Source organism: Tachysurus fulvidraco, chromosome 9 (assembly GCF_022655615.1).
Source record: "Tachysurus fulvidraco isolate hzauxx_2018 chromosome 9, HZAU_PFXX_2.0, whole genome shotgun sequence".
In the NCBI taxonomy this organism is placed as follows: Eukaryota; Metazoa; Chordata; class Actinopteri; order Siluriformes; family Bagridae; genus Tachysurus; species Tachysurus fulvidraco.
Genome location: NC_062526.1, coordinates 5,891,318 through 5,963,406, shown reverse-complemented (window position 1 = coordinate 5,963,406; position 72,089 = coordinate 5,891,318). Strand labels below are relative to the sequence as shown.

The 72,089-nt window shown below is 40.6% G+C and overlaps 6 protein-coding genes and 2 pseudogenes across 6 annotated transcripts; all 8 read left to right on the top strand.

Moving 5' to 3' along the window:
- The first annotated feature begins 11,761 nt into the window (after positions 1–11,761).
- LOC113653365 (leukotriene B4 receptor 1-like) lies at positions 11,762–13,003 on the top strand. Its single transcript, XM_027162927.2, has one exon. The coding sequence runs from the start codon at positions 11,809–11,811 to the stop codon at positions 12,697–12,699; it is 891 nt and encodes a 296-aa protein (XP_027018728.1). The 5' UTR covers positions 11,762–11,808; the 3' UTR covers positions 12,700–13,003.
- Positions 13,004–15,242: 2,239 nt separating this feature from the next.
- LOC113653367 (C-C chemokine receptor type 8-like) lies at positions 15,243–16,677 on the top strand. Its single transcript, XM_027162929.2, has one exon. The coding sequence runs from the start codon at positions 15,243–15,245 to the stop codon at positions 16,131–16,133; it is 891 nt and encodes a 296-aa protein (XP_027018730.2). The 3' UTR covers positions 16,134–16,677.
- Positions 16,678–22,697: 6,020 nt separating this feature from the next.
- On the top strand, positions 22,698–26,218 carry LOC125145416 (leukotriene B4 receptor 1-like). Its single transcript, XM_047818019.1, has 2 exons — positions 22,698–23,553; positions 25,719–26,218. Exons 1-2 carry the CDS (start codon positions 22,741–22,743, stop codon positions 25,794–25,796), a joined length of 891 nt encoding a protein of 296 aa, XP_047673975.1. The 5' UTR covers positions 22,698–22,740; the 3' UTR covers positions 25,797–26,218.
- A 1,531-nt stretch (positions 26,219–27,749) lies between these two features.
- LOC125145543 (leukotriene B4 receptor 1-like) lies at positions 27,750–30,600 on the top strand. The gene has a single exon (XM_047818785.1). It carries the CDS (start codon positions 29,661–29,663, stop codon positions 30,549–30,551), a length of 891 nt encoding a protein of 296 aa, XP_047674741.1. The 5' UTR covers positions 27,750–29,660; the 3' UTR covers positions 30,552–30,600.
- Positions 30,601–34,573: 3,973 nt separating this feature from the next.
- Positions 34,574–35,478, top strand: LOC125145524 (leukotriene B4 receptor 1-like). The gene has a single exon (XM_047818682.1). The coding sequence runs from the start codon at positions 34,588–34,590 to the stop codon at positions 35,476–35,478; it is 891 nt and encodes a 296-aa protein (XP_047674638.1). The 5' UTR covers positions 34,574–34,587.
- Positions 35,479–47,081: 11,603 nt separating this feature from the next.
- Positions 47,082–48,601, top strand: LOC125145418 (annotated as a pseudogene).
- An 8,183-nt stretch (positions 48,602–56,784) lies between these two features.
- LOC125145562 lies at positions 56,785–58,458 on the top strand (annotated as a pseudogene).
- Positions 58,459–65,686: 7,228 nt separating this feature from the next.
- On the top strand, positions 65,687–66,858 carry LOC113653260 (C-X-C chemokine receptor type 2-like). The gene has a single exon (XM_027162758.2). It carries the CDS (start codon positions 65,692–65,694, stop codon positions 66,580–66,582), a length of 891 nt encoding a protein of 296 aa, XP_027018559.1. The 5' UTR covers positions 65,687–65,691; the 3' UTR covers positions 66,583–66,858.
- The last annotated feature ends 5,231 nt before the right edge of the window (positions 66,859–72,089 follow it).

Sequence of the window (72,089 nt, the reverse complement as noted above, 5' to 3'; positions counted from 1 at the left end):
ACTCTTTACTACCGTAATCACACCCAGTCCCCATCTCCCCTTGCTCCACTTGCTGCTGCTGTCGTCATCTCTTTTTTAGGGCAAAAGCAAGGTATGTAGGTCAGGGGGCAGTTAAAGCTGAATTCCCTCTGTGTCCTGCGTAGTGGTACTGTCCTACGTCATAGCCAGCTGACACATTGATTAATTGGTCGTGTTCTTTCACGTGCAAAGTGCAAAGTGGATGAAAATGTGTGGCAAAGGAACAAAAATGGGACTGCACTGGTCCACTATTGAAGTGGATTCTAGTGGCAGTGTCATCAAAGGTTATCTTCTTAGTTTGAATATTTAATATAATTATTGATATTTAGTAAATTAAAAAGCCTCCTGGTGGTCCAGAGGCTGGATCTCATTCTCTCATTGCTGTGGACCAGGTTTAATTCCCAGGCAGGGAGCTAAACCAGACACTGAAGGACTAATGCTCAGTGTCGTTACCAAGCCTGGATTAAAAATAGGAGGGTTGAATCAAGATGGGCATCCAGCATAAAACCTGTGCTAAATCTAATATGTGGACCATGTGATTTTCTGTAGCGACCCCAAACAGGGAGCAGCTGAAAGACCACCACCAACATTAATATTTAGAAAAAGAAGCAGCTGGTAATATTTAATAATAATAATAAGATTTCTTCTGGAAATCATGTTGTTAGCTTATTTTAGCTAGATTTGTCCGTGGCATGCTTGTTGGTGTCAGGATGGAAGGATGGAGTATTTCAGAAACTGCTGTTCTTTTTGGATTTTCACACACACAGGATTCTCCATGGTTTAGGGCCTTGTTGATGATAAAGGTCAAAGGAAAATGTCCAGACAGGATGAAAAAGATGTAAATCACATGCTGTGGTAAATCACATGTTATCTCCTATATCATGTTATTTATCACCATCCTCATCATCCTCATTATCATCACAGCACCTACTAAGGGAAGTTTATTTAATATCATCTTTATTTATTTTGTGCCATTCCTGAGACTTGATGCTGTACAAGTCACTTGCTGGTCCAATGCCTTAGTAAAGCACTACAGTGTCTCTTTAAGTTGTCTCTTGTTTGTTTATAAGTTATTTATTTATTTATTTATTTATTTATTTATTTATTTATTTATTTTTAACAGTTATTTTTAACAGAGTGCACTTTTAAGAAGTGGTTTGGAAATGTTATCGGTCATGGCTGAAAATTGTGCCCAGGTGTAGTGGCATGCCACGAGGGGCACAGAGACACTCTAGATAGGTAATTATAAGCTTATTTTTCTGGACAGAGGTCAGGAAATTAATTAAAACACAAGAGGTGGGCCCTTTGATTGACAGTTGGAAGTGACATGGCACAGGCACAGCCACAGTGGTAGGCACTGTGAGCATAACCGAGTAAAATAAATAGCTAAATTGCCCTTTCCTAACGAAACTCTTCATCCTGTCTCCTCATTACTTTTTTTCCTCATGCCTCTATAAGAACTCTGCAACAAATCTGACCTCCAAAACAGTTTCAAAGATCAGCTCAAACACACTTCTTAGGAATCCAGTTTGATTCAGTTACAGCTGTTTCACACCTAGGTACTGTAAGCATCAGTCCTCTTAAAAGATCACAGTGCTTTTGAATTGGTTAGATAATGTTGATTTATTTTTTTATAAGCAGCTCTGACATTAATTTACGTATATAGAATATAATCATTTCTATAGTAAAAACTTCAGAGTTTACAAATAGTTAGCAGATTTAAATGTGTTGCTATTTAAGTTAAAAAACAAAACAACAACATATTTGTTGATATGAAGGTTTCTGTCAATTTTATGGAAGATGCCTCCAGTGTCGGCATTTTGTAGCTTTCTGTCATTTTTCTGGCAGTGAAAAGTCTTCAAAAAGAAGACAAGGTTTCTTGTTATTTTTTCCTCTCTCAAGAGAGATAAAGGAGCCACCGGTACACTTTATGGCTTCTGTTACGTAAAAGACAACATGAATTAAGTTCCACGTTGTTGAACATAACTATAAACAACTGAATTTATGATGTGGTAAAAGAGAAATAAAATATGATTCTAATAGGAAAATAATAAGCAGAAATGCATGTTTTATTTATTCATACATTTATTTTAAATCTGAACTGATGATGTACTGTTCCGATGGATGATTTAAAGCCCAGTTGAAGAGAATAACTAAATGTTTTGGGTGAATTTCAACAGATTGTTGCCAAATATAATTAAAATCACTGTTACGTTCTAGTACTGTTCTGTTTCACTTAACCAGGGTAATTACATTACACTCTTTTCCCCTGGGACAAGTTCAGATCTCTCAAAATCTTCAAAGAACATCATTAAGCGTCATTAGGTTTCTTAGATTTTGGACTAATTTGTGGTGGTATGTTTAGTGTAATTTGTGTCATGTTCAGTTCAGAAGCGCTTTTGGGTGTTGGAGATAATTCACAGCAAACAAGGCTTACGCTATCATGCAAGTAATAGTGGATCGTACAAGGGTGGAGAAAATGAATATGGATCAATAAGGTTTGATTTTAAGACCTCATAAATATAAAAGTGTAGTAGATAGCATTCTTACTTTAAGTCTCTAGGGTCCACGTTTTGATGTATTTACTGAGGGCAGCTGCAATGCTGTTAAATTGTCTCACTGAGTCTATGTGGGTTTCCTCTACAACTAAAAAATGCCCCAGGAGTAAAGAGTGTGTGAATATTTTGTGGTTTGTTTGTGGTGTGTGTGTGTGTGTGTGTGTGTGTGTGTGTGTGTGTGTGTGTGTGTGTGTGTGTGTGTGTGTGTGTGTGTGTGTGTTTCATACTTCTAGGCATTTTAAGATCTCCCTTCCACGGTGTACTCCCATCTTGCACCCAGTGTTCTCAGGATAAACTCCAGATTAACACCAAACCTGAGCATCTTAAAGCAGTTACTTTAAATAGATGGATTGGAAACACTGGAATGGGATGGGATGAGATGGGATGGGATGGGATGGGATGGGATTAGTTGTATGGATGAATGGATGGGATGGGATGGATGAGATTAGATTAGATGGACAGATGAATGGATGGATGGCTGAATGAATGGGTGGGTGGATGGGATAGGATAGATGGATTGAATATGAATGGTGTGGATAGATGGATTAATGAATATTATGGTTAGATGGATGGGAAGGAATTGGCTGGATGGCTGGCTGGAGGAATGGACAGACAGATGGATTTAAATGGATAGAATTGAATGCATAAATGGAGTTGGATAGAATTAGATGGATGAATAGATGGAATTGCATGGCTGGATGGATAGTATGGCATGCTTTACTGAAAAAAGAAAACCTAAACATTGAATCTTGGATTCTTAACTTGCCCAAAATTGAATCAAAGCCGACAAATCAAAATAATAAGTAGTAACAAAATGTACAACATCCAACATCTCACAATGCTTTCCAATACATTCTCCCAATCTAACTAACTCACACTAAGTTATGCTCAGGTATTTTTTGCATGTTACTGACATCCTACAGCCTACTTCATTCTTTCTTATACTCAAAATAAAAATCCTAAAGAAGAACAATGACTAAATAAATGCCCAATTCCATCTCACAGCTCCAGAGACATGAGTTCGCTCCTGAAATCAAGTTACTGTGGAGGAGTGAAAAGATGTGCTCAATGGAATGGGACTCCATCCAGGGTGTTTTCATGGATAAGTCCTGGCTTCAGAATGACCAGTATAATGTGATTACTGAAAGTTAATAAATGAGTGAAAAGAGGATAAATTGCTAAGAAATCTTTAAACAACATTGTTTAAACTTACTTCTAATCAAATCCTATAATAATTTCACGTGAATTTAGAAATGACTACAATATTTACATCCGTTGTGTTGTTTTTGTTCTGTAAGCAGATATTAATACGTAAAATGGTGCATTAGTTCATATTTTGACTTTTATATTTTATATTTTATTTAATATATATTGCTTATATTATACTTATAGACAGTATGTGTTGCAGCAGGATATTTCAGTCCGCACTACTTTAGGAGACTTTGTGCAAACATGTAATATAGGATCTGATACATTTATCTATTCACCTTGTAATTTCTAAAGTAATTGGTCTCCAGCAGCTTTTTGACCTTCTAAAGTTTTCTTGACACACATACACACACACACACACACACACACACACACACACACACACACACACACACACACACACACACACACACACACACACACACACGTCCAAATAAATTTCAATATTGTTTGGACCTGACCTATATAAAAATGAAAAGAGCCACTCTGTGCATCTGCAGTAGATATAACTGTTTAAATCAATGGCTCATGTTCTCATGAGTTATTATTATTATTTTTCCCCGATGACATTTCCTCTCAGTTCTGCATCTCTATTTATATCAAGCAATTCTTTCTTAATCTATAATAAATGACGGCTATGTCTAAATTCCGATACGGCATATAGTCGACTCTTACTCTGTCATCTCATTAAGGTTTTCACTCATGACGCAGGGTATCAAGAATATCAATACAGAATGTGACCTTCTGCTGCTCCCTTGCCATCACCATCCGGACAGAATTAGAGCTTCAGAGAGATCACAGGTAGTCTCAGTTCTTCGCTGCAGGCCGCCAGCTTATTTTTAGGATATGATGTTTTTTGATAAAGGGTAGGCCGTGATGTGTCTCTCGTGCGTCACCGTTCATGGAGGTTTCTAAAAAAAGCTCAGGGAACATGTGAAGACCCACAATTCACACACACACACACACACACACACACACACACACACACACACACACACACACACACACACATGCACTCACTCATACACACAGCTTCATACACGTTCCACAAAGTTGTGTGCTATCTGGTTTCTGTTTATTTATATATATATATCAGTAGATTGTTCAGAGAGATTGCATTCTCCCTTCAGATGGTTGTAACTCTATTTTCTAAGAGCTTATTACCTTTTTTTTTTTTTGCTAGTCATTTGTGCTTGTTTTGCTAAAAATATTCTGTGATGATTTTTCACTTACATCCCGAGAGGGCAAACATTAAATCGAACCACATCTTTAATATGCAGAAGAACCGATACTACTGCCACTTTTGTTTTAAGGTCTGTGTGGAATTATTAATTTAATTTTACTCAATGGAACACTTGCAGAGATGTGAGAGTTCCCAAGATTTACTCTTGATTCTGTGAATAATCTCACCTGGATTCTGTATATAAAAAACCCTTCCCCTAAAAAGACTACCCTGTACTCAGGGCTCTTATAAACAATTCTCATACTGAATGTCCTTTCAAAATATTTGGTACTTTTTGCTGCTAATTTGTTAGACCTGTATATTGTAATGACTATTCGGTGTCACCCAGATGACAATGGTTTTCCTTTTGAGTCCGGTTCCACTCAAAGTTTTTTCTACATGTCATCTCAGGGAGTTTTCACAGTGTCACAGCTTGCTCGCTCATTAGGGATCTAAATTTATATCCAGGCTTCTGTAAAGCTGCTCTCTGACAATGTGAAAATATTGACCTAGGATAAACAATGCATTTTAAATAATTTCTATAATGTTCACAATTACATACTGCATATTGTTCAAACCGAAATAAAATAATTCTTTAAATCATGCTTTATAGTTTCGTATTTTGCAGCAGGACAGATTTGGCAATACTGTAGGATGTTACAATAAAACTAGACAGTAATGCATTGAATCTTCCCAGGCTCATTTTTGACAAAAAATAATAAAGAAAAATAATAAAAAATAAAGAGTTCATCTTCAGCAATTTAAGGGGGTGTGACACAAGTCACCACAGCTTAAGCTATCTTGGAGACCTCTTAGCATTAAGTTTGCTAACCTACCAGTTTTCATTGAAGACATTCGACCAAAGCTAGACACTGAAACTCATCACATTCTTCACCTTGTCCGCAATAAAGGTCAACAGGTGACAAGTGAGCTAAAATGAACTTAGCAGGCTAATTTCTAGCTTTTGCAGACAACATTTACTTAGCTGGCAAAGTCTTCTTGCTAGCTAACTATCAGAATAGCTACTGATATGAAAAATCTGTTTTTGTAAACACCTTTATTGATTTTTTTTAGTCTTTTAGATTCATATTGGAACAAAGAATTTAGCAAACATCAATTGTCTATCAGTAACATTTATCAGTGGATTTTACAATATTATACTGATACGTCTTGTTTTAGAAATACACATTTCAGTAATAACTCTAAACCGTGAGAGGTGGTCATTATATTAAATGTAAGATTAAAATCTAATATCTAATAGTGTAGGCTGTGTGAATTACATGACAAAGGTCTGTTTGATGGTATATAATGTAGTATGTTGGGTTCATGCTTTGTTTCTTTGGCTTCGTTCTGGTTTTAACCCAATTACAAGATCCACAGTAACACCACTGATCCCCCCTCATCAGGTAACCACAAGTTCCCTTCACAGACACTGACACTGCTCAGATTAGACAGAGACACTGCTCAGACAAAAAGTAGCACATGCCCCCTGAAGGATTTGTCTTGGAAACCCAAGACACCCTATCAACGATCCCATCAAATACTCAAAGGAAGCAACACACTGATCCCTATCAGGAAGTTTTTATGGATATTAGATTTGGTTAAATCTAAATCAGAAAATCTGTCTAAGAATGACTCACTTGCTATTTCTGAATCATTCAGCAACATGATTCAGGGAAATAAAGCAATCTGAACAGGATGTATCATTTTATATTGTTTGTGTCTGCTGGTAAACTGTAAGCAATGCCAGGGAAAAAATAACTTTATATTTCAATATATAACTTTCAATTTTTTCTAAGGAAACTTTTTCTTTTTTTTTTGTTTCAGTGCATCTAGTATTTTAGGAACATTTTTAGCCAGCATGTGACTGTTAAAATGTCCTTATTTGCATTAGAACACTGACTGTACTGGAGGTTGGATGAATAAATCTCCTGTAATCCTAGGACACGTTACTGCTACTATGTTTAGTTCAGTTGATTAGAGACGTCACAGAAGACATCAATCTGCACTTCAATTAACAGCTTTACCAAGCGTGTGAATTACATTTCCATTCACTTTCAATGCCTTATGCTAGAATTGTTACAAATGAAATGCAATAAATAAATCAGTGCAAAAAATATGCAAGGCAGTAAATGTGAATCTTGATTACCCTGGAGGCAGATGAAATAATAGAGTCTGAAACTAAAAGCATGTAGCATGGACGCTCATGTCCATTAACAGATCGCTCTTTACATTTAGGCTGCTTTTCTGATCAATCTGACAGCAGCAGCAACCAAGGAATATATCAGTCAACCCCAGTCTGTATACCCCAGTTTGTATCCTGTTATTGGACTGACATGAAACATCATCATGATTCCTGTCTTGTTCTTTAATGCTAGTCAAATAGCGTGTCAAGCAGTGATTCAAGAATGTGACAGCCTTCTTCAATCTTATCAGCTTGGCATTTCTCACATTTCTTATCTACACACCCTGCTGTTGGAACTTAATTCAGGCACATTAAATTCCCCAATGAGATCGGCTTGTCTGAGTCATCTCAGTACCGGAGGTGCTAAAATATTTGAGGTGGTCATTTTGATTTTTTGCTCCTCAGATTTTGCAAAAAAATTCTGGGTAACATAAAGCATTACTGGGTAATTTAATAAAAAAGGTTGTTCTAGCATGAGCTCACATATGCCAGTTCATAATTTGCATGGCTCATGAGTATTGATCTAATGAGAGAGGTGTAGTGTGCGGTGAAGGTTGTATTGAGTGAAGACTTCATGATTCCTGAAGCACTTACATAAATTATTTTTTTTTTACCCTCATTGTCCAGACCTGCACTTGGTTACAGTGCAGTGTATTGTAAGTTGTAAGAGTATTGATCTCAAAGCACAATTCAAGTATTACTCGGTTTCAAGAGAGCTTCATGTTTAATATTTTGGAGCTGACATTCATCTGAACTGAAACTCAGCTCAGGTAGTCAAGTTAGTTATAAAGATTAATGCAGACTGTTCAGGGATGATTGTTCCTTAAATGTAACCTTGGTTCTCTACAGTGTTTAGGTGAATGATCTGGTTTAGGACTTACTGTGGATTTTCAGAGCAAGTGAAGATCAAGAAATTCTTAAAGCAGCACACCGATGAACCATAGACACATCAAAACAAAAGCCCCCCCTCCTCTCTCTCTATCCATCTCTTGTCTATTTCCTCTATACCTGCCTCATCAGTCATGCTATTTAATAGTTTTTTCTCTCCACCTCACTTCATTTTATCACAGTCACATTTGTTCTTAAGCCTTCACTTCACGCCAGCACCTTTTCCAGCAGTCACGTCTTTTATACCTCTATGTTCGTTCCTTTGATCATTAAACTTCACCTGACATTGACTCGATGTCCAACTTATAATGCACCTCCATTCATTTAATAGATAAAAAGATCATTTTTAATTAATTAAAGTGTAATTCATCATCATAAGGACACGAGGCACTCAAGAAAGGTTAAAGATTTGGTAATTTTCCACTTTGTAAATGAAACTGGCTAAATGTATTTGGCAAAGATCCCAAAAAAGCTAATGCTGCTTTTTAGAGGGTGTACATTCCATTGCATATACATGTACAATTTATATAAACTACATATAGTATAAGATATATATTCTTTTTTTATCCATTAGAAATTAAAATGTGTCGTGCTGAAAGGTGACTGGGATCTGGCAACTGTGTTCCATTTTTCACCTGCTGCATTTCAGAAACAAATGAGCTCATGCATGTTACAGTAAGTGAACACTGAGAACCAGGGCAGATTTTAAAAACGCTTGAATAAAAGGTGTTTACTTTTTAAAAAAGTGATGCCTGCATAATATAATTTCCTGTAACATGTTCTTCATATACTTCTTGTTACCTTTGCTAACTCAAAATGTGATTCATGGTTGCATTTTTTCTACATGTGTGTTTTGAGAGGAAAACAAGAGACTTGATGTTCTCCGGTATGAGAACTGTTTCTTGATGAGTGAAGTCAGATTTCTGCCAATTTTAAGCTGATCGGGTTCAGATTTGGTTACTTTGTACCCACTCAATGTAGCTCACATCTATTCTTAGCTTAGTTGCAAGGACTTGATGTGGTCTTCTGCTTTTGTAGCCCATATACCCATGGTTTGGCATGTTGTATACTCTATAATGCCTTAATTTTTGGCCATTTGTGTTTAACTTCTCTTTTTCAACAAGGCTTTTCCACACTCAGAACTTTTACTCAATGGATATTTTATGTTTTTTTGTGAAAAGCCTATGGATAGTCTGTATTTCTGAATTACTGAACAAACAACCATTCCACACTCAGAGACACTAAGCTCACCCATGGATTTCTGATGTCAACTGAAGCTTTTGACCTGTTTACCATTGTTGTAATTCTGCCACATTAGGTTGATTGGATAATTGCATGAATGAGTGGATATAGTGGTGTTTCTATGAAAATGCTTTGTATTTCATCATATATTGTTTGATATTTATGGTTAAATATAAAAGGTTAAATATGGTTAAACATTTGGTTTGCTTTCAGTTCCCATGTCTCAGTTTCACACCCTCAATACATACTGTGATGTAGTGTTAACAACTTCCTGTATGCCTTCTCTCTTCTCTGTAGCGGCTCACTGGCAGCATAAAGAACAGAAAATACTTCCTTCCTTCATAATATAGAGGTTTGAAAAAGGTCAATGAAGTTGTTTAAATTGTCAAATGTGATAATTGGTAATTGAAAATACAGTGATGTACAGCATCGACCAACGAGCCTAAACAGATATCAATTTATTTTCTGGAAAGATAAAGATAAAGTCTCAAATGCTAATTTAAATATTGTGGCTTGACCCAAACAGAGCATTTCATGATAGATCAACAATCTGAACAGTTTTGAATGAACAGTTTTGTCCCACCCATAGCGCAAGTCTGATCTGCAGCTGCATTCTATATTTGAAATACATTTAATGGATAATTTTTTAATTAGTGGGTTCAACTAGTCTACCTTCATCCTCGATGATCTCAGACAAACATTGGCAGTAGAACAAGTTGCACAAAGTTTATTGACTTTCAATACAGAACTATCAGAGGTCGCCAACAAGTCATTGTGTAATACTTCTGCCCTGATCAACGGTAAGTGCTGTGTGTTCTGAAGCAGAAGTGAATAGGGGTAGCAACACCTCAGCCACAAAAAGCTAGATCATGCAAACTCACAGATCTCACTTACTCACTAAATCACTTGCTGGTCACACTTTTATCACATTTATACAACTGACTTGTAAGTTAAGGACTCTTGGCAATGCTGGGATTTGAACTCAAAGCCATCCATACAAAAGTATATTCAAAACCATTGCCTAGATCTGATGTGAATGATGTGAACTCTGTTTTTCCAGGATAAGGAAGGTTTGTAGCATTTCATCATGGGATTTCCTGTAACCATCTATTTTAACATCACTTATTGCTAAAGGCTTCAGAAAACATTTCATCCTGCCATGCAAGCATTATAGACAAACGTCCCACTACATCAAGTTGTACTAAAGAGATCAATGACTTTCAACATGCCACTGTCAGAGGATGGTACCTTTGCCGCATGTCGGATTCTCAAATTTCTGTTCTTGTAAGGGCCATTATTCTGAAGCAGAAGAAATTAGGAGCAAAAGCTCTGCCATTAGGACCTGGACCATGTAAACTCTAAGAGCAGGATCATGAAGTACTCATATGTGTAGCAGGTATCACCAGTCCTCACTTACAGTTGAGATCCAAACTGGCTTTGGATGCATTGTAAGCACAAGAATAGATTCCCATGGCAGTGGTATATAAAACCAGCAGCTAAAATGTGTTCTCTGAAGTGATGCCTGTCTATTTCACAGTCTGACCAATGAATTTGGGTTTAGCATATAGCAAAGGAACATGCTAAATGTTCAAAGTTTTGAAATGGGATGTTCACCAAATACATAAAGGTGTGATGGATACATAATTTTAGACATAAGTGAAGCATTGACTAATTATTAATCACATGAGTATATGAGCCTGAACTGTTAATCTTAGATTTGCAGATTAATAAGAAGCACAATTTGTTTGTCTGTGTGTAAGGGATTGCTTTTATGGTGTGTGAAAAACACTTACGGTTCGTTCCCTCATCAAACCACATCCTCTTTCTTTGCCTTTTACAATAAACACTAACCCATGAGTTCCAGCATGTTGTTATGGTCTTTCTCATTGTGTATGAAAGCAGGTAATAATAATTTGCTCGTTTATTTGTTTCTTTGATGTTAGTCACACTAATCAATGTGCTTGACGGGTTTGTGAGGACAAACAAGAATTCCAGTCACTCCTCGTGGATTATTTTGGCATTCCTTTATGAAAAATGGATCAGGTTCACTATTTGACAAGTGGATCAACTATAAAGAGGTTTAGAAAAATTGATTTTGGCATTGATTAGCCTTGGGCTCGGAACACAGAGCTGAGTGTGTTAAAAAAACCCCTCTGATTAATAATTTTGAAAAAGTTTATTTGAACTTGTTGTTTGTAGATTTTGCAATGAATTTAACACTGATACTATAATTGAGCTTGGGTGGTTGATCCTGATTTCTTCTGCAATAAAGATCATTTTTGTTATTTTTGTTATTGATGACAATTTTCAAATACCATCAATATAAATGAATCCAAAATTGTAATACACATTGTTAGATTTCTTTCTCATCAGTGATGCCAGTAACGCTTTTTTCACATAGGTACATACGTAACCACAGATACCGACTCTTCTGCTTCTTGAAAATCTACTGCTTTGACTCAGCTTCACCTCAGATGTGTTAAACCATGCAGCAGCTCAACTCATCCAACAGCTCACTCACCTCTCCTGTCACAGCTGAATACTTGATTGGTAGTAGTTTGCTTGCAGTTTTTTTCATACTGGGAGTCCCTGGTAACATAGCAGTAGTGATATATCTTGCTGGATGGATGAAGAGAGGCAGTTTCACCCAGAGACTGATGCTAAGCCTGGCAATATCAGATCTACTCACTCTGCTTTTTCTGCCGGTTTGGATTTGGGCTCTTCTGCATGGCTGGGTGTTTGGCTTGGTTTTCTGTAAGCTTCTTTCCTATGTGGTCTACTTAAGCCTCTACTGCAGCGTACTGTGTGTGATTTTGATGAGCATGCAGAGATACATCCAAGTGCTGCATCCTGAGAAATGGAACAAGCTTGGCAGAAAAGGAAAGAAGATCCTTTTGAGTGCTATGTGGATGTTAAGTGCAGTTTTATCATGCTATGCTCCCGTACAGCGCACTCTAAGCTTGGACAGAGAAGGGCGACTTCAGTGCAGTCTACGCTATCGGAACGATGTTGAAAGAGTGGCTACTTTAATCTGGGAAATTATCATATTTGTGGCTTCATCCTTCACATTGACTTACGTCTACTTTCATCTTTACCAAGGAGTTAATAGCACAGCTTTCTTTAGCAGTAACTCATTGACCAAGCTGGTGACCAGAATTGTGACTTGTTTCTTTATTTTTTGGGTCCCGTTACAAATCTCCAATGTTATGATTGTCTCTGCTTTGTTGACTGGGAATGAGAATCTGTTAAAATCTGCAGAATCTGGAGACAATATCACTGCAGCTCTGACTTTAATTAACAGTTGTGTGAACCCCTTTTTGTATGTTTTCTCTGCTCGGGCTCTACGTCAACACCAACATGGAATGGATAATACTTAGTTCCTTCATGATGTTAGATTTTATGGGTTTAATGACAGCCATTGACATTTTGCATTTTAAAATGAATTTTTATATTCTCACTCAACTTTAACAATAAACATTTTGAGTGCCAACTCATGCAAGTTGCATCCTCTATCTCTGCCCTTTATCACACCGGAAAAAAAGAGATTTCCTGTACGTTTTGTGCACCATGACTTTTGTACATCATAACCTAGTTCCTGTATCTAAATTGTTTTCCTGTTAACTGCTTAATATGCTGTTATTGTAAATGTCTACATGATTCTAAATAAAAACATAATGTTAATGTCCCAGTATGAATGAGAAACAACTGTTTCTTCATTTCTTTGTTTCTGTTATCTATGCCTTCTCTAATATATTCACAGAACAGCATGGGAAAATAATTAGATATAACTCATTATGGTCTTATATTGATATCACCATTTATTATTAGATGAGCCCATTACTCTTATATTACCTAAAGAATATGAATACAAGTGGTGGATAGTGTACAAAACTCTTTGACTCAAGAAAAAGTACTTATACAATAGAAATAATTCACTTAATAGTCATAAGTCATTAAATAAATGACAAGTTAAGTTAGTCATCTGATTATCTGTGTAAGTCATATTATAGTCATTCAAATTTACATTGTATTGGTTGTTTTTATTATCTTTTTCATCAATTAGGCAAAATTGTTTTAAAAATTTTGAAACCATTTTGTGGTTTATGATTTCTGCAGTAAAAAAAGACATCAAACCTCACTTCACTTAACCAGGGTTCTCAAGTTTTGAAGGCAGGCAAGAGTGACATATTTTAAATATGTTTGTGTCAAACAAGTTGTGAATTTGTTGTAACATTAAAACAGGAGATCATGACTTACTCTGTGCTCAGAGTTATGCTCTCAGATCCACTGGTTTTCTCTGTGGGTGAATGAGGATGATGGTGAACAATTCCAGGATATGTTTTTTTATTGGTGGTTTCATTGTTTTTGGTTGTGTACAATAGTGCTATTTTCTGATTGGCTATTGTGTAGCCTCTTTTTTTTGATTGGCTGATAAGTGTCAGTCTCGACTAAGAACTCCAGGGGAGATGCGCTTGATTCCTGCCCGGTTACATAAAGAGAGCGGTGCGGACAGATACATTTTGGGCGCTGCGGCATATTCACTTGCAACTTGGTGATTTGGGGCTGTGATAAAGGGTCCCTACAGGGCACTGGGGTGGCTTGAGCCACACATTGTAGATACAACTCTGGTTCCAGCTGCTCCTTCTCTGGAACGATTGCCGCCATAGCCACAGGATCACCTCCATTTACGGTTGAAGGTGTCCGATTTGGTATATCTTCTGTGCCTGACAAAAGGATTGGGGCAGGGCCATCCACAACCACCATGCCTTCCTGACAGTGTGCTGATGTCAATGGCCTAGGGAACATCTCTACATCAAATACTGTGAACATCCTATGACATAGTATGTGTTTTCAGGACATATCCTTGCATATTCATCTTGACAATTTCTAAAATGTAGGTAATTTTCTCCACAAAATCAGTGGAAAGGTGATGCAAGGACAACCCTGAAATTGAATCATGAAATGCACTAATGCATATTTTATCCAGTTTTACCCCAAATGCAAGTAATGTGTCCCAACTTGATCGAGGAAGCCTGTAGTGCATTGGGAACCTGGACCAATACCCCCAACTTCATTATGTTGCACTGGTCCTGGAAATGCTCAGGTTCCCTGCAACACAAGCACCCATTGAACATCACATCTAGTATGACTATGTCTTTGATGCCACACACATATTCCATCAACCATCAACAGGTGTCCAAGAGCTGCTGGGTGATTCAATCTCATGGAGGTTCAACACACTGAACCACTGATGCAGTCGAAGAGTTGCAGGATGTCACACTCCAGGACTGGGTACTCCAGCAAGTTCAAAATTGGGATTTGTTGGGCTGCAACCTTGGCTTCACTGACAGCAGTGATAGTAACTGGACCATGCACTTGGACTCTGGAAAGCCCAATGCTGCTGCAGTATGCTCAAAGTGATCAACCAATGTCTTTGGTTCATCAAGGAGCCCCATCTTTGACAGCCTGAAAGTCCCATCAAAGACTACCATGAATGCTGCTAGAGTACCAGCTGTCTGGCCCTCCAAAGCACCTATCAATTTGGGCTTCAGTTTGTGTCTGAAGAAGGGGCATGGAAATGTGCTCTTGCACAAACTTTAGCTCTTCGAGGGCCTGTCTTTGAGTCTGGTGGATGCCAGTGTGGCTTTTGATGATCTGGAAGATGGGCACTCCATGATGATTTAATATTAACTTCAAATTCTCTAGAGGAAATGAGGGAAGACAAATTTGTGAAAAATACAGAGATCTTTTAAATTCTGCAAAATATATTGCTGAACATTTTTTGTCAGAACTTCCTGGTGTCCACTGGTATCTTTCAACATCAATTTATTTTTTTTTGTCTATGTAAGAAACCACATGTCCTATACTTCTGCTTTTTTATTATTTAGAGCCTACACACAGTTACACAAAAGCTCTAAAAATGCAGCACCTCAATTCAACCAACAGCTCGCTCACCGCTCCTGTTGCAACTGAGAACCTGATTGCAAGTGGTGTGCTGGCAGTTTGCTTCATACTGGGAGTCCCTGGTAATATTGCTGTAATGGTGCGTCTGTCTGGATGGCTGAAGAGAGGCAGTTTCACCCCGAGACTGATGCTAAGCCTGGCCATATCAGATCTACTCACTCTAATTTCTCTGCCGCTTTGGATTTGGGCTCTTCTGCATGAATGGGTGTTTAGCTTGGTCTTGTGTAAGCTTCTCTCTTACATGTTGTACTTAAGCTTCTACTGCAGCGTACTATGTGTGGTGTTGATGAGCATGCAGCGATACATCCAAGTACTGCATCCTGAGAAATGGAAGAAGCTTGGCAGAAACGGAAAGAAGATCCTTTTGAGTGGGATGTGGATGTTAAGTGCAGTTTTTTCATGCTATGCTCCCGTATTAAGAGATCTAAGTTTGGACACAGGAGGACGATTTCAGTGCACGCTAAGATATCAGAATAAGGCTGAAAGAGTGCTTACGTTAATCTGGGAGATTATAATACTGGTGGCTTCATTCACCATTGTATCTTATTTCTACTTTCACCTTTACAGAGGAGTTAATAACTCAGCTTTCTTTAGCAGTAACTCATTGACCAAGGTGGTGACCAGAATTGTGGTGTGTTTCTTCATTTTTTGGATCCCGAATCAAATCTCTGACATTTTGATCATCTTTGCTACATTCACTGAGAATGACAGTCTGTTAAGATCTGCAGTATCTAGAGAAAATGTTACTAGAGCTCTGGCTTTTCTTAACAGTTGTGTGAACCCCTTCCTGTACACTTTCTCTGCTCGGGCTCTTCAACAGGGAACAGCTGGAACAAATGATCCTTAGTTTCTTGAAGATATAGACGTTTGAGTGAGCTGATGCACATCTCTAACAGCCTTTCACAGACATTGCATTTAAAGGCACACCATATAAAATTATATGAATCATTTTGATTATTCCTGCAGTCTATTTTTACAGTTTTTTTTGCATCTAATTATTTTTTATTACACCTTACATATTTTGCAGATGAATTTAACAGATACTGTATGACTTTTTAAATGTCTAGCTAATACATTTGTGTGCTCCTAAAGCATAATGGCTTAAAACAAAGAGTAAGTCTTAAATTAGAATGTGATAAATATTACTCAATCCAAAATGTGTTCATCAATATTAGCAACATTCATTATGAGTATAGTTTTGTGTTTGTTAGATTTTTTGGGTCTCTGCTTTACATTGCTGATTTTATATATTGTTTTAGTTGGAACTAAAAGCTGTTTTCTGAACTTAAAAACACTTACATTTTGAGCTATAAACCAAAATAAAGTTTTCTGATTTGTAAAAATGCTACTTCTGCTTGCACATTTGTGAGACAACACGACAGGAACTTGCAGCACATTTACTGAGAGTTGTAACATGTTACAATTGTACAGGAATTTGGTTCAGAGCATAGAGTGTTAAGGCAAAACACACACACACACACACACACACACACACACACACACACACACACACACACACACACACACACACACACACACACCCTTATCTACTAAAGGAAGAAATGCAACAGATACAGAGCTTGTAATATGTAATACTGTCTTTTTGTAAATAAAAGAATTATAATTAAACCATGCAGTATCTCAAGATGTTCTACGGTGAAACAAAGCTACACCAGGTTACGTATGTAACCCGGTTCCCTGAGAAGGGAACGAGACGCTGCGTCAGTGCTGACGCTATGGGAACGCTTCTGTGAGGAAGTTGTGTCTGAAGCTCTGTGTGCACACACACCATTTTAATGGCTCAAGAAGGACACGTGACGGAGTGATTACGCGCCAGCAAGTCCATATAAGGGCATCTACGTCACACTACTCCAGCTTCTATTTGTCTGAAGGAAGCGCGAGAGGATGCCCGGGGAGTGGCCAGCAACGCAGTGTCTCGTTCCCTTCTCAGGGAACTGGGTTACATACGTAACCTGGTGTAGTTTCCTTTCGAGGGAACTCGATGCTGCGTCAGTGCTGACGCTATGGGAACGCCAATACCCACGTAGCCACGCACCGGTCGATGACTGTGCCAGAGGCTGTGAGAGAGCACGAGCACACTGGGAAAAGACCATCAAAGGCCCTGCAGGACCTGGGGCCCAGGAGTGGGGTCCAGGATCAGGTTATAGAACCAGATAAAGGTGTGCGGAGAGGACCAACCTGCTGCAACACAAACATCTTCAAAGGGAACACCCATGGCCAAGGCACTGGATGAGGCAATACCCCTAGCGGAGTTAGCCCTGATGCCGAGAGGCACCTCATAGGCCTGAGCTAATGGCCTCCACTACCCAGTACACCCCTTTATTCCGGCCCAAGACAGATAAAAAGGGTGGAGGAGTTATTCCACGAGCTAGAGCGGTGGACATAAGTCCTCAAGGCCCTTAGTGGGCAAAGCAAATGCAGGAAGCGAGAGACCAGAGGGTGCCTACCCAAGGAGGCCCCGCGGACAGGTTCGTGGTTGGCGGCAATGGTGGCCACGTACACCTTTAAAGTAGACGGTGACAAGCCCCGAGAAAAGAGAGACTGCAGGAACTCCAGCACTGTACCAACCAGGCAGTGAACTGGATTCTGACAGTGTTCATCACACCAGAGGCAAACAAGCCTCCACTTCAGAGCATATAGCTTCCTAGTGTAGGGAGCCCTAGCCTTCCGTAGAGTTTTGGTCACCTCAGGGACAAGACCCAAAGCTTCCATATCTTGGGGCGGGGGTGTAGGATTGCCCCCTGCACCCGAGAGAGCAGACCTTCCCTGACGGGAACCTCCATGGAGTGCCGTTCAGGAGGGTGGACCGTGAACCAACTCAAGAAGGCCAACGAGGGGCAACTAGGAGTAGGTTGACCCCGTCGTGGCGCAGTCTGGCTAGGGCTTGCGGGAGCAAAGATACCGGGAGAGAAGGCGCACCGACGGAGCCTCGGCCACGTCCACACCAATGTCTCTCCAACCCCGTGGGGGTGGAGACATTTATAGCATCTACGCCACTCCCTGGGCCTCAGCACCTGCCTCGACAGGAAGTCTGCCTCCCTATTTACATGCCCTGGGATGAAAATCGCTCTCAGCGAAAGGAACCTGGTCTCTGCCCAGCGCAGAATCTGCTGTGCCAACCTAAAAAGAGGGCACAAATGCAGACCGCCCTGATGATTGATATGGGGAACCCCCGCAGTGATGTCTGTCCGTACTAAGACATGGCAGCCCCTGAGGCATGGAAGAAAGTGTTAGAAACACAGCCCTCATCCCTAGGCAGTTTATGTGCCATGAGAGATAGGGGCCCTCCCATAAACCCTGGGCAGGACGGCCATCCTAGGCCGCTCCCCAGCCTGAAAGCGAGGTGTCCGTCGAAAGAGTCCTGCGACGGTGACACGCCCCTAGAGTGGGACCCAAGGCCAGAAACCGGGGTCTTTTCCACAAAAGAAGGGTACGAAGCCCACAGCGCGTAACCCTTATAACCCCGAGGGGATGTCTGTGAGGATGAAAGCCCGCACAACTGAGCCAGAGCTTGAATTGCCTCATGTGGAGCAGAACCAAAGGCATAACGTTGGCTGCTGCCGACACGAGGCCGGGCACCCTCTGTGCCTCGGTGACAGAGAGGCCTCGGCCTAGCCGAATAGCTTTCACCACTGACAAGGTGGAAGCCTCCCGAGCGGGAGACAGATGTGCCCGCATCATGGTGGAGTCCCAAACTAGCCCCAGAAAGGTGGTTCTCTGAAAAGGAGAAAGCACACCCTTTTCTGGATCCAACCTGAGGCCTAGAGACCTCATATGGGCAAGCACAGCATCTCGATGACTGGCCGCCCTAGCCTTCTGGCCAGAATGATCCAGTCGTCCAGGTAATTCAGTACACGGATGCCCTGGAGACACAATGGTGCCAGGGCAGTGTCCATGCACATTGTAAACATGCGTGGTGAAAGGGCCAGGCCAAAAGGAAGAACACAATACCGGTATACTTCTCCCACAAAAGTGAACCCGAGGAACTTCCTGTGCTCCGGCAGAATGCCCATGTGAAAATAAGCATCCTCAAGGTCGATCGTCACAAATCAGTCTTTGGACCTGATCTGGGAAACGATAACCTTGAGCATGAGCATCTTGAACCTGTAAGTCTTCAGAGCCCACAGGTCCAAAATTGGACACAGCTCCCTGGTGTCTGCCAACAATCGTGGGCAGCACACCCTGGAAGCACGGAGGACAGGAGGAGAACTGGATCCTGTAGTCTTTTTCTACGGTATCCAGGACCCACTGAGACACCCCTGGCAGAAGTTTCCATGCTGCCTGGCTGTCTGATAGTGGTGTCAAACTCACACAGACCTCCTGGGGGCCCTGAAACTGGCAGTTGCCAACCCACGGAGATCCATGCAAGGAAGAGGAGCAGGCACAGACCCCACTACTCCCTGAAACGCCGGAGGTGGCGGGGCAGGCAGTAGGGGAGCCTGAATGTCGCCGAGTGGCATTTTACCTCCTGGTGCCTGTCGACAACAGTACTCACTGCATCGCAGAACAAGCCTGAGGTGACACTGAGACATCCAGGAGAGAGGACATATCCTCATCTTTAGTCAAATTGAGCCACAGGTGCCTCTCCGTGGCAACCAGTGCAGCCATTGCACGGCCTATGGAGCGGGCCGTCTGCTTTGTGGCACGGAGCGCAAAGTCAGTGGCTCGGTGGAGCTCAGATACCACCTGAAGGCAGGTTTCCTCCGTGCGGGCGATATAGGTGAGAGATAGCCCGTAAGCGTGTCCTCAATCCCAGGCATCGCCCCATACCATGGCTTTCAAGCCCTATAATGGCTGATTAGGCTGACATGTCAGGAGAAAAAAATATGCGCTGAAAATGGAATCTTTCAAGACCTTCGACACCTCGGCATGGAGGTCTGGGAAATACGGCAGCCGCCCACGTGAAGGTGGCCTGCGGCCTGAAGTCAGAAAGCGGTTGTCTAGCTTATAACAGACGACACTTACTTTCTCTTCAGGCCAATCTAATTTTAGCTTAGACATAGCGCGTGTCACCACCTCGAGGAGCTCCTCGAACGCAGCTGATTGTGTCGGCTATTCAGAGGGGGAAGCCCCTCCCTGCCCACATCGAGCTCCTCAGAGCCTGATGCGGAAAGTCACATGCTCACTTCCGGGTTGGGAGAAATCGCAGTGCGAGCTCCCAAAATCGAACGAACAGTGTTAGCGAAGAGGGAAAGAGAAAGGGAAAAACCCGTCTCTTGCTCCATATCCGCTAATTCAACCAGCGAAAATACAGCCAGGCGAGCGCAGAGGGAATCCCTCACAATGAACGCAGCCGGCTGTTCAGAGGGGGGAAGCCCTTCCCTGCCCACATCGAGCTCCTCAGAGCCTGACGCGGAAGCAACATGCTCACTTCCGGGTTGGGAGAAAAAGCAGCTCCCGAAACCGAAATCGAGCGAACAGTGTTAGGGGAGAGGGAAAGAGAAAGGGAAAAACCCGTCTCTTGCTCCATATCCGCTAACTCAATCTGCGAACCCCATGATTGAGGCCGCCGCGCCGCCTTGGCGGACACGGGACCCCGTACAATAAGGCGCAGCCGAAGCTGAGAATTACAGCCAGGCGGGATCGGAGAGTACGCACATTGCACGCAGCCGGCTCCCTCGAGAGCCGACCAGGCAAGCGCCTCTCCCAAACAAACAACGCAAAGAGAGTGCGTGTCGTCCCCTGTGATAAAGTGGGGGCACGAATGCACGCATCTCTTAAAATGCTTATTTTGCAATACATTATTGTTTCCTCGCCTAGCTTTCCCTAAAATATATATTTTTTCTCTCCCTGTACTAGACAGACAGGACAAACAATTGACACACATACACAGAGCGCTTCCTGAAGACAAAGAAGCTGGAGTAGTGTGACGTAGATGCCCTTATATGGACTTAATGGCGCGTAATCACTCCGTCACGTGTCCTTCCCGAGCCAAAAAATGGCGTGTGTGCAAACAGAGCTTCAGACACAACTTCCGCACAGAAGCGTGCTGGCAGTTTGCTTCATATTGGGAGTCTCTGGTAATATTGCTGTAATGGTGCGTCTGTCTGGATGGCTGAAGAGAGGCAGTTTCACCCCGAGACTGATGCTAAGCCTGGGTTTGGATTTGGGCTGTTCTGCATTAATGGGTGTTTGACTTGGTCTTGTGTAATGTTCTCTCTTACATGATCTACTTAAGCTTCTACTGCAGCATACTGTGTGTGATTTTGATGAGCATGCAGCGATACATCCAAGTGCTGCATCCTGAGAAATGGAAGAAGCTTGGCAGAAAATGAAAGAAGATCCTTTTGATTGGGATGTGGATGTTAAGTGAAGTTTTGTCATGCTATGCTCTCATACTAAGCAATATAAGCTTGGACAGAGGAGGACGACTTCAGTGCACGCTAAGATATCAGAATAAGGCTGAAAGAGTGCTTACGGTAACCAGGGAGATTATAATATTTGTGGCTTCATTCACCATCGTATCTTATTTCTACTTTCATCTTCACAGAGGAGTTAATAACTCAGCTTTCTTTAGCAGTAACTCATTGACCAAGCTGGTGACCAGAATTGTGGTGTTTTGTTAGATTTTTGTTAGATTTTTTGTGTCTCTGCTTTACATTGCTGATTTTATATATAGTTCTGGTTGAAACTAAAAGCTGTTTTCTGAACTTAAAAACACTTATATTTTGAGCTTTAAACCAAAATAAAGTTTTCTGATTTTTAAAAATGCTACTTCTGCTTGCACATTTGTGAGACAACATGACAGGAACTTGCAGCACATTTACTGTGAGTTGTAACATGTTTTAATTGTACCGGAATTTGCTTCAGAGCGTAGAGATTTAAGGCAAAAAAGACACACACACACACACACACACACACACACACACACACACACACACACACACACACACACACACACACACACACACACACACACACACACACACACACACACACTCCCCTACCTACTAAAGGAAGAAATGCAAAAGATACAGAGCAGAAATGATGTAATATTGTCTTCTATGTAAATAAAAGAATCAGAATTAAACCATGCAGTATCTCATGATGTTCTACTTTGAAACAAAACCAAAATTTGTCACTCCAGTCTCACTACAACTGCAAGCGATATGTCCCGACTTGATCGAGGAAGCCTGTGATCCATTGGGAACCAAGACCAATACCCCCAATTCCATCATGTGCCACTGGTCCTAGAACTGGTTTTACATGCATCTCTTTACTGTCTATACATTTATAAAGTCTAAATTATGTCAAAATGAATGCATAAAGAAATGCAAAATATATTGCTGAACTTTTTTCACTAGAACTTCCTGACATGTATCTTTCGACACCATGCTGTTTTTTTACATATGCTGTTTTTTTACTACATAAGAAACAACAGACTTCTGCTTCTTTTATTATCTGCTACACCCTGTTACACGAAAGCTCTAACCATGCAGCACCACAATTCATCCAACAGCTCGGTCATCACTACTGTCTCAACTGAGAACCTGATTGCCAGTATTGTGGTGGCAGTTTGCTTCATACTGGGAGTCCCTGGTAATATTGCTGTAATGGTGCGTCTGTCTGGATGGCTGAAGAGAGGCAGTTTCACCCCGAGACTGATGCTAAGCCTGGCCATATCAGATCTACTCACTCTGATTTCTCTGCCCGTTTGGATTTGGGCTCTTCTGCATGGCTGGGTGTTTGACTCGGTCTTGTGTAAGCTTCTCTCTTACTTGGTGTTCTTTAGCTTCTACTGCAGCATACTGTGTGTGATTTTGATGAGCATGCAGCGATACATCCAAGTGCTGCATCCTGAGAAATGGAAGAAGCTTGGCAGAAAAGGAAAGAAGATCCTTTTGATTGGGATATGGATGTTAAGTGCAGTTGTTTCATGCTATGCTCTCATACTAAGCGATATAAGCTGGGACACAGGAGGACGACTTCAGTGCACGCTAAGATATAAGAATAAGGTTGAAAGAGTGGCTCCTTTAATCTGGGAGATTATAATATTTGTGGCTTCATTCACCATCGTATCTTATTTCTACTTTCAACTTCACAGAGGAGTTAATAACTCAGCTTTCTTTAGCAGTAACTCATTGACCAAGCTGGTGACCAGAATTGTGGTGTGTTTCTTCATTTTTTGGATCCCAAATGAAATTTCCAACACTGTGATCATCATTGCAACATTGACTGGGAATGACAGTCTGTTAGGATCTGCCGAATCTGTAGAGAATGTTACTACAGCTCTGGTTTTTATTAACAGTTGTGTGAACCCCTTCTGTACGCTTTCTCTGCTCGGGCTCTTCAACAGGGAACAGCTGGAACAAATGATCATTAGTTTCTTGAACATATCAAGGTTTGAGTGAGCTGATGCACATCTCTGACAGCCTTTCACAGACATTGCATTTAAAGGAACACCATATAAAATTATATGAATCATTTTTCTTATTACTGCAGTCTATTTTATAGTTTTTTCTACATCATTTAATTCTTTTTTATTACACCTAACATATTTTGCAGGTGAATTTAACAGATACTGTATGACTTTTTAAATGTCTACCTAATACATTTGTGTGCTCTTAAAGCATAATGGCTTGAAACAAAAAGTAAGTCTTAAATTAGAACGTGATGAATGTTACTTAATCAAAAATGTGTTCATCAATATTAGCAACATTCATTATGAGTATAGTATTTCCCCCGGTAGCTCTGCTCCCGCAAGTCCTAGCCAGAGTGCGCCACGACCGGGTCAACCTTCTCCTGGTTGCCCCCCGTTGGCCCTCTCGGGTTTGGTTCACGGACCTAGTCTCCCTCCTGTACGGCACTCCATGGGAGGTTCCCGTCAGGAGGGATCTCCTCTCTCAGGCGCAGGGGGCAATTCTTCACCCCCGCCCCGAGATGTGGAAGCTTTGGGTCTGGCCCCTGAGGGGGACCAGCTCCTAGACGCAGGCCTCTCAACTGAGGTGACAGAGACTCTGCTGAATGCTAGGGCTCCCTCCACTAGGAAACTGTATGCTCTGAAGTGGAGGCTTTTCCGCCTCTGGTGTGACGAGCACTCTTAGGATCCAGTTCACTGCCCGGTTGGTACAGTGCTGGAGTTCCTGCAGTCTTGCTTTTCTCGGGGCCTGTCCCCGTCTACTCTAAAGGTGTACGTGGCCGCAGTTGCCGCGAACCACGAACCTGTCCTTGGGGCCTCCTTGGGTAGGCACCCTTTGGTCTCTCGCTTTCTGCGTGGTGTCAGGCGGCTGAGGCCTTCCTCTAGGCCACGCCTTCCTTCCTGGGACCTCTCCGTGGTCCTGGAGGGGCTGCTGGAAGCCCCCTTTGAGCCCTTGGAGTCAGCCTCTGAGAAGTTTCTGACCCTGAAGTCTGCTCTGCTTCTTGCCTTGGCCTCTCTCAGGAGAGTCGGGGATTTGCAGGCTTTGTCGATCGCCCCCGCCTGCCTAGAGTTTGCCCCCGGTATGTCCAAGGCTATCCTGCACCCCAGGCCAGGATATGTCCCTAAGGTGCCCAGGATGGCAGGATGTCCAATCATCCTGCAAGCCTACTGTCCCCCGCCCCATGAGTCGGCGGAGCAGGAGAGGCTGCACTTGCTTTGCCCGGTAAGGGCCCTGAGGACTTATGTCCACCGCTCTAGCTCGTGGCGTAACTCCTCTGCCCTTTTTGTCTGTTTTGGGGGCCGGAATAGGGGTAATCCAGTTTCCAAACAGCGCCTGGCGCACTGGGTGGTGGAGGCCATTACTCAGGCCTATGAGGTGCGCGGTCATGCCTCACCTCTTGGCATCAGGGCCCACTCCACTAGGGGTATTGCCTCATCCAGTGCCTTGGCCAGGGGTGTCCCCATTGAAGATATTTGTGCTGCGGCAGGATGGTCCTCTCCGCACACCTTTATCAGATTCTATGACCTGGACTTGGACCCCACTCCAGGGTCCCAGGTACTGCGGGGCCTATGATGTGCTGTTCCCAGTCTGCTCGTGCTCTCTCACGGCCTCTGGCGCAGTCATCGACTGGAGCGTGGCGGCGTGGGTATTGGCATTCCCATAGCGTCAGCACTGACGCAGCGTCGAGTTCCCTCGAAAGGGAACTACACCAGGTTACGTATGTAACCCGGTTCCCTGAGAGGGGAACGAGACGCTGCGTTGCTGGCCATGCCCCAGGCATCCGTTCGCGCTTCCTTCAGACAAAGAGAGCTGGAGCAGCGTGACGTAGATGCCCTTATATGGACTTACTGGCGAGTAATTACTCCGTCACGTGTCCTTTCCGAGCCATTAAATGGCGTGTGTGCACACAGAGCTTCAGACACAACTTCCTCAAAGAAGCATTCCCATAGCGTCAGCACTGACGCAGCGTCTCGTTCCCCTCTCAGGGAACCGGGTTACATACATAACCTGGTGTAGTTTTTTCATGCTATGGTCTCATACTAAGCGATATAAGTTGTGTGAACCCGTTCCTGTACGCGTTCTCTGCTCGGGCTCTTCAACAGAGAGCAGCTGGAACAAATGATCCTTAGTTTCTTGAACATATCGAGGTTTGAGTGAGCTGATGCACATCTCTGACAGCCTTTCTCAGACATTGCATTTAAAGGAACACCATATAAAATTATATAAATCGTTTTGATTATTCCTTCAGCCTATTTTTATAGTTTTGTTGCACCTTCTAATTTTTATTACACCTTACATATTTTGCAGATGAATTTAACAGATACTGTATGACTTTTTAAATGTCTACCTAATACATTTGTGTGATCCTAAAGCATAATGGCTTAAAACAAAGAGTAAGTCTTAAATTAGAAAGTGATAAATGTTACTCAATCCAAAATGTGTTCATCAATATTAGCAACATTTATCATAAGTATAGTTTTGTGATTGTTAGATTTTTTGTGTCTCTGCTTTACATTGCTGATTTTATATATAGTTTTAGTTGAAACTAAAATTTTGATCTATAAACCAAAATAAAGTTTTCTGATTTTTAAAAATGCTACTTCTGCTTGCACAACATGACAGGAACTCGCAGTACATTTACTGTAACATGTACAGTTGTAACATGTTATAATTGTACAGCAATTTGCTTCAGAGCCATTTCAGACTTGTAAGAGTAGAAATAGATGCCAATATGGAGGCAGAAAACACTCACACACACCCACCCCTACCCACTAAAGCAGTAATTCTTAATGTGTGGTCCGCGGACCACTAGTGGTCCGCCATCGACCCCTAGTGGTCCGCGAAAAGATGACCTAATCTCGGCAAGTGTTTATAAAATCGTCACTTATTTAAGTAGATTTTTAATGTACTTGCGAAACAGTTCTTGCCATTCTGTTTTAATAACGTAAAAATGGATCGGTGGCTAAACCAAAGAGGAGTCAAAAGAAAAGATCAAGCGTCTACTGAATGCAGCAAAACTACAGCACCACAAAGGCCCACTGAAGCCGGAACTGAAGATACAGAGTCACGGCCACTGGCCACAACACTCCCTCATACCACGGAGCTAGCGCACCGTGGAAAACCATGTGAGAAAATTAAGCGAAAATATCACAATGAGTACATGAAGTTTGGATTTTTCTGGACTGGGGATCTTGAGGATCCTAGACCTCACTGTGTTCTGTGTTATGGAATATTGGCTAATGAAGCAATGAAACCATCGAAACTCAAGTGTCACTTTGAGTCTAAGCACAAAGATTGTACAGATAAACCAGTGTCATTTTTGAGAGAAAACGTGATGAGTTTGAGCGACACATGAGTAAAAACACCTCACAGTTTTTTATGCCCGGTGAAAATGCAAAGGCTACTGAGGCATCATACAGAGTGTCTCTACTCATTGCAAAAACGGGAAAACCCCATTCAATTGGAGAGACTCTAGTTAAGCCTGCTGCAGAAGTTATGGCAAACGTAATGTTAGGTTAGAAAGCTAGTGATGACATGCACAAAGTACCTCTGTCCAATGACACTGTCCAAGAGCAGCTGATCACACGATTACACCAGAGTCCATTCTTTTCTCTTCAGCTGGACGAGTCCACGGACATTGGTAACGAGGCAAATCTTCTGTGTTTTGTGTGATACATCCATGCGTGCTCAGTCCACGAGGATTTTCTCTTCTGTAAAAAATTATATAATAATTTCTGATCATATAATTGCATTTGTGTTTGAATAATTAGTTTTTGACTTGAAACAGTTGCATTTTAAACTTAAATTTAGCTTATCGTTCCTATTTTGTTGGTTTTTGGGGGCGTGTTAGAGTGGGATTCTGTAGGTGGTCCTCAGAAAAAAATTGGAAGATAAAGTGGTCCTTGGGCTGAAAACGTTTGAGAAACACTGCACTAAAGGAAGAAATGCAACTGATACTGAACAGAGCTGAAAATGATGTAATATTGTCGTTTTGTGTAAAATATATATATATATATATATATATATATATATATATATATATATATATATATATATATATATATATATATATAATTAAGAATTATAATTAAACCATGCAGTATCTCAAGATGTTCTATGGTGAAATAAAACCAAAATTTGTCACTCCAGTCTCATTGCAACTACAAGCGATATATGTCCCAACTTGATCGAGGAAGCCTGTGGTGCATTGGGAACTAGAACTACCCAGGTTCCCTGCAAAAGTGCTGCTAGAGTAGCAGTTGTCTGGTCCTCCAAAGCATCTATCAATGCTCAGTCTGTGTCTGAAGAAGCTGGAAGTGTTGCTCTTGCTCCAAGTTTAGCTCATGAAGGGCCTGGTGTTGAGTCTGGTGGATGCCAGTGTGACTCTTGATGATCTGGGAAAGGGACACTCCATGATGATTTTATTTTATTGTGATGGTGCATAGCCCACCTCACATATTTGTCCTCTACCATTATTTAAATGTTATTTTCATGTGAAATTTAGTAATTTTGTTATTTTTTAAAATCCTCTAAATTATGAGAATGAATAAAAACAGTTAATAGTTTATTAAAATCTTGATGTATGGATGGGTGCACACTACTGATTCCTCTTTGCTAATTACCTTTTCCCTGGGTCCTTGATCACTCTGGTTCATGGCGTGGACGATCACATTCCATGTGTCAGCAAACAAAGAGAGAGGCGGGGCTTCAGGCTCCATACTAATGTGTTCTAGAGGAACTTGGACTAAACCATAAGGTTCAGATTTACGTTTACATTTACAGCATTTGGCAGACGCACTTATCCAGAACGACCTACAGAAGTGCTTACGTCCCTATCATTGGATACATTAACTCTAGGTCACTAGGTTACATACATTAGATACCATGAGTCTAAAACTTTGTTCATGTTTTTTTTTTTTTAAATTCAGAGGGATATTTTTCTATTCAATTCATTTAGTTTATTTCTTTGATTGTTTGTTTGCAGTAGTTTTGATTGTTATTTCGGTAATTGTTTGTACTGTGTTATGTATAATGAAATGGATATGTATGGATTTACCTTTTTGTTTCTTGTTGTGGTGGACGTATTATACAAGGTCTGTGTTGTTCAGCAATAGCAACACTTTGTGCTCCTTATCTTAGGGTTTGTTTCCTTTTTGGTTTTATTTTTGTTTCTTACTTTGTTAACAGGGGACACATTTAATCATTGATGTGTTTTTGGCCTGGATACATTATCTAAAGTTTTTTATTTCTTGTATGGAACCTTGTTGGACGTGAATTTTGTTATGTATAAGCCTGCCTAATTTTGTTTGTTCAAAGGAAAAAACTTTTCTTTTCTTCTTCTTTTATCATCTGTACTGCGTGTTTGTGGCCTCGATCATCACATTTATCCTGAAATCCTCATGTTTCTACACCAGTGTGACTCTCACTCATTCTCTTTAATTCTGTTTTTCCAGTGATTCTTGAATCATGGCCTCTCTCAGTGGAGACACACCAACTTAAGCACATACACAGTAGTCAGTTCTGTTCAGCTCAGATCTAGCTGTGTTCTCTTTTGTCTCTGTGCTCTCTTGTCTCCCATGTATATCTCTGCTGTCTCTCAGGTGTAGCCACCTCCTTAGCACTCACTCTCCTGATTCCACCCTCCATTCAACTCCACAGATCTACAAGAGAAACAGCAGAATTTTATGCAATGTAATTTTATGCAGCTAACTGAACTGGCTTTACTGAATTTTCAGACTAAAAAACATTTTGTTATCTGTCTTAACCACCTACATTCATCTGTTTACTGTTTATACGTTTATAAAGCCTAAATTATGTCAAAATGAGTGCATGAAGAAATGCAAAATATACTGCTGAACCTTTTTCACCAGAACTTCCTGACATATCTTTCGACACCATGCTGTTTTTTAAGATAGGTAAGAAACCACACACTCCTATACTTCTGCTTCTTTTAGTATTTAGATTCTACACCCTGTTACGCGAAAGCTCTAACCATGCAGCACCTCAACTCATCCAACAGCTCGCTCATCGCTCCTGTCTCTACTGAGAACCTGATTGGCAGTATTGTGGGGGCAGTTTGCTTTACACTGGGAGTCCCTGGTAATATTGCTGTAATGGTGCGTCTGTCTGGATGGCTGAAGAGAGGCAGTTTCACCCCGAGACTGATGCTAAGCCTGGCCATATCAGATCTACTCACTCTGATTTCTCTGCCCATTTGGATTTGGGCTCATCTGCATGGCTGGGTGTTTGGCTTGGTCTTGTGTAAGCTTCTCTCTTACATCATGTTGTTAAGCTTCTACTGCAGCATACTGTGTGTGGTGTTGATGAGCATGCAGCGTTACATCCAAGTGCTGCATCCTGAGAAATGGAAGAAGCTTGTCAGAAATGGAGAGAAGATCCTTTTGAGTGGGATGTGGGTGTTAAGTGCAGTTTTATCATGCTATGCTCTCATACTAAGCGATTTAAGCATGGACAGAGGAAGACTTCTTCAGTGCACGCTAAGATATCAGAATAAGGCTGAAAGAGTGCTTACGGTTATCTGGCATATTATAATTTTTGTGGCTTCATCTACCATCGTATCTTATTTCTACTTTCACCTTCACAGAGGAGTTAATAACTCAGTTTTCTTTAGCAGTAACTCATTGACCAAGGTGGTGACGAGAATTGTGGTGTGTTTTTTTATTTTTTGGTTCCCGAATCAAATCTCCGACATTGTTATCATCATTGCAACATTGACTGGGAATGACAGTCTGTTAAGATCTGCAGTATCTGGAGACAATGTTACTACAGCTCTGGTTTTTTTTAACAGTTGTGTGAACCCCTTCCTGTACGCTTTCTCTGCTCGGGCTCTTCAACAGGGAACAGCTGGAACAGATGATCCTTAGTTTCTTGAACATATAGAGGTTTGAGTGAGCTGATGCATGTCCATTTGTGTGCTCCTAAAGCATAATGGCTTGAAACAAAATGTATGTCTTAAATTAGAAAATGATAAATGTTACTTAATCCAAAAATGTGTTCCTCAATATTAGCAACATTCTTTATAAGTATAGTTCTGTGTTTGTTAGATTTTTTCGTGTCTCTGCTTTACAATGTTGATTTCATATAGTGTATAGTTTTGGTTGAAACTAAAAGCTCTTTTTGAAATTCACAATTTCGAGCTATAAACCAAAATAAAGTTTTCTAATTTTTATAAATGCTGCTTCTGCTTGCACAGTTGTGAGGCAACATGACAGGAACTTTTACCGTGAGTTGTAACGTTATAATTGTTTCAGGAATTTGCTTCAGAGTCATTTCAGACAGTTAAGAGTAGAAATAGATGCCAATATGGAGGCACAAGATACACACCACCTAAGAAGAAATGCAACTGATACAGAGCTGAAAATTCTGTAATATTTTTTTTTCTAAAAAAAAATATTATTGGCTGGTTTCCAAGCCAAACTACACCCATGTGCATTCTGTTCTAGAAAGCTCACCTCGGCCAAAGCAAACTATGACGTGGAAACCGGGAACTGCTCTCCATCAGGAACGCATTGGAGGAATGGAGACACTAGTTGGAGTTTGCTCAATGTCCATTTCAAATCCTAACGGACCATAAGAACAGAAGTTCCAAGAATAGTAAAGCCGATGCACTTTCTCTCCGACTTGACCCAGAACCCGCCCCCCTAGTCATTGCGCCCATATGATGGGACCTTATGGAGGAGATACGACAAGCACAACTGAGGGACTGCCCCCCCACCCCCCCCCCCGATTGCCCTACTAGGCTGCAATATGTACCCACAGATTTCAGGCGACGCATCTTGGAATGGGTTCATACCTCCTGGATCTCGGGACACACAGGCAATGAACATGGATCTCCCCAATTCACAGATCGGTTTTCTAAAGCGTGCAAACTGATCCCCTGTTCTGTAAGAACATCCTCGCCAGCTCTCTGGAGGGAGCCAACACCAGAATACTAACTTCTGGGTCCAGTCAAGGTCACATTTGGTTTCGACTTCCGGATGCGCCAGCATTTAAGCTAGCCACAAATGGCTATATGATGCGAAGTATTGTGAACCCAGTTGCGTACCAAGCCTTATTTTTCTGCTCTGCTTTTTTGCCATTGGATTTACTACGTCTTTGGCCTTGCCCTTGTAGGATTATTTTGCCTGTATGGATTACTACTTCTGGTTAACTAACTTTCTGCCTGTGTACTGTTTCTCCCCTATTGCCTGCTGAATCCTCACTATGGCTTGGGACAAATAAAAAGATATTTTCAAATTTATTTTTGCTTTCTTCCCATGTGAGAGATTTTTAGTGATTCTTGAATCATGGTCACGCTCACAGGAGACACACCAAATTAAGCACATACACATTAAAGTTCAGCTCTGCTCAGCTCAGCTATAGCTGTGCTCTGTTTATATCCCTGTGCTCTCGTATCTCATGCATATCTCTGTTGTCACTCACTAAATTAGAACTTTTGATAGTAAATCTCCTACAGGTGTGGTCACCTCCTTGACACTCACTCTCCCAAATCCACCCTCCATTCACTTCCACTTAACCATGCCCCCACCTCCACAGGTCTACAAGAGATTAATGCAGATGACTGAACTGGTTTACTTGGAATTTCCAGACAACAAATATTTTTTCCTGTCTGTCTTTACCACTTGCATGAATCTCTTTATTGTCAATACATTTATAAAGCATAAATTGTTATAATATCAAAATGAATGCATGAAGAAATGCAAAATACATTGGTGATCTTTTTGTGTTATAACTTCCTGACATGCATGATTCGACACCATGATGTTTTTCTATACACAAGAAACCACCGACTTTTACACGTCTGCTTCTTATATTATCTCCTACACCCTGTTAAATGAAAGCTCTAACCATGCAGCAGCTCATCTCATCCAACTCATCTAATACATTTGAAGTAAAAGCAATATGGCTTGAAACAAAAAAGCTTAACGTTGATGTATCCTGTCTGTAACCTAGTGAACGAGTGTTAATGTATTCATTCCTGGAGACTTCAAATCACTTTTGTACATTGCTCAGGATAAGTGCATCTGCCAAATGTTGTGAATGTAAATTTGTAAAGTGACAAATGTTAATCAGTCAAAAATGTGTTCATCAATATTAGCAACATTCATTATAAGTACAGTTTTATGTTTGTTAGATTTTTTTGTGTCTCTGCTTTACATTACTGATTTTATATATAGTTTTGGTTGAAACTGTTTTGTGAACTTAAAAACACTTACATTTCGAGCTATAAACCAAAATAAAGTTTTCTGATTTTTAAAAATGCTACTTCTGCTTGCACATTTGTGAGACAACATGAGAGCAACTTGCAGGACATATACTGTGAGCTGTAACATGTTATAATTGTACTGGAATTTCCTTCAGAGCATAGAGCTTTAAGAGTAGAGATAGATGCCAGTACGGTGGCAGAAAAGACACACACACACTCACACCTATTAAAAGATAGAAATGCAACTGATACAGAGCTGAAAATTATGAAATATTGTGGTGTTTTAATTTTTAATGCCCTGTCACATTTGTGTAGTTAATCCAAATATATTCATTCATTCATAATTAATTTTCTAACGCTTATCCGAACTACCTCGGGTTACGGGTAGCCTGTGCCTATCTCAAGCGTCATCAGGCATCAAGGCAGGATACACCCTGGATGGAGTGCCAAACCATCACAGGGCAGACACACACACTCTTATTCACTCACACAATACGGGCAATTTTACAGAGATGCCAATCAGCCTACCATGCATGTCTTTGGACCGGGGGAGGAAACTGGAGTAACCGGAGGAAACCCCTGAGGCACGGGGAGAACATGCAAACTCCACACACACGCAAGGCGGAGGCGGGAATCGAACCCCCAACCCTGGATGTGTGAGGCAAATGTGCTAACAACTAAGCCACCGTGCCCCCCATCCAAATATATATATATTACTTAAATTTTACTTAATATTTTGCAAACTATTCTGTAATTGAGCTCAAACTAGTTATTGTTTTCTCCCTTGCTCAATCTGAATATCCTTTCAGCACATATAGCACTGTTTGCCTTTACTGTTTTTCACCTATTTACTGTGGTGAATTATAATCCTATTATTTGGTGTCACACAAAAGACACCGGGAGTTTTTCTACTGTAAACACTGAAATGTGCTTGTAATGGCAGTACATTTATGGTATTAAACCAGTTACATGGATCAGAATTGTACTGAAGTCTCAAGTCTTTTCTCCAGCCAGTTTCTTCTTTCTCTCTCCTCTCCTTCTGTCTTCACACCCCACATTTTAATTATAATATCTTGATTCTGCCTAACTGTAAAAACTTAATTTATCTGAGTATGTCCTGTATGATTTCTACAAATCAGCCAGTGATTTTGTTCTCTTCACATCCATCACTGTGGGGTTAGGCTGTGACTGTCTTCACAATGATCAGACTGCAGGAAATAAACGAAATGTACACGTCTTCTTACCAGTTCAAGTGCTGCAGCATACCACCAATGACACACACAGACACACACACACACACACACACACACACACACACACACACACACACACACACACACACACACACACACACACACACACACACACACACAGATAACCATCAGTTCTCTCATGAGAAGGGATACTGCAACAAAAGTAGTACATACCACATAAACATTTTCATTTCAAATGCAGTTTATCTGATTGACTCAACTCAAGCCCCCACAATGACCACATCAATAAATAACAGGAAGCTGCAAACTACTCGCAATTCTGTTTTCTTTATGACCTTAAGAAATGCAAAATACATTGGTGATTTTTTATGTCATAACCTGCTGACATGCATGTTTCGACACCAAAACACATAAGAAACCACAGACTCACATCTACTTCATTTATTTTCTGCTACACTCTGTTACACGACAGCTCTAAACATGCAGCAGCTCAACTCATCCAACAGCTCTCTCACCGCTCCTGTCTCTACTGTGAACCTGATTTCCAGTAGTGTGCTGGCAGTTTGCTTCATACTAGGAGTCCCTGGTAATATTGCTGTAATGCTGCGTCTTTCTGGATGGCTGAAGAGAGGCAGTTTCACCCCGAGACTGATGCTAAGCCTGGCCATATCAGATCTACTCACTCTGATTTCTCTCCCGGTTTGGATTTGGGCTGTTCTGCATGAATGGGTGTTTAGCTTGGTCTTGTGTAATCTTCTCTCTTACATGATCTACTTAAGCTTCTACTGCAGCGTACTGTGTGTGATTTTGATGAGCATGCAGCGATACATCCAAGTGCTGCATCCTGAGAAATGGAAGAAGCTTGGCAGAAAAGGAAAGAAGATCCTTTTGATTGGGATGTGGATGTTAAGTGCAGTTTTATCATGCTATGCTCTCATACTAAGCAATATAAGCTTGGACAGAGGAGGAAGACTTCAGTGCACGCTAAGATATCGGAATAATGCTGAAAGAGTGCTTACATTAACCTGGGAGATTATAATATTTGTGGCTTCATTCACCATCGTATCTTATTTCTACTTTCAACTTCACAGAGGAGTTAATAACTCAGCTTTCTTTAGCAGTAACTCATTGACCAAGCTGGTGACCAGAATTGTGGTGTTTTTCTTCATTTTGTGGATCCCGAATCAAATCTCTGACGTTGTGATCATCTTTGCTGCACTGACTGGGAATGACAGTCTGTTAAGATCTGTAGTATCTGTAGAGAATGTTACTACAGTTCTGGTTTTTATTAACAGTTGTGTGAACCCTTTCCTGTACGCTTTCTCTGCTCAGGCTCTTCAACAGGGAACAGCTGGAACAAATGATCATTAGTGTCTTGAACATATAGAGGTTTGAGTGAGCTGATGCACATCTTTGACAGCCTTTCACAGACATTGCATTTAAAGGTACACCATATAAATGTATATGAATCATTTTGATTATTCCTGCAGTCTATTTTTATAGTTTTTTTGCATCTTCTAATTCTTTTTTATTACACCTAACATATTTTGCAGATGAATTTAACAGATACTGTATGACTTTTTAAATGTCTACCTAATACATTTGTGTGCTCCTAAAGCATAATGGCTTAAAACAAAGAGTAAGTCTTAAATTAGAATGTGATAAATATTACTCAATCCAAAATGTGTTCATCAATATTAGCAACATTCATTACGATTATAGTTTTGTGTTTGTTAGATTTTTTGTGTTTCTGCTTTAAATTGCTGATTTTATATATAGTTTTAGTTGAAACTAAAAGCTGTTTTCTGAACTTAAAAACACTTACATTTTGAGCTATAAACCAAAATAAAGTTTTCTGATTTGTAAAAATGCTACTTCTGCTTGCACATTTGTGAGACAACATGACAGGAACTTGCAGCACATTTACTGTGAGTTGTAACATGTTATAATTGTACAGGAATTTGCTTCAGAGCATAGAGATTTAAGGCAAAAAAGACACACACACACACACACTTACACACACACACACACACACACACACACACACACACACACACACACACACACACACACACACACACACTCCCCTACCTACTAAAGGAAGAAATGCAACAGATACAGAGCTGAAAATGATGTAATATTGTCTTCTTTGTAAATAAAAGAATCAGAATTAAACCATGCAGTATCTCAAGATGTGTCACTTTGAAACAAAACCAAAATTTGTCACTCCAGTCTCACTACAACTGCCAGCGATGTGTCCCAACTTGATTGAGGAAGCCTGTGGTGCATAGGGAACCAAGACCAATACCCCCATTTTCATCATGTGCCACTGGTCCTAGAACTGGTTTTACATGCATCTCTTCACTGTCTATACATTTATAAAGCCTAATTTATGTCAAAATGAGTGCAAAAGAAATGCAAAATATATTGCTGAACTTTTTTCACCAGAACTTCCTGACATGTATCTTTAGACACCATGCTGTTTTTTTAAAAACTACATAAGAAACAACAGACTTCTGCTTCTTTTATTATCTGCTGCACCCTGTTACACGAAAGCTCTAACCATGCAGCACCACAACTCATCCAACAGCTCGCTCATCACTACTGTCTCAACTGAGAACCTGATTGCCAGTATTGTGGTGGCAGTTTGCTTCATACTGGGAGTCCCTGGTAATATTGCTGTAATGGTGCGTCTGTCTGGATGGCTGAAGAGAGGCAGTTTCACCCCGATGCTAAGCCTGGCCATATCAGATCTACTCACTCTGATTTCTCTGCTCGTTTGGATTTGGGCTCTTCTGCATGGCTGGGTGTTTGACTCGGTCTTGTGTAAGCTTCTCTCTTACTTGGTGTTCTTTAGCTTCTACTGCAGCATACTGTGTGTGATTTTGATGAGCATACAGCGATACATCCAAGTGCTGCATCCTGAGAAATGGAAGAAGCTTGGCAGAAAAGGAAAGAAGATCCTTTTGATTGGGATATGGATGTTAAGTTCAGTTGTTTCATGCTATGCTCTCATACTAAGCGATATAAGCTGGGACACAGGAGGACGACTTCAGTGCACGCTAAAATATCGGAATAAGGTTGAAAGAGTGGCTCTTTTAATCTGGGAGATTATAATATTTGTGGCTTCATTCACCCTCGTATCTTATTTCTACTTTCAACTTCACAGAGCTATTAAAAGATAGAAATGCAACTGATACAGAGCTGAAAATGATGAAATATTGTGTTGTTTTAATTTTTAATGCCCTTTCACATTTGTGTAGTTAATCCAAATATATTCATTCATTCATGGGTCACGGGTAGCCTGTGCCTATCTCAAGAGTCATACACCCTGGACGGAGTGCCAACCCATCACAGGGCACACACACTCTTATTCACTCACACAATCACACAATACGGGCAATTTTACAGAGATGCCAATCAACCTACCATGCATGTCTTTGGACCAGGGGAGGAAACTGGAGTAACCGGAGGAAACCGGAGAAGAACATGCAAACTCCACACACACACGGTGGAGGGGGGAATCGAACCCCCAACCCTGGAGGTGTGAGGCAAACGTCCAAACCACTAAGCCACTGTGCCCCCCATCCAAATATATATATATATATATATATATATATATATATATATATATATATATATATATATATATATATTTTTATATATATATATATATATATATATATATATATTACTTAAATTTTACTTAATATTTTCCAAACTATTCTGTAATTGAGCTCAAACTAGTTATTGTTTTCTCCTTTGCTCAATCTGAATATCCTTTCAGCACATATAGCACTGTTTCCCTTTACTCTTTTTCACACTGTGATGAATTATAATCCTATTATTTGGTGTCACACAAAAGACACCGGGAGTTTTTCTACTGTAAACACTGAAATGTGCTTGTAATGGCAGTACATTTATGGTATTAAATCAGTTACATGGATCAGAATTGTACTGAAGTCTCAAGTCTTTTCTCCAGCCAGTTTCTTCTTTCTCTCTCCTCTCCTTCTGCCTTCTGTAAAAACTTAATTTATCTGAGTATGTCCTGTATGATTTCTACAAATCAGCCATTGATTTTGTTCTCATCACATCCATCACTGTGGGGTTAGGCTGTGACTCTCTTCACAATGATCAGACTGCAGCAAATAAACGAAATGTACACGTCTTCTTACCAGTTCAAGTGCTGCAGCATACCACCACTGACACCACACACACACACACACACACACACACACACACACACACACAAAACCATCAGTTCTCTCATGAGAAGGGATACCCCAACAAAAGTAGTACATGCCACCTAAACATTTTCATTTCAAATGTTTTTCTGATTGACTCAACTCAAGCCCCCACAATGACCACATCAATAAGTAACAGGAAGCTGCAAACTACTCGCAATTCTGTTTTCTTTATGACCTTAATGCACCTAAATAGTAGATACCAATAACTTCCCGTTCCCTTTCAACCTTTTCTTGTCTGGCTAACATCTTCAGTGGGCATACCGGAGAGTTCTGATTTTTAGATGAAGGCCTTAACCCTCCTGTTGTCCTCCTATACAAATTAGGAGCGCCGAGTCAACTTGACCTTGTGTGTTTTGACTGCTTATAAAAAATGAAGTATATATGATAGCCATTTTTCCCCCCACGTCTTTAGTCTAATTTGTTTCCACCATATTAACATATATTTTGCAAATATATATATATATATATATACGTGTATATAAATGTACATATATACGTATGTATATATATATATATATATATATATATATATATATATATATATATATATATATATATATATATATATATATATACGTATGTATATAAAACCTTATTTATATACAAAAATGCCTCATTGTTTAGTAAAAAGAAAAAAACTGAAAATTTTAATTATTTTCACTATAGAGGTGCAAAAGTTGATGCACAATTCCAGGCTGGTATATTTCAAAGGCAGGAGATTGTTTTGAAACCAGTTTGACCGTTTTTAATGCCAGCAAATAATAAAACCTGTTTTTTTCAAGGCCAAATTACTTGAATGCTTATAAACTTCTTTTACACTCATATTTTTCTATACTTAACTTATGAAATTATGCCATGTTTTTTAAATAAGCAGAAATTATTAAATATTATTTTGGATAACCACTGACTGATAAATGTCAAATATTACTCAGCATATCTCCAGGCCAAAGCTGACTGATGCAACTAAATTTATAAATAAGAGAGGAAACAAATATTGTTTGCAAAACACATGTATTTTATTTTTGAACTTCTTTATAGAAATATGAACGTGTGTGTGTGTGTGTGTGTGTGTATGTCTGTGTGTGTGTGAAGCTTGTGAACCAGCATTAATGTATTCAGTGTTAGAGATTTAAGCACTTATGTACGTCGCTCTGGATAAGGGCGTCTGCCAAATGCTGTAAATGTAAATGTAAATGTAAAGCTTGTTGGTAGGACAGATTTTGCCCCCAGCTGGACAAATGCATATAACAATTGTGAAATATTTACAAATTTTTTCTGGAGGCCTGATGAATTGCAATGCCCAATGCTTGTGTGTTTGCGCATGTGTGTGTAGCATCAAGATTCAGTTTGCATTTAGCATACACCCTTATCCAGAGTGACTTACAACTGAGCATTAAGGGCCTTGCTCAGGGGCCCAGCAGTGGCAGCTTGGTAGACCTGGGGTTCGAACCCATGACCTTCCGATCAGTAGTCCAACACTTTAACCACTGAGCTACCACATCCATAAACTAGCTAGCATCATTTCGGTAGATCATATTTTGCCCTCTGCTAGGCAAAGGCATATCAAAAGTGTGAAATATTTACAAATGTTTGGCTTTTTTATTTTTCTGTAGGTCTAATGAAATGCAATGCCCAATTTGTGTGTGTGTGTGTGTGGTGTGTGAGTGTGTGTTTTGGGTGCTTGTGTTAGTGGACATTTTCTGTGTCCATTTTTGTGTCTGTATGTATGATCATTGCACTGAAAAGGGCAAAAGTGTGCCCTATTGCCCCATTAAATGTGGCCGGGTCAAAATGACCCAGAAGGATCCAAAACTCGTAGTATATACTGGTCTGAACACATAGTTCAACAAAAATAGACAAAATTAATTTTACTTGCAAAGTTCATAATTTGGAACAATCCTGGTAAATTTCAGGCAAATATGTGGAAGGAAACCCAAGTTATGACACATTAAACTTTCCAGATGAGTCAAATAGACCCCAGGTCTGCACAAGGTTTATATAAATATGATATGTACTATGGCAATGACAAACCTTAGCACACAATTTTTTATAAATAAAACAGACTATTTTGTATAGATAGGCATTTCTGAAGGTTTCCATGTCACACACAGAGGTTTGGCCTGCCTTGGATCTGAGCTACTCTGAGTGAACAAATGCAAATGTGCCAGGCCTCCCAGGTGATGGGGGTGTTTGCACAACAAAAGCAGGGCTGAAGAACTGTGAAAATCTCAACAGGGGGGAATCACACCTCGGGACCTGCACCAGAAAATAAAAAAGTCAGTAAATCTAGTGTTAATAGCCAGTGGTTCGCCAGCTTGTGGCCAAAAGAGTTGTCAGCTCTTCCCCCCAAATGCTATTTCTACCGCTTTATTAGATCTATATCCCATCAGCGTGGCATGCATCCTCTGGGGTAACCTGTGGTCCAGGAAACGAATTCTTGTGTACTGCGATAACAAAGCAACCATCCACATTATTAACAAAGGGATTTCCTCTGTCCCCTTTATTAACAAGTTCCTAAGGCACCTTACGTGGACATGCGTCACCTGCAACTTCATACTGCGCACGACTCACATTCCCGGCCTCGACAATAAAATAGCTGACTGTGTCTCGTTTTAAGTTTCAGGAGTTCCAATGGCTGTGCCCAGATGCCTCTCCTTCAGGCCTGCCCTGTCCAGCAATTCACGACACGCAACAATAAATTCGACACCTCCCATGACCTCACGGTGTCTGATATCACCCTAGACGAACATTATTTTTCAATTTTCCTAAAACACTCAAAGTCTGACAAAGATTTCAAATGTATTCCCGTCGCAATAACTCATACTAATACAGAGTTCTGCCCCTTCTTTTCCATGTCCCGGTATCTGGGTCCTCGCCCTCATGCCCGTCCAAATGAACCGCTGTTTCTAACCGAGAAGAGCAAAGCCATGTCAAGCCTCGGTCACCGCGATTCCTACCTTAAAAAGTCTAGGACGATGGTCCTCCGTGGCATACAAACGTTACGTCTGTCTCGGGGAACCGCCCAAAAAGCTATGAACGCACACACACACGCTGGGGAGAACACAGGAGGAAGAGAGACAGGATTCTAGACAGGAGTAGGTGGATACGGGGAGAATAATCCGGTAGCACCGAAGGCGAGGGAGAAGGAAGGAGAGCCGATAGCGGTGAAGCAACCGGGAGTCTGGAGCTTGAATGACTGCGGGGAAGAATCACGTTAGCACATACGAGACCAGACAATGACTGAGTGACTGAGAGTGGTTTATATAGGGTGTGCTTTGATTGAAGAATGTGGATCAGGTGGTGCTAATTAGTACTCAGGGGAATGTGAGTGCTGGTGAGTGAGAGAAGGACCTGGTGACTCCGTGACAGTACCCCCCCCCCCCTCACGGTCCGCTCCTGAGGACAGGGGAACACCAGAGCGCCGGGTGGGCGGCCTCTGGGTCTAGGTGCGGGTCTGCCTGGGTGTGACTCGTGGAACTCCCGGAGGAGATCGGGGTCCAGAATATCATCTCGGGGCACCCATGAACGTTCCTCTGCGGTCCATACCCCTCCAAGCGACAAGATACTTAGAGCCCCACCTCGACGTCTGGAATCCAGGATCTCCTTTACCAAGTAGATCCCGGTGTCTTCTTCTATGGTAGGTGGGGGGGTACTCTCTTCAGCACAGGACCTGAGAGAGATGGGAGAGAAAACTGGTGAGTGATAAGGTTTGAAGTGAGACACATGAAAGACAGGATGTATACGATAGGTACTGGGGAGTTGAGTTGAAATGCCACAGGATTGATCTCCTTAACGATTTCGAGGGTCCGATGTACGAGGGTTCAGCTTTCTGCAGGGGAGCTGTAGACGAATGTTCTTCGTGGACAGCCATACCTTCTGACCTACTTGGTAACCTGGAGTGGAGGAACGACGAGTGTCAGCAGTCCTCTTGTGTCTTCTCACGGCTCCCTGTAACTGATGATGCGCTGAGTTCCATACCCTCTCACTCTCACGGAACCAGTGGTCAACAGACGGGACATCCGAAGGCTCATCGGACAACCTTGAATACCGAAATACCCTGAAGACATTGCTCGAAGAGGGAGTCTTGCAGTTTCCATAGCTGTGGGGAGGCCCTTGAGGGAATTAACCTGATAGTCTTAGAGAAAACGGTCGACCACAACGAGATGCAGGTCTTACCCTCAGAGGTAGGCAGGTCTGTGGCGAAATCGATCCCCAAGTGTGACCATGGACGATTGGGAATGGGAAGAGGATAAAGTTTGCCCGTGGGTGGAGAATGAGGTGTCTTGGTGGTGGCACAGACTGAGCATCCTAACACGAACCTCCTGACATCTTGGGCCATCCTGGGCCACCAAAACTTTCCCTGGAGGAGTGAGAGGGTTCGGCCAATGCCTGGGTGACCCGTGCCCACTGAGGTATGTACTTGATTGATGAGGGGCATGCGTTGAGACACAGGAATGAACTGAACATGGGCGGGACATCCCGGTGGTGGATGGACAGTACTTGATCCTTCACCTGTCCACTGGATTGGGCTGACAATCATGGAGGATGGAAGGATGGTCTCTGGTTGGTCAGATTCCTCCTCACCTTTGTGGATGCGAGATAAAGCATCAGCTTTCTTGTTCTTCACTCCCGGACGATAGGTGATGGTAAAATTGAAGCGGGTGAAGAACAGAGCCCATCGGGCTTGACGAGGGTTCAGCCTTTTTGCATCTCGGAGATATAGTAGATTCTTATGATCAGTGAAAACGGTAAATGGGGATTTGGCACCCTCTAACCAGTGTCTCCATTCTTCTAGCGCAAGTTTGATGGCTGGGAGTTCGCGGTTGCCTATGTCGTAATTAACTTCGGCCGGGGTGAATTTGCGGGAGAAGAAGGCGCATGGATGGAGTACCTGGGTCTTACTGTGAGGTTGTGAAAGAACTGCACCGACCCCAGTAGTGGAGGCGTCGACCTCTACGGTGAAGGGAAGCTTAGGATTGGGATAAATGAGTACCGGAGTGTGGGTGAAGGCTTCTTTCAGCTCTTCGAAGGCCTCTGTAGCCTTGGGAGACCAGCTCAGTGATTTGGGTTTGCCCCGGAGGAGTGAGGTGAGGGGTGTGACAATGAGGCTGAAGTTGTGGATAAACCGTCTGTAGAAATTTGCAAATCCCAAAAAGCGTTGAAGCTCTTTGATGGTGTTGGGAATAGGCCAGTTTTGAACCGCTTTTACCTTCCCCTCGTCCATAGAGGTTCCTGACGCTGATACCTCATAGCCTAAAAAGGCTATCTGGGGTGTGTGGAACTCACATTTTTCGGCCTTTAGGTATAATTGGTGTTCCCGGAGCTTCCATAGGACTTCCGTGACGTGTCGAATATGTTCTGCCCTGGATTTGGAAAAGATGAGGATATCGTCGATGTATACAATCACAAACCGGTTCAGGAAGTCCCGGAACACATGGTGCATAAAGTCTTGAAAGACAGATGGCGAGTTAGCTAAGCCATACGGCATTACTAAATATTCATAGTGGCCCGTTGGAGTCACAAACGCCGTTTTCCACTCATCCCCTGAACGGATTCTGACTAGGTTGTACGCACTTCTTAAATCAAGTTTTGTGAAGATTTTACAACCTCGTAATTGTTCCAGGGCCGCAGGGACGAGGGGGAGGGGGTAGCGGAACTTGGTGGTGATACTATTGAGGCATCAGTAGTCAATACAGGGTCGGAGGCCTCCGTCCTTTTTAGCTACAAAGAAGAAACTGGACGCAGCAGGAGAGGTAGAGGGACGGATGTAGCCTTGTGCAAGAGCCTCTTGGATGTACTCCTCCATGGCCTCTTGTTCGGGAATAGAGAGCGGGTAGATCCTTCCCCTGGGCACTGGTTTACCTGGTAGGAGATCAATCGCGCAATCCCATGGCCTATGAGGCGGTAGCTGCGAAGCTCTCCTTGGACAGAATACGTCGGCATACTCTTCATATTGGACTGGGACCTTGGAGGGGATGTTCTGGTGCGGGCTTTCGATGGAGGTGGTACATACTCGTACTCTGGATGGTGGTCTACGTGGTAAAGGTAATTGAGGGAAACAGGTTGACAAACAGTGAGAACTCCATCTCTTTACCTCACCGGTTTCCAAAGAGAGCTCCGGGTGGTGTTGTATGAGCCATGGACGCCCCAGAATGACATCTGAGGTTGAATTCTCCAAAACCAGGAGGGTGATGTCCTCTACATGCAGCGCTCCCACCGTCAACGTCACAGGGCCCGCACTATGGTGGATGTTGGATCTGTTTAGTGGTCTGCCGGTGATGGAGTGGGCTTGGAGTGCCCTCGGAACTCTGCTCTTGGGGATCTGAAGGGCGTGACAGAGGTTCGAGGAGATGAAGTTGCCCGCTGAACCGGAGTCGAGGAGAGCTGAAATAGACATAGAGTAATGACGAAAAGATATCACCACTTGAGTTTGTAAGGGTGAGTGAAGGGGTGGTTCAGATTGGAGAACACTCACCGGGTGTCGTGGTGGGCGAATGGGGCATGAGGAGACAGTATGCTCCGCAGCTCCACAGTACAGACACAGTCTCTGATGAATTCTCCGTTGACGTTCGGACGAGGAGAGATGCATGGAATCCACCTGCATGGGTGTAGGTTCGGGATGAGTGAACATTGATCGGCTAAGAGATCGGGGTGGTGAACCCTCTGTCGTTAGACACCCTAGTCGGCGATGATCCGTGCGAATGGACAGTTGTATGAACCTCTCCAACCCCATTTGATCATCATAAGAGACGAGATGTAATTGTACTGATGGATCCAATCCATTACGAAAGGCTGTAATCAACGCTGTTTCATTCCAGCCACTCACAGCGGCTAGGGTGCGAAACTTCAAGGCATAGTCAGTGACTGTCATGTTCCCTTGTCGTAAATGATACAGCTCGTCGCTCGCTGAGGAGTCCGCATCAGAAATATGAAATACTTCCTTGAAGTGAGAAACAAATAAGGCATATGACTGTACCGTCTGGGAGTTCTGTTGCCACAATGAATCTGCCCATTGGAGAGCCTTTCCTCGGAGATGTGAGATGATAAAGGCTATTTTAGAGCGCTCTGTGGGATATTGTTGAGGCTGCATCTCGAACACTAGCGAACACTGCAGCAGAAATCCGGTGCAATTCTCCGCCGAACCAGAGTAGGGCGCTGGGCTGGCCATGGGAGATGCGACTATGGCCGCAGAAGAAGACTGTGCTATGGCTGGTGCGGTGGCGCCGGACTGTAGCGATGCGCGAAGAAGATCCACCAATTTGCGAATGGGATCCGACGCTGGAACATTCATAATGCTTCCGGTATGGTCTGGTCTTCTGTAATGATACACAAGCCACAGGCTAGGGTAAGCAAAACCAAAGAGATCTTTATTGAAGTCCGTGAGCAGATGTATCGAATTCGAAACTGTATGAAGCACTATGAAGTTTGCAGAAAGCGTAAACACGCACACACACATGCTGGGGAGAACACAGGAGGAAGAGAGACAGGATCCTAGACAGGAGTAGGTGGATACGGGGAGAATAATCCGGTAGCACCGAAGGCGAGGGAGAAGGAAGGAGAGCCGATAGCTGTGAAGCAACCGGGAGTCTGGAGCTTGAATGACTGCGGGGAAGAATCACGTTAGCACATACGAGACCAGACAATGACTGAGTGACTGAGAGTGGTTTATATAGGGTGTGCGTTGATTGAAGAATGTGGATCAGGTGGTGCTAATTAGTACTCAGGGGAATGCGAGTGCTGGTGAGTGAGAGAAGGACCTGGTGACTCCGTGACTCTGCAGCCTTTTTGTGTACTTGTTTACTATATAACTTTGAATTATATAGTAAACAAGTACACAAAAACGCTGCACCAGACGACCATGTCCGTAGAAAAATATTTTTATTGAAGCCATTTTTGGGTCTTTTGACTTGAAATTTTTTTGGTGAAAGCCAAGACATGTGGCTATGACTCTCAGTTGTTATTTTGTCCCTAACATGTTCCAGAAAAATAAGATTAATCAGTTTATCAGGTAAACAACCCAGGCGGAAATGAAAACCTGCATTCAAACCCCTGTAACCTTGTACCAGTAAGGCCTAGAATCAATCTTAAACTAGTTTCTGAAACTAGAGAATCTCTTCTTTCCAATGAGACCAGGCTCTCCCCTGTGTGTCAAAGTATGTGGGAGCTGTACCACTTTTTGTTGGGTAGGTCATGTAGGCGAAAAACCTGCAAAAGGGTGGGCGAGGCATAAAGGGGTTTTTAAACCGTGTGCTCCTTCACATTTGTGTAATGTTAATCACTTAAATAATATTAATATTTTCCAAACTATTCTGTAATTGAGCTCAAACTAGTTATTGTTTTCTCGCCTGCTCAATCTGAATATCCTTTCAGTACATATAGCACTGAAATTTTTCACCGGTTCAAATCGTCAATTTCCCAAAGTTTTGAGAAGCTTTGGGGGAAAAGAAGGACCATCTTTAGAGATGATATGGTGCAGTATCTGAAGATGTACTGGTGTGAAGCAAAACCAGAAATTGTCCATTAAGGTCTTGTAATTTCATAGCTCCATTCTTGTCCCTGATGTGTTTGTCTTTTTTCTTTTTTAAAACTTTAAAATTGTTATGTGCTTCAGCTATAAAAATGCTTGTGCCATTTCCGGACTTTTTCAAAATGACATGTGAAACTGTAACCTTACTGACCTGACATATCTCTCAGACTCCTACACTTCTGCTTACTTTAGTTTTACAGTTTCCTCCAAGCCACAGCACTCAAACATGCAGCAGCTCAACTCATCCAACAGCTCGCTCATCGCTCCTGTCTCAGCTGAGAACCTGATTGCCAGTGGTGTGTTTGCAGTTTGCTTCATACTGGGAGTCCCTGGTAATATTGCTGTAATGGTGCGTCTGTCTGGATGGCTGAAGAGAGGCAGTTTCACCCCAAGACTGATGCTAAGCCTGGCCATATCAGATCTACTCACTCTGCTTTCTCTGCCTGTTTGGATTTGGGCTCTTCTGCATGAATGGGTGTTTGACTCTTGTGTAAGCTTCTCTCTTACATGATCTACTTAAGCTTCTACTGCAGCGTACTGTGTGTGATGTTGATGAGCATGCAGCGATACATCCAAGTGCTGCATCCTGAGAAATGGAACAAGCTTGGCAGAAAAGGAAAGAAGATCCTTTTGAGTGGGATGTGGATGTTAAGTGCAGTTTTTTCATGCTATGCTCTCATACTAAGCAGTATAAGCTTGGACAGAGGAGGACAACTTCAGTGCACGCTAAGATATCAGAATGAGGTTGAAAGAGTGGCTACTTTAATCTGGGAGATTCTAATATGTGTGGCTTCATTCGCCATCGTATCTTATTTCTACTTTCACCTTCACAGAGGAGTTAATAACTCAGCTTTCTTTAGCAGTAACTCATTGACCAAGCTGGTGACCAAAATTGTTGTGTGTTTCTTCATTTTTTGGATCCCAGTTCAAATCACAGACATTGTGATCATCTTTGCTGCATTCACTGGGAATGACAGTCTGTTAAGATCTGCAGAATCTGGAGATAATGTTACTAGAGCTCTGGTTTTTATTAACAGTTGTGTGAACCCCTTCCTGTACGCGTTCTCTGCTCGGGCTCTTCAACAGGGAACAGCTGGAACAGATGATCCTTAGCTTCTTGAAGATATAGAGGTTAGAGTGAGCTGATGCACGTCTCTGACAGTCTTTCACAGACATTGAATTTAAAGGCAGACCATATAAAATTATTTGAATCATTTTGCTTATTCCTGCAGTCTATTTTTATAGTTTTTTTCTGCATCTTATTTTTATTACACCTAACATATTTTGCAGATGAATTTAACAGATACTCCATGACTTTTTAAATATCTACCTAATACATTTGTGTGCTCCTAAAGCATAATGGCTTAAAACAAAGAGTAAGTCTTAAATTAGAACGTGATAAATGTTACTCAATCCAAAATGTATTCATCAATATTAGCAACATTCATTATAAGTATAGTTTTGAGTTTGTTAGATTTTTTGTGTCTCTGCTTTATATTTTTTGTGTCTCTGCTGATTTTATATAGTTTTGCTTGAAAATGAAAGCTGTTTTCTGAACTTAAAAACACTTACATTTTGAGATATAAACCAAAATAAAGTTTTCTGATTTTTAAAAATGCTGCTTCTGCTTGCACAGTTGTGAGAAATGACATGACATGAACTTGCAGCACATTTACTGTGAGTTGTAACATGTTATAAGTGTACAGGAATTCACTTCAGAGCCATTTCTGACTGTAGAAATAGATGCCAATATGGAGGCAGAAGACACACACACACACACACACACACACACACACACACACACACACACACACACACACACACACCTACTAGAGGAGGAAATGCAACTGATACTGAACTGAACAGAGCTGAAAATTATGTAATAATGTCTTTTTGTAAAAAAATAAAATAAATTATAATAATTATAATTAAACCATGCAGTTTCTCAAGATGTTCTTCGCTGAAACAAAACCAAAATTTGTCACTCCAGTCTCATTGCAACTACAAACAATATGGCCTAACTTGATCGAGGAAGCCTGTGGTGCATTGGGAACTAGAACTACCCAGGTTCCCTGCAAAACTGCTGCTAGATTAGCAGCTGTCTGGTCCTCCAAAGCATCTATCAATGCTCAGTCTGGAAGTTTTGCTCTTGCTCCAAATTTAGCTCATGAAGGGCCTGGTGTTGAGTCTGGTGGATGCCAGTGTGGCTCTTGATGATCTGGGAAAGGGACACTCCATGATGATTTTATTTTATTGTGATGGTGCATAGCCCACCTCACATATTTGGTCTCTACCACTTTTTAAATGCTATTTTGAAGTGAAATTTAGTAATTTTGTTATTTTTTATAATCCTCTTATTTATAAGAATAAATAAAAACAGTTAATAGTTTATTAAAATTTTGATGTATGGAAGGGTGCACACTACTGATTCCTCTTTGCTAATGACCTTTTCCCTGGGTCCAAGATCACTCTGGTTCATGACACATTGCATGTGTCAGCAAACAAAGGGAGAAGTGGGGCTTCAGGCTCCATACTAATGTGTTCTAGAGGAACTTGGACTAAACCATAAGGTTCAGATTTACATTTACATTTACAGCATTTGGCAGACGCACTTACTGTACTTACTGTAATGTGTTTTTGGCCTGGTTACATTATCTAAAGTTTGTGATTCTTGTATGGAACCTTGTTGGACGTGACTTTTGTTATGTATAAGCCTGCCTAATTTTGTTTGTTCAAAGGAAAAAACTTTTCTTTTCTTTTTTTTATCATCTGTACATCAGGTGTAGCATTAGCAGTCACTCTCCTGATTCCACCCTCCATTCAACTCCACAGGTCTACAAGAGAAACAGCAGAATTTTCTGCAGTGTAATTTTATGCAGCTGACTGAAATTAAGCTTCATGTCAGATTTGGCAGGCCACGTCGTCAAGCATGCATCAGCTGTTAATCAGCAGTCCACGACCCGCACCAATCCGGTTATGTCATCCATATTACCCGAACATTTAAATTCCCATTCATTGAGCCGCTTTCTAGCGAGTTGCCGCTGCTGCTACTTAAACTCCCTCCTCCATCCCCGACTCCACCATGCCGGAACCCTTGTTCATTGTACCAGTTTACGTATTAAATCTCCACATATTTTCTTTCTCTCTCCCTCTCTCTAATTATATAATTATTTATTTATCCATTTATTCTTTTATTATTTGCAAAAAAATTAAAAAACTTAATGGTTCTGTTATGGGTGGTCTATTCTATTTTCAAGTGCTGCTCTCCCCGCTCGGTCCGTGCATGCGTACGGACGGGCGCGTGGATTCCTGTCCCGAACATAACCATACCGCCAACACTAACTGTGTGCTATCATCTAATAAATTCTCATTTGACAACGTGGTCCTGACAGAACTGGCTTTACTGAATTTTCAGATTAAAAAATAAATTTTGTTATCCGTCTTAACCACCTACATGCATCTCTTTACTGTCTATACATTTATAAAACTTAAATTATGTCAAAATGAATGCATGAAGAAATGCAAAATATATTGCCGAACCTTTTTCACCAGAACTTCCTGACGTATCTTTCGACACCATGCTGTTTTTTAATCTATGTAAGAAGCCACAGACTCCTATACTTCTGCTTTTTATAGTATTTAGATCCTACACCCTGTCACGCGAAAGCTCTAACCATGCAGCACCTCACCTCATCCAACAGCTCGCTCCTCGGTCCTTACTTTACTGAGAACCTGATTGGCAGTATTGTGGGGGCAGTTTGCTTTGCACTGGGAGTCCCTGATAATATTGCTGTAATGGTGCATCTGTCTGGATGGCTGAAGAGAGGCAGTTTCACACCAAGACTGATGCTAAGCCTGGCCATATCAGATCTACTCACTCTGATTTCTCTGCCGATTTGGATTTGGGCTGATCTGCATGGCTGGGTGTTTGAGTCAGTCTTGTGTAAGCATCTCTTCTACATGGTGTTGTAGCTTTCAACTGCAGCGTACTGTGTGTGTTGTTGATGAGCATACAGTGATACATCCAAGTGCTGCATCCTATGAAATGGAAGAAGCTTGGCAGAAAAGGAAAGAAGATCCTTTTTTCATGCTATGCACTTGTACAGCACAATCTCAGCTCGAATAGAGGAGGACGATTTCAGTGCATGCTAATATTTCACAATGAGGCTGAAAGAGTGGCAACTTTAATGTGGGAGATTATAATATTTGTGGCTTCATTCACCATCGTATCTTATTTCTATTTTCACCTTCACAGAGGAGTTAATAAGCTAAGTTAAGTTAATCAGCTTTCTTTAGCAGTAACTCATTGACCAAGCTGGTGACCAGAATTGTGGTGTTTTTCTTCATTATTTGGATCCCAGTTCAAATCTTAAGCATTGTGATCATCTTTGCTGCATTCACTGGGAATGACACTCTGTTAAGATCTGTAGTATCTGTAGAGAATGTTACTAGAGCTCTGGTTTTTATTAACACTTGTGTGAACCCCTTCCTGTACGCTTTCTCTGCTCGGGCTCTTCAACAGGGAACAGCTGGAACAGATGATCCTTAGTTTCTTGAAGATATAGGGTGCTTTCACACCTGCCTTGTTTAGTTCAGTTGAATCGTACCAGAGTTCGATTGCTCATTTCGTGCGGTTCGTTTGGGCAGGTGAGAATGCAGCTATCGAACTCTGTTTGTGGTGAGAACACGATCCGAGATCGAATAGACCTAACTGCAAAAAGTATTGCGCATTTTGGACTAAACCAGCTGCCGTAGTGGGTCGTTGGCTATATTTTCGGAAGATGAGCATGTCACAGTTTCGCAAAAGTAATGCTCTCCAACTCCTGAAGTGTCTTGCGATGCATCTTCGCCGTTTGCAGTGCATTAAAATGATATTTTAAAGCCACATCCGCGCTTCATTCTGAAAATTAAGACTTTGCATAGAGTGCTGTATACAAGCGATGTACAGTAGTAGATTACAACCACGAACATAATTGCACAGTCGTCTATTTTCCTGTAATTTCCTCTTTTTGTTCACTTCCGAGTTCCGTTGAAATATCCCGCACGTTTATTCTGACCAATCGAGAAGCAGTTTAGGAAATACGCTCAAAGACATGTGGCCAATGAGTGATGTGAATGTTATCACATGACTGCATTTTGGTTTGTTTCAACTGGTGCGGAACAGAACGATCAGTGTGGTGTGAAAAGGAACCAAAACTGCTAAAAACCTACAGTACATTGTATCATTTTTTGCTTTTGCTCCGGACCAAATGAACCGAACTATAGATGTGAAAGCACCCTTAGTGGTTTGAGTGAGCTGATGCACATCTCTGAAAGCCTTTCACAGACATTGCATTTAAAGGCACACCATATAAAATTATATGGATCATTTTGCTTATACCTGCAGTCTATTTTTATAGTTTTTGTTTCCATCTTTTTTTTTTATTATTACACCTAACATATTGTGCAGATGAATTTAACAGATACTGTATGACTTTTTAAATGTCTACTTTAGAGGTCGGCAACCCGCAGCTCCGGAGCCGCAAGTGGCTCTTTCAACCCGCTGCTGTGGCTCCCTGTAGATTTGGAAAATAAATATTTAATTAAACTTTTTTATTTTTAGTTAGTTTTTTAAAAAAAAATGTAATTCTAAATTCTAAGATCATGATGCTCTTGTAAGATTAAAATAAACCGTGTTTAATTTTTTTTTTTTTTGGTCGCTCAAAATATGCGCCATAACTGCCGACTTGCGAAATCTGACACACAGAAGCAGGCGCATATTTGGTTTGCTGCAGCCGGCAAGTTAAATTTTTTATGTCATGCATGGCTGTCAAGTGTCACGCATTTAGAGTGACAGTCACGCATGTCGGTTTTTTCTCCCGCTCTCCCGCCGCACATCGTATTCTCATGCAGAAAAACGATCACATATTTAATAATCCACAGCGCCAAAAATGTATGTCTGTGGAACCGGGCAGGAATCAAGCGCGTCTCAGTTCTTAGTCGAGCCAGACACTTATCAGCCAATCAAAAAAGACACTACACAATAGCCAATCAGAAAATAGCACTATCTGGGAAAGATTTAACACAACATCCAATGAAAAAAAGCGAGTGGTTGGACATGTCATGCTTGCCTGTCTTCAAAACTTGAGAGCCCTGGTCATGAATATGAAGGACTCAATTATACATTAAACATTTTATTTGAAAGTAACCTTCAACCCAGCGTCTTTTTTCTTAAGGTTAGTTCAAACAGTTCAAAATATTTTGTTTGCCTGCAGAAATAAAATTGCGTTTACTCGGGAGCAGTTAATTGATTTCATAAATGCAACACACTACAGTTTTTTTTCTATACTTTCCATAAAGGTAAAAAACGATATATGCAGTGTTATCTTTATTTTAGATGATTTTCCCTGTGGTATTTTTTCTGTGGGAAACGGGTCCAAATGGCTCTTTGAGTGTTTAAGGTTGCCGACCCCTGGTCTACTTAATACATTTGTGTGCTCCTAAAGCATAATGGCTTAAAACAAAAAGTAAGTCTTAAATTAGAAAGTGATAAATGTTACTTAATCCAAAAATGTGTTCGTCAATATTAGCAACATTCATTATAAGTATAGTTTTGTGTTAGATTTTTTTGTGTCTCTGCTTTACATTGTTGCTTTTATATATAGTTTTGGTTGAAACTAAAAGCTGTTTTTTGAAATTAAAATTTCGAGCTATAAACCAAAATAAAGTTTTCTAATTTTTATAAATGCTGCTTCTGCTTGCACAGTTGTGAGGCAACATAACAGGAACTTGCAGCACATTTACCGTGAGTTGTAACGTTATAATTGTACAGGAATTTGCTTCAGAGCATAGAGATTTAAGGCAAAAAAGACACACACACACACACACACACACACACACACACACACACACACACACACACACACACACACACACACACACACACACTCCCCTACCTACTAAAGGAAGAAATGCAACAGATACAGAGCTGAAAATTATGTAATATTGTCTTCTTTGTAAATAAAAGAATCAGAATTAAACCATGCAGTATCTTAAGATGTTCTACATTGAAAAAAACAAAACAAAATTTGTTACTCCAGTCTCAATGCTACTGTAAGCGATATGTTTCAACTTGATTGAGGAAGCCTGTGGTGCATTGGGAACCAAGACCAATACCCCCAATTCCATCTTGTGCCACTGGTCCTAGAACTGCCCAGGTTCCTTGCAACACTTCTACATCATTTTCAGACTATGCCTTTTGGGCTGCATGGGTCTCCACCCAGAATCATCTGCAGAATCTGGAGATAATGTTACTTCAGCTTTGTTTTTTTTATTAACAGTTGTGTGAACCCCTTCCTGTACACTTTCTCTGCTCGGGCTCTACAACAGGGAACAGCTGGAACAGATGATCCTTAGTTTCTTGGAGGTATAGAGGTTTGAGTGAGCTGATGCACGTCTCTGACAGACTTTCACAGACATTGCATTTAAAGGCACACCATATAAAATTATGTGAATCATTTTGCTTATTCCTGCAGTCTTTTTTTTTTTTTTTTTTATAATTTTTGCATCCTCTACAACATAAATTGAATAAAAATGAGGAAAAGTGTGAATCTTACAGGGATACAATCTCTTTTCTGGGTTACATTATCAATGGCCAGGGGGTGGAATTAGACCCCAGCAAAGAAAGGGCGGTTACTGTATGGCCCACCCCAACCAGTCTCAAGGAATTGCAGAGATTTCTTGGATTCACAAGCTTTTATAGAAGATTTCTTAAAAAATTTAGCTCTGTGGCAACCCCCCTGACAGCATTGCTATGAGATAAACCACATAAGATGCAGTGGTCAGACTCTGCACAAAATGCCTTCAATGACCTCAAGAATAGATTCACCACATCCCCATCCTGCAACACCCAGACCCCCACCTGCCATTCATCATGGAAGTAGATGACTCGTGTACTGGAATAGGGAATGTGCTCTCCCAACGTCGTTTACACCCATGTGCATTCTGTTCTAGAAAGCTCACCTCGGCCAAAGCAAACTATGCCGTGGAAACTGGGAACTGCTTGAAATGGGTGCATACCTCCTTGACCTCCTGACACACAGGCAACGAAGATGGAGCTCCCCAACTCACAGGGATTCACAACCATTTTTATGGCGGTAGATCGGTTTTCTAAAGCGTGCAAACTGATCCCCTGTTCTGTAAGAACATCCTCGCCAGCTCTCTGGAGGGAGCCAACACCAGAATACTAACTTCTGGGTTCAGTCGAGGTCACTTTTGGTTTCAACTTCCGGATGCACCAGCATTTAAGCTAGCCACAAACGCCTATATGAAGTATTGTCAACCCAGTTGCGTTCCAAGCCTTGTTTTTCTGCTCTGATTTTTGCCATTGGATTTACTATGTCTTTTGCCTTGCCCTTGTAGGATTATTTTGCCTGTATGGATTACTACTTCTGGTTAACTAACTTTCTGTCTGTGTACTGTTTCTCCCCTATTGCCTGCCGAATCCTCACTATGGCTTGGGACAAATAAAAAGATCTTTTCAAATTTATTTTTGCTTTCTTCCCATGTGAGAGATTTTTAGTGATTCTTGAATCATGATCTCGCTTACAGGAGACACACCAACTTAAGCACATACACATTAAGGTTCAGTTCTGCTCAGCTCAGCTCTAGCTGTGCTCTGTTGTGTCCCTGTGCTCTCATATCTCATGCATATCTCTGTTGTCACTCACTAAATTAGAACTTTTGATAGTAAATGTGGTCACCTCCTTAACACTCACTCACCCAACTCCACACTCCGTTCACTTCAACTTAACCATGCTCCCACCTCCACAGGTCTACAAGAGTAATAGAAGAATTTTCCCAGTGTAGATTAATGCAGATGACTGAACTGGATTACTTGGAATTTCCAGACAACAAATTCTTTTTCCCTGTCTGTCTTTACCACTTGCATGGATCTCTTTACTTTCAATACATTTATAAAGCATAAATTGTTATAATATCAAAATGACTGCATGAAGAAATGCAAAATACATTGGTAATCTTTTTGTGTCATAAATTCCTGACGTACATGATTCGACACCATGATGTTTTTTTATACACATAAGAAACCACAGACTTTTACACGTCTGCTTCGTTTATTATCTCCTACACCCTGTTACACAAAAGCTCTAATCATGCAGCAGCTCATCTCATCCAACTCATCTAATACATTTAAACTAAAAGCAATATGGCTTGAAACAAAATAGTTAGTCTTAAATTACAATTATTTTCTCTGTTTGTATTGTGTTTAAAAATAAAACAAGTTCAACGTTGATGTATCCTAAGTCTGTAACCTAGTGAACGAGTGTTAATGTATTCATTGCTGGAGACTTCAAAGCACTTTTGTACATTGCACGGGATAAGTGCATCTGCCAAATGTTGTGAATGTAAAATTGTAAAGTGACAAATGTTAATCAGTCAAAAATGTGTTCATCAATATTAGCAATATTCATTATAAGTTTAGTTTTTTTGTTTGTAAGATTTTTTGTGTCTCTGCCTTACATTGCTGATTTTATATATAGTTATTGTTTTCTTGCCTGCTCAATCTGAATATCCTTTGTTTTGAGAAGCTTTGGGGGACAAGAAGGACCATCTTTAGAGAGGGTCTACAGTATCTCAAGATGTTCTTGTGTGAAGCAAAACTAGAAATTGTCCATTAAGGTCTTGCAATTTCATAGCCCCATTCTTGTCCCTGATGTTTTTTACTTTTTTCTTTTTTTAAGAATGTTCAAATTGTTCTGTGCTGCTTGAGCTATGAAAAAAACATTTCTGGACTTTTTCAAAATGACTTGTGAAACCGTATCCTTACTGACATGACATCTCACAGACTCCTACACTTCTGCTTACTTTAGTTCTACCGTTTCTTCCAAGCCACATCACTCAACCATGCAGCACCACAACTCATCCAACAGCTCGCTCATAACTCCTGTCTCTACTGTGAACCTGATTACCAGTAGTGTGCTGGCAGTTTGCTTCATACTGGGAGTCCCTGGTAATATTGCTGTAATGGTGCGTCTGTCTGGATAGCTGAAGAGAGGTAGTTTCACCCCGAGACTGATGTTAAGCCTGGCCATATCAGATCTACTCACTCTGATTTCTCTGCCTGTTTGGATTTGGGCTCTGCTGCATGAATGGGTGTTTGGCTTTGTCTTGTGTAAGCTTCTCTCTTACATGATCTACTTAAGCGTCTATTGCAGCGTACTGTGTGTGATTTTGATGAGCATGCAGCGATACATCCAAGTGCTGCATCCTGAGAAATGGAAGAATCTTGGCAGAAAAGGAAAGAAGATCCTTTTAAGTGGGATGTGGATGTTAAGTGCAGTTTTATCATGCTATGCTCTTGTACAGCGCAATCTAAACTTGGACAGAGGAGGACGTCTTCAGTGCATGCTAAGTTATCGGAATGAGGTTGAAAGAGTTTATAAAGAGATTAAAAAATATATATAAAGAGAAAGAGATTATAATATTTCTGGCTTCATCCGCCGTAGTAACTTATTTCTATTTTCACCTGTACAGAGGAGTTAATAACTCAGCTTTCTTTAGCAGTAACTCATTGACCAAGGTGGTGACTAGAAGTGTAGTGTGTTTCTTCATGTTTTGGATCCCGGTTCAAATCTCCAACATTGTGATCATCTTTGCTACATTGACTGGGAATGACACTATGTTAAGATCTGCAGTATCTGGAGACAATGTCAGTAGAGCTCTGGTTTTTATTAACAGTTGTGTGAACCCCTTCCTGTATGCTTTCTCTGCTCGGGCTCTTCAACAGGGAACAGCTGGAACAGATGCTCCTTAATTTCTTGAAGATATAGAGGTTTGAGAGAGAATATGAACTTTTCTAACAGCCTATCACAGATGTTATTTCTTGCAGTCTATTTTTATAGTTTTTTTTGCACCTTCTACTTCTTTTTTATAACACCTTTTAACATATTTTTTCAGATTAATTTCATCAATTTAAAGTGATTCTGTATGATTTTTCAAACTTGTAATCTACCTAATACATTTACACCAAAAGCATAATTGCTTGAAACAAAGAAGTAAGTCTTAAATTACAATTATTTTCCTTGTTTATATTGTGCTAAAAAAACAACAACAAAAAGACAAGCTTGAATTTGATGTATCCTAAGTCTGTAACCTAGTGAACGAGTGTTAATGTATTCATTGCTGGAGACTTCAAATCACTTTTGTACATTGCTCAGGATAAGTGCATCCGCCAAATGTTGTGAATGTAAATTTGTAAAGTGACAAATGTTAATCAGTCAAAAAATGTGTTCATCAATATTAGTAACATTCGTTATAAGTACAGTTTTGTGTTTGTTAGATTTTTGTGTCTCTGCTTTACATTGCTGATTTTATATATAGTTTTCTGAACTTAAAAACACTTACATTTCGAGCTATAAACCAAAATAAAGTTTTCTGACTTTTAAAAATGCTACTTTTGCTTGCACAGTTGTTTTTGTGTCTTACTTTGTTAACAGGGGACACATTTAATTATTGATCTGTTTTTGTCCTGGTTACATTATCTAAAGTTTTTGATTCTGGACATTTGTTGGATGTGACTTTTGTTATATATGAGCCTGTCTAATTTTGTTTGTTGAAAGAATTAAACCTTCTTCTCATCTTCTCATTTGTACTGCATGTTTTTGGCATCAAACACCACAATTATCCTCAAATCCTCAAGTTTCCACACCAGTGTGATATTCCCCTGTTCAGAGAGGAAATGATTTGGTGAGTTTGTGTCAAGTTTGTGATTTCATTAAAGCTGTGTTATTATCCGCACATGGATTCCGCCGACTCCCCACTACAGAATACTTTGCCTCCAGCGAATCCAGAGGATCTAGGGTAATTACAGGCACTGGTAGCCCATCAAGGCGAGCAGCTAGCCATCTACAAGGAGGAGCTCAAGGCGCTGCAGACTACTAAAACAAAGCCTCCTCCAGGCTCTTTGCAATCCACCTACACCTCAGCCTAAACCGCCACACATGGCCTTTCCAGATAAGTTTGATGGCTCTGCCGACCATTGTAAGGGTTTTTTGCGGCAATGTGAAATATTCTTTCACCATCAACCCGATACATACGGTGAGGACTGTAGTGGAAATTTTTACTTTAGAGAAGAACACATGAATCTGTCCTTCTAGGCTTCTGTATTTCCCATGGCTGGTAGTTATTGTGACTAGAGATTTCAGTTGTTTCTTCCTAAAACTGCCTTTAATCAGACCTTTCCCATGAGACCTTTTTTGTTCCCGTGGGATTAGCTTGGTCAGAAGATGAACAGGCGATGCTTCTAAGCCAATGGTGGATGATGTTTTGGTTTTACATGTCCTGTTTCATTTTATTCCTGTCTATAAAATGCTGGTGTTATCAATAATGGAGGCCCTTCCTCTCTGATTTTACATGTAGAGTGTTGGGTCCTTCTGCAAAGCTGAACACAATAAACCGTGAAAACCTTTATACTCTTGCCCGTGCCTGTTGGTGTGATATTTTTATGCTTTAATTCTCTCGAACCTCAAAACTTCCACAAAAGGACATAACCCGGTGCGTGTTTCTAATGACGCTACTCACATGGAAAGCAATGGACTGGGCTGCCGCAAACTGGGACACATACACATTAAAGTTAGTTCCTTCTAAACTTTTTTTTTCAATAAATGCGCAAAGAATTTGAGTACCCCACAGGAGGGAGAGATGTGGCAGTTCAGATTATACAGCTTTGTCAAGGTTCTGACTTAGCTGAATATGCAGTGAAGTACTGCATGCTAGTGGCACAAAGCAGATGGAAAGACACAGCTCTCAAGCCCATGTTTTGGGAAGGCCAGAATCCCAACCTCCAAGTTTAACTGGCTTGTCGGGATGAGGACCTCCCCATGACTCAATACATCATGCTAGCTAGCCGGCTAGACAACCTGATTCGTTACAGGCTGCAACAAACCCTACCAAAAGCTCCGCACTACCTCTGCGACGAAGCACCTTAACCCATGCAAATTGTCCGGAATGGAGCATCACCAGAAGAGCGCCAGCCTTGCATCCGCCTTCAGCTCTGCTTCCATTGTGGCCAAGCCGGCCATCTATGTGCTTTCTGTCCCGTGAGGCCCACTTCACATGGATCTATAGTGAGATTGAATCTTAGTCAGCCTCATCACACACCTTCTCTCACATTGCAGATTGGTTTGTTTCATGCCAAGGACATTGTGTTGTACAACACCTTGTCTCCAGCTAACTAGATCATATTAGGATTTCCATGGCTTCAGCTTGACAACCCATAGATATCGTGGCGCAACTGGGAACTTCGGCCGGTCTCCGCATTGTGTCACCCAAATTTTCCATGCCATATAACATCCTCAGAGTGTCCACAAACTATCCACAATCTAAACTGAGCAACATACGAACAGTATACAATGATATTCATCATCATCGTATTCATCATATCACAGTCTATATGAATTTTTGGTAATGCCGTATGGCTTAACGAACTTGCCAGTTGTATTTCAGGCATTTGTAACAGAAATACAAAAAATTTACTGAATCTGTACGTAATTGTTTATATTTACATTTACTCACCTTCTCTTGTAACCCACATTACTTATTTGGTACTCCAAATCCTTCAGTGACTCTTACAACATAAATTGTGTATAAAAGAGAAAAAGTGCGAATTTCACCAGGATACAACCTCTTTTCTGGGTTATATTATCAATGGCCAGGGGGTGGAATTAGACCCCAGCAAAGAAAGGGCGGTCACTGAATGGCCCACCCCAACCAGTCTCAAGAAATTGCAGAGATTTCTTGGGATACGCAAACTTTTATACAAGATTTCTTAGAGATTTAGATCTGTGGCAACCCCCTGACAGCACTGCTATCATTCATCATGGAAGTAGATGCCTCATGTACCAGAATAGGGGATGTGCTCTCCCAATGTTGTTTAGTTTGGCTGGTTCCCCTTTGTTTTTCTACTCTGATTTTTACCATTGGATTTACTACAGTATGTCTTTCGCCTTGCTTGCACTTGTAGGATTATTTTGCGTGATTGGATTACTATTTCTGGTTAACTAACGTTCTGCCTGTGTTCTGTTTCTCCCCATTTCCTGCCAATTTGGTGAGTTTGTGTCAAGTTTGTGGTTTCATTAAAGCTGTGTTATTATCCGCACATGGTGTTCACCGATTCCTCATTATGAATTGGGACAAATAAACAGATCTTTTCAAATTTATTTTTGCTTTCTTCCCCAAGGAGAGATTTTTAGTGATTCTTGAATCATGGTCTCGCTCACAGGAGAGACACCAACTTAAGCACATACACATTAAAGTTCAGCTCTGCTCGCCTCAGCTCTAGCTGTGCTCTGTTGTGTCCCTGTGCTCTCATATCTCATGCGTATCTCTGTTGTCACTCACAAAATTAGAACTTTTGATAGTAAATCTCCTACAGGTGTGGTCACCTCCTTAACACTCACTCTCCCAACTCCACCCTCCATTCACTTCCACTTAACCATGCCCCCACCTCCACAGGTCTGCAAGGGTAACAGAAGAATGTAGTTTTATACAGATAACTGAACTGGTTTACTTTAATTTGTTGTCTGGAATTTCAACAAATACAACAAATACTTTTTACTATTTGTCTTTACCACTTGCATGCATCTCTTTATTGTCAATACATTTATAAAGCATAAATTGTTATAATATCAAAATGAATGCATGAAGAAATGCAAAATACATTGGTGATCTTTTTGTGTCATAACTTCCTGACGTGCATGATTCGACACCATGGTGTTTTTTTAAACACATAAGAAACCACAGACTTTTACACGTCTGCTTCGTTTATTATCTCCTACACCCTGTTACACAAAAGCTCTAATCATGCAGCAGCTCATCTCATCCAACTCATCTAATACATTTAAAGTAAAAGTAAAATGGCTTGAAACAAAAAAGTTAGTCTTAAATTACAATTTGTTTTACATTGCTGATTTTATATATAGTTTTGTTTTAAACTGAAAGGTGTTTTCTGAACTTAAAAATGCTTATGTTTTGCGCTATAAACAAAAATAAAGTTTTCTGGTTTAAAAAAAATGCTACTTCTGATTGCACATTTGTGAGACAAAATTTATTGTGATTTGTAACATGTTATAATTGTACAGGAATTTGCTTCAGAGCGTAGAGCGTTAAGAGTAGAGATAGATGCCAGCACAGAGGGAGAAAAGTCACACACACATACACACACACACACACACACACACACACACACACACACACACACACACACATACATACATACACACACACCCCTAACTAAAGGAAGAAATGCAACTGATACAGAGCGGAAAATGATGAAATATTGTTGTTGTTTTTTTTAATAAAAAAAGGGTTAAACCATGTGAATATAGCACGGAGTTCTTTCACCGGTTCAAATAGTCAATTTCCCAAAGTTTTGAGAAGCTTTGGGGGAAAAGAAGGACCATCTTTAGAGATGATATGGTTCAGTATCTCAAGATGTTCTGGTATGAAGCAAAACCATAGCCCCTGATGTTTTTTTTCTTCTTTTTTAAAACAATCAAATTGTTCTGTGCTGTTTGAGCCATTTCCAGACTTTTTCAAAATGACATGTGAAACCGTATCCCTACTGACATGACATATCTCTCAGACTTCTATACTTTTGCTTACATTAGTTCTACAGTTTCCTCCAAGCCACATCACTCAACCATGCAGCACCACAATTCATCCAACAGCTTGCTCATAACTCCTGTCTCTACTGTGAACCTGATTACCAGTAGTGTGCTGGCAGTTTGCTTCATACTGGGAGTCCCTGGTAATATTGCTGTAATGGTGCGTCTGTCTGGATGGCTGAAGAGAGGCAGTTTCACCCCGAGACTAATGCTAAGCCTAACCATATCAGATCTACTCACCCTGATTTCTCTGCCCGTTTGGATTTCGTCTCTTCTGCATGGCTGGGTGTTTGACTTGTATGTACTTAATGTACTTAAGCCTTTACTGCAGCATACTGTGTGAGATTTTGATGAGCATGCAGCGATATATCCAAGTGCTGCATCCTGAGAAATGGAAGAAGCTTGGCAGAAAGGAAAAGATCCTTTTGAGTGCTATGTGGATGTTTAGTGCAGTTTTATCATGCTATGTTCTTGTAGTGCGCAATGAAAGCTTGGACAGAGAAGGACGTGTTCAGTGCAGGCTAAGTTATCAGAATAAGGCTGAAAGAGTGGAGACCTGGGAGATTATAATATTTGTGGCTTCATTCACCATCGTATTTTGTTTATACTTTCACCTTCACAGAGGAGTTAATAACTCCCCTTTCTTCAGCAGTAACTCATTGACCAAGGTGGTGACCAGAATTGTGGTGTGTTTCTTCATGTATTGGATCCCGAATCAAATCACTGACATTGTGATCATCTTTGCTATATTGACTGGGAATGACAGTCTGTTAATCTCAGCAGTATCTGGAGAGAATGTTACTACAGCTCTGGTTGTTATTAACAGTTGTGTGAACTTCTTCCTGTACGCTTTCTCTGCTCGGGCTCTTCAACAGGGAACAGCTGGTACAGATGATCCTTAGTTTCTTGAAGATATAGTGAGCAGTGAGCTCAGAGTTCCAGGTTTAAAGAATTCACTGCCTTTCGAGGCCTACATCATTTTCAAACTATGCTTTTTTTGGCTGCATTTACAGGTGGTTTTTCAATACATCCAAAAGTAGGACTGACCATCAATGTGGGAAAATGTGCCCTAGTAAAGAAAGAGATTTAATACCTGGGATGTGTTCTAAGAAATAGGGTCATTCAGCCATAAGTGGGATATGTCCACGCTATGGAGTCCTGTTCCTGGTTCCACCATCTCTCAGAGTAAGAGGCAAGTATACTACAAGACTCTTCTCTGTACTGGCACCAAGGTGGTGGAATGAACTTCCCCTAGAGGTCCGGACAGCTGAGTCACTGGCTATTTTCAAGCGGCGGTTGAAGACCTACTTATTCAGGAAGCACTTGAACTAGCACTTCTTTCCTTATCTTTTGCATTTAAAAAAAAAAAAAAAACCTTTGACACTTTTTCATTGTAACTCTGAACAAATGTTTTAAACTCATGGTATCTTAAGTATGTAACCTAGTGAACCAGCATTAATGTATTCAGTGTTAGAGATTTAAGCTCTGGATAAGGGCATCTGCCAAATGCTGTAAATGTAAATGTATATAAATGTTCACGATTTTTCACCAAGATGCCAGTGAAGTCTTTTCTCTGTTTAGTTGGATGGTATCATCAATTTGGGCCCAATTTTTCTTTTAGAGCTGCTGCCCTAACAGGTCTGATTAAGACGAACGCTCCAAACCAGATTCAGTGGACTGAGCAACCTCAAAAAGCTTTCTAGGATATTCAAGAAGCTCTTCAGGAAAGCCCAGTTTAGTTCAGTCTCCGATTTGATGAACCATTTACTTTACAGACAAATGCTTTAGGAATTGCACTAGGAGCAATGCTTTAGTGAGAAGTGGGGAATCATCACCCTATGGCTTATATTAGCCGTAATTTGTTTCCCCAGGCAACGTGTTATTCCACTATTGAGAAGGAAGGTTAAGCAGTGAAATTGGCCTTGGACTCTTTTAAATATTATCTCTTGTGAAGGCATTTTACTGTAGAGACTGATCATCGAGCCCTCCTGTGGATGAATAAAATAAATTACTCTAATGCCGGTGAGACAATTCATGGCAGGCTTAAAAGCGGCATTAAAAAAAAAAAAAAACTCCTGTGGCTTCTTTATTTGGTTGGATGCGCCGCATTAAAACTGGCAGACAGATGAGATTGGCGCTTTTTGTTCATGTGCCTGGAGCTGCTGTAACTTGGTGGTGCTCAAGCACAAAACGTTCTTGCTGATCACAGGCAAGATGAATGTAGAGCTGCTGGTCTCATTGGTTACTGAAACAAAGAGCTTTATGACAAACACAACAGTGGCTAGAAAAATCTCGATAAGATATTTCATCTTCTTCTGTGTGACAAGCGAGTGTCAGGAGCATAAAGTTCCGCAACGCCACCTTGTGTGCTTTTTATAAGCACCATCTAGTGTCAGGCAGTGAATTTGTACGTTCACTCAGTTCATCACCAGTGAAAATCGCTTGGGAATGAATGTCAGAAAACGTCTGGAAAAATGAGGGAATATAGGCACGGGAAAATTGTCGGAAGTTGGACTAAACCTTTAAGTAACACCATGTGCTGCTGACCTTAGGGTTTGTTGCCTTTCTTGATTTTATTTTTGTTTATTACTTTATTAACAGAGGACACTTATTTAATTATTTACCTATATATTTTTGGCCTGGTAATATTATCTTTGATTCTATATTATTTGATAGGTATTATATATATTATAAGTATTTGATTCTTGTATGGATCTCTGTTTGACATGACTTTTGTTATATCTGCCTCCATCTAAGTTTGTTTGTTAAAATGAATAAACCTTTTCCTCATCTGTCCTGCTTGTTTTTGTCCTTGAACAGCACACTCACCTCAAATCCTCAAATTTCTACATCAGTGTGACACACTCTTGTTCAGAGAGGAAATGAGGAAAGGCAGGCTTGGGACAAATAAACAGATCTCTTTAAATTTATTTTTGCATGCATCTCATACTGTCAATACATATAAAAAAAGCATAAAAAGCCATAAATTGTTATCGTCAAAAAATACATTGGTGATCTTTTTGTGTCATAACCTGCTGACATGCATGTTTCGACACCATGTTTTTTTATCCACATAAGAAACCACAGACTCACATCTACTTCATTTGTTTTCTGCTACTGTACAGTCTGTTACACGACAGCTCTAAACATGCAGCAGCTCAACTCATCCAACAGCTCGCTCACCACTCCTGTCTCTACTGTGAACCTGATTTCCAGTAGTGTGCTGGCAGTTTGCTTCATACTGGGAGTTCCTGGTAATATTGCTGTAATGGTGCATCTGTCTGGATGGCTGAAGAGAGGCAGTTTCACCCCGAGACTGATGCTAAGCCTGGCTATATCAGATCTATTCACTCTGATTTCTCTGCCGGTTTGGATTTGGGCTCTTCTGCATGGCTGGGTGTTTGGCTTGGTCTTGTGTAAGCTTCTTTCTTACATATTGTACTTAAACCTTTACTGCAGCGTACTGTGTGTGGTGTTGATGAGCATGCAGCGATACATCCAAGTGCTGCATCCTGAGAAATGGAAGAAGCTTGGCAGAAATGGAAAGAAGATCCTATTGAGTGCTATGTGGATGTTAAGTGCAGTCTTTTCATGCTATGCTCTTGTAGTGCGCAATGAAAGTCGGGACAGAGAAAAACTTCTTCAGTGCAGGCTAAATTATCAGAATAAGGTTGAAAGAGTGGCTACATTAATATGGGAGATTATAATATTGGTAGCTTCATCTACCATCGTATCTTATTTCTACTTTCACCTTTACAGAGGAGTTAATAACTCAGCTTTTTTTAGCAGTAACTCATTTACAAAGGTGGTGACGAGAATTGTAGTGTGTTCCTTCATTATTTGGTTCCCGGTTCAAATCTCCAATATTGTGATCATCTTTGCTACATTGACTGGGAATGACAGTCTGTTAAGTTCTGCAGAATCTGGAGACAATGTTACTTCAGCTTTAGTTTTTATTAACAGTTGTGTGAACCCCTTCCTGTACGCTTTCTCTGCTCGGGCTCGACAACAGGGAGTAGCTGGAACAGATAATCCTTAGTTTCTTGAAGATATAGAGGTTTGAGTGAGCTGATGCACGTCTCTGACAGCCTTTCACAGACATTACATTTAAAGGTACACCATATAAAATTATACAAATCATCTTGCTTATTCTTGCAGTCTATTTTTATAGCTTGTTGCATCCTCTAATTTTTTTATTACACCTTTTAATATACATTTTCAGATTCATTTCTTAATTTATAGTGAGGCTTTATGTTTTTTTTTTTAAACTTTTAATCTACCTAATACATTTAAACCAAAAGCATAATGGCTTAAAACAAAGAAGTACGTTTTAAATTCCAATTATTTTACTATATGTTTGTATTATGTGTTAAAAAAAAAAAACAAGCTTAATGTTGATGTATCCTAAGTCTGTAACCTAGTGAACGAGTGTTAATGTATTCATTGCTGGAGACCTCAAATCACTTTTGTACATTGCTCAGGATAAGTGCATCTGCCAAATGTTGTGAATGTAAAATTTGTAAAGTGACAAATGTTAATCAGTCAAAAATGTGTTCATCAATATTAGCAACATTCATTATAAGTATAGTTTTGTGTTTGTTTGATTTATTGTGTCTCTGCTTTACATTGCTGATTTTATATATAGTTTTGGTTGAAACTGAAAGCTGTTTTGTGAACGTAAAAATACTTACATTTCGAGCAAAAAACCAAAATAAAGTTTTCTGATTTTTAAAAATACTGCTTCTGCTTGCACATTTGTGAGACAACATGAGAGCAACTTGCAGGACATTTACTGTGAGCTGTAACATGTTATAATTGTACAGGAATTTTCTTCAGAGCGTAGAGTTTTAAGAGTAGAGATCGATGCCAGTACGGCGGCAGAAAAGTCACACAAACACACACACACACACGCCTATTAAAAGATAGAAATGCAACTGATACAGAGCTGAAAATGATGAAATATTGTGTTGTTTTAATTTTTAATGCCCTTTCACATTTGTGTAGTTAATCCAAATATATTCATTCATTCATCATTCGTTTTCTACCGCTTATCCGAACTACCTAGGGTCTCGGGTAGCCTGTGCCTATCTCAAGCATCATCAGGCATCAAGGCAGGATACACCCTGGACGGAGTGCCAACCCATCACAGGGCACACACACACACTCATTCACTCACACAATCACACAATACGGCAATTTTACAGAGATACCAATCAACCTACCATGCATGTCTTTGGACCGGGGGAGGAAACTGGAGTACCCGGAGGAAACCCCTGAGGCACGGGGAGAACATGCAACTTAAATTTTAATTAATATTTTCCAAACTATTCTGTAATTGAGCTCAAACTAGTTATTGTTTTCTCCCTTGCTCAATCTGAATATCATTTCAGCACATATAGCACTGTTTGCCTTTACTCTTTTTCACCTATATACTGTGATGAATTAAAATCCTATTATTTGGTGTCACACAAAAGACACCGGGAGTTTTTCTACTTTAAACACTGAAATGTGCTTGTAATGGCAGTACATTTATGGTATTAAACCAATTACATGGATCAGAATTGTACTGAAGTCTCAAGTCTTTTCTCCAGCCAGTTTCTTCTTTCTCTCTCCTCTCCTTCTGTCTTCACACCCCACATTTTAATTATAATCTCTTGATTCTGCCTAACTGTAAAAACTTAATTTATCTTAGTATGTCCTGTATGATTTCTACAAATCAGCCAGTGATTTTCTCATCACATCCATCACTGTGGGGTTAGGCTGTGACTGTCTTCACAATGATCAGACTGCAGCATGTAGCGTCTGGTACAGGTCATTTTAGATTTCATGTCCCAGGCACCCTAAATTTCAACCTCTACTCTTCAATCAACCGATGAGCAACCCAGTTTTACACACACAACTGGCTCCAGAATGACTGGAGCCTACACAAAGACACAATGAGACATTCCTTTTACTAATAAAATCCGAAGATAAGATACTCTAAGGTTCTCATTCTTTATAACCCTTTTGTAATGTGTTTCTTCTTTTAAGGAAGGCTTGCCTGACTTAAAATGATTTGCTCCTTACTTTCCTGACAAGGGTGTATTTTATTCATGTGTCAGAAAACAACATTGTATTTAACATCAGTTATACTCTAATTACTGAGTCATGGCATGTTAATGTATACCTGTTCTAATGCTGTATGCCCCTTTAAGGTCTGATGTCAGAATGTATACGAAGCTATCGTTTTCTTTTTACTTCCCTAATGAAAGTGCATTTTGTTTTGTGTTTCATTTTTGTTTCTTTGCCTTTTATAAGAACATAATATCGTATTAACATCAGTTACCCTTCGATTACTGATCTGTGTATGTAATGTACCGCTGCCTTTATACCGTCATTACCCTTCATGTTTAGTATCCAAATGACCACAAAATTATCGGTTACTTGTTTTTCAAACAATGGTGTATTTTATTTGAGCACGAAAGGTGCCATACCGTTTTAATACACCTTGGATAAAACTTTAAAGTCATCTAAAGTTTGATTGCTAAACCACGCCCACAGACACCTGAAACAAAGGGAGTTTTCCCTCCGAAATCTTGTCCGTAGTATTGGCCATCTCCCCAAAGATGGGTGGAGTTCGCGACCTTTAAATTGTCACAAACACCACTAATCTGTGGTCAGACTTTCGGAACAGCTTGGAGACGACTCCATCTTCCTTCAAAGAAGTTCCAGCAAGCTTCACTTCCAAGAACGACAACTATTCTGATCTTCAGGAGAACTTGGAAGAACGTCTGACCCCACCCTAACTGACTTTTCAGAGATTTCTCTGTTGCATCCGGACTCTTGTGCAGTAAGCCAATGCAAGTAACCGTTTCCTTTACCATCCAATTTAGATGCATATTTTAAGTATGAACCTTGTATTGTGTCTTGAGGTGAATTTAAGTTTCCGGTGACGATTTCCCAGTTAGGGTGTGATTAATTTTGAAGTTTAAGCTTGCCATTCCTTTCCTTCCTTTCTCTAATTTCTTCTTTCCAGTCTCTTCCTCCCTTTCCCCAATTTTAATTTCTTTTGTTTTATTTTATTTTCATCTTTGTTTTCCCTATTTCTTTTGTTTGTTTGTGTAGTTAGTTTTATGTTGTGTTTGTCTCATTCATTAAATGTCATATTTTTTGTGCCATAAGTGATTGTCTCTGAGTATCGCTCACAAACGTAAGATACCTTCAACATCTGGTCTGAACTACATGCTCTATTAAGTTAATTTAATTCAAATTACGGTGTAAAGTAAAAGGGGAGTGAACCTTCATAGAATTAATAAAGGTTACACGGCCCGTTCGGCGGACGAACAGACCAAATAAGTGTAACGTTAATTCCATTACCGTTAATTTCAACTTAGGTTAAAATATTTAGAGTCACTATAACACATTACAATTACTTATAAATATTTACCTTGCTTCGCGAGCCAAAATCGCTACAAGCAAATAAACGAAATGTACACATCTTCTTACCAGTTCAAGTGCTGCAGCATACCACCACTGACACCACACACACACACACACACACACACACACACACACACACACACACACACACACAGATAACCATCAGTTCTCTCATGAGAAGGGATACTGCAACAAAAGTGCCACTTTTTTCATTTCAAATGCAGTTTTTCTGATTGACTCAACTCAAGCCCCCACAATGACCACATCAGTAAGTAACAGAAAGCTGCAAACTACTCGCAATTCTGTTTTCTTTATGACCTTAATGCGCCTAAATAGTAGATACCAATAACTTCCCGTTCCCTTTCAACCTTTTCTTGTCTGGCTAACATCTTCAGTGGGCATACCGGAGAGTTCTGATTTTAGGATGAAGGCCTTAACCCTCCTGTTGTCCATCATATACAAATTAGGAGCGCAGAGTCAACTTGACCTTGTGTGTTTTGACTGCTTATAAAAAATGAAGTATATATGATAGCCATTTTTTCCCCAACCTTTTTAGTCTAACTTGTTTCCACCATATTAACACAAATATATACAAAAATGCCTCATTGTTTAGTAAAAAGTAATTTTAATTATTTTCACTATAGAGGTGCAAAAGTTGATGCACAATTCCAGGCTGGTATATTTCAAAGGCAGGAGATTGTTTTGAAACCAATTTGACCATTTATAATTTCAGCAAATAATAAAACCTGTTTTTTTCAAGGCCAAATTACTTGAATGCTTATAAACCATGCTTATAAATGATCACCATTCTGTCTGTAATATCTATTTTACACTTATAATATCTCTTTTGCCCACCTGATGTCATCTGATCAACCAACAACAGGCTACACACACACACACATTCAAAAACATGACATAATTTCATGTGAATTAAAACTTCTTTTACACTCCTTATGTTTTTTCTATACTTAATTTATGAATGATAAACCTTATGAAATTATGCCATGTTTTTTAGTAAAATAAGCAGAAATTATTAAATATTATTTTGGATAACCACTGACTGATAAATATCAAACATTACTCAGCATATCTCCAGGCCAACGCTGACTGATGCAACTAAATTTCTAAATAAGGGAGGAAACAAATATGATTTGCAAAACACATGTATTTTATTTTTGAACTTCTTTAAAGAAATATGAATGTGTGTGTGTGTGTGTGTGAGAATGTGTGGGTGTGTGTGTATGTGTGTGTGTGTGTGTGTGTGTGTGTGTGTGTACGTGTGTGAAACTTTTAAAAATGTGTAGCCTTTGTTTTGTCTAGAGGCCAACTGAAATGCAATGCCCAATTCTTTGAACAGTGTTTGACTGTCTGTTTGTGTGTGTGTGTGTGTGTGTGTGAAGCTTGTTGGCAGGACAGATTTTGCCCCCAGCTGGACAAATGCTATAACAAGTGTGAAATATTAACAAATGAGTAGCTTTTGTTTTTTCTGGAGGCCTGATGAATTGCAATGCCCAATGCTTGTGTGTGTGTGTGTGTGTGTGTGTGTGTGTGTGTGTGTGTGTGTGTGTGTGTGTGTGTGTGTGTGTGTGTTTGCGCATGTGTGTAGCATCATTTTGGCAGATCATATTTTGCCCTCTGCTAGGCAAAGTCATATCAAAAGTGTGACATATTTACAAATGTTTGGCTTTTTTATTTTTCTGTAGGTCTAATGAAATGCAATGCCCAATTTGTGTGTGTGCGTGCGTGTGTGTGTGTGCATGTGTGTGTGGTGTGTGAGTGTGTGTTTTGGGTGCGTGTGTTAGTGGACATTTTATGTGTCCATTTTTGTGTCTGTATGTATGATCATTGCGCTGAAAAGGGCAAAAGTGTGACCTATTGCCCCACTAAATGTGGCCGGGTCAAAATGACCCAGAAGGATCCAAAACTCATAGTATATACTGGTCTGAACACATAGTTCAACAAAAATAGACAAAATTAATTTTACTTGCAAAGTTCATAATTTGGAACAATCCTGGTAAATTTCAGGCAAATATGTGGAAGGAAACCCAAGTTATGACACATTAAACTTTCCAGATGAGTCAAATAGACCCCAGGTCTGCACAAGGTTTATATAAATATGAATGTACT

Coding starts and splice junctions, on each gene's coding strand:
- LOC125145416 (XM_047818019.1), top strand. CDS start 22,741: ATGCAGCACCACAATTCATCCAACAGCTCGGTCATCACTACTGTCTCA. Junction 23,554..25,718: donor CAGCTCTGGTTTTTATTAAC/AGTTGTGTGAAC, acceptor CTAAGCGATATA/AGTTGTGTGAACCCGTTCCT.
- LOC113653365 (XM_027162927.2), top strand. CDS start 11,809: ATGCAGCAGCTCAACTCATCCAACAGCTCACTCACCTCTCCTGTCACA.
- LOC125145543 (XM_047818785.1), top strand. CDS start 29,661: ATGCAGCACCTCAACTCATCCAACAGCTCGCTCATCGCTCCTGTCTCT.
- LOC113653260 (XM_027162758.2), top strand. CDS start 65,692: ATGCAGCAGCTCAACTCATCCAACAGCTCGCTCACCACTCCTGTCTCT.
- LOC125145524 (XM_047818682.1), top strand. CDS start 34,588: ATGCAGCAGCTCAACTCATCCAACAGCTCTCTCACCGCTCCTGTCTCT.
- LOC113653367 (XM_027162929.2), top strand. CDS start 15,243: ATGCAGCACCTCAATTCAACCAACAGCTCGCTCACCGCTCCTGTTGCA.